The 69,004-nt window shown below is 61.8% G+C and overlaps 1 protein-coding gene across 3 annotated transcripts; it reads left to right on the top strand.

Annotated features, from left to right (window-relative positions):
* The first annotated feature begins 24,569 nt into the window (after nucleotides 1-24,569).
* CA12 (carbonic anhydrase 12) lies at nucleotides 24,570-45,472 on the top strand. Of its 3 annotated transcripts, XM_048481717.1 has the most exons (8): nucleotides 24,570-24,713; nucleotides 28,108-28,203; nucleotides 31,405-31,468; nucleotides 31,850-32,007; nucleotides 32,649-32,775; nucleotides 41,097-41,117; nucleotides 41,747-41,834; nucleotides 44,037-45,472. In XM_048481717.1, the coding sequence occupies exons 1-8, from the start codon at nucleotides 24,576-24,578 to the stop codon at nucleotides 44,113-44,115; spliced, it is 771 nt and encodes a 256-aa protein (XP_048337674.1). In that variant the 5' UTR covers nucleotides 24,570-24,575; the 3' UTR covers nucleotides 44,116-45,472. The 3 variants fall into 3 exon arrangements, with proteins under 3 accessions (XP_048337674.1, XP_048337675.1, XP_048337677.1); XM_048481718.1 differs by lacking the exon at nucleotides 41,097-41,117 and having other exon boundaries at nucleotides 44,034-45,472; XM_048481720.1 differs by lacking the exon at nucleotides 41,097-41,117 and having other exon boundaries at nucleotides 44,037-45,471.
* Nucleotides 45,473-69,004: the final 23,532 nt, after the last annotated feature.

The following is a 69,004-nucleotide window of genomic DNA, read 5'->3' on the forward strand; positions in this document are numbered from 1 at the left end:
CTTTTTTGTGCTTTTTCCCTTTGAGGGTCTAGCCGTGCCCTGCAAGACTCCTACTCTATGGTTGTTAGACTGCAAGGTTTGGGTTATATTTACGTCAATGGGGATTAGTCGGCGCTGCAAGAAACCGAGCACACGCCTCCTCTTCTCAAGGTGGGGTTTCTTCACATTGACTGATTCCCAACAACTCCGGCATTTCTGGGACATGTACAGACACGGCCTCCATTCAGGAGAAATGAATCTGACCCTGATCTTCTCTTAATAGGACATACAACCAGGGGGCATACATACATACTGATCTTCTCTTAATAGGACATACAACCAGGGGGCATCCATTGAAAATGCTGGGGGGAAGAATTAGGACTAATAAAAGGAAACACTTCTTCACGCAACGTGTGATTGGTGTTTGGAAGATGCTGCCACAGGAGGTGGTGATGGCCACTCACCTGGATAGCTTTAAAAGGGGCTTGGACAGATTGATGGAGGAGAAGTCGATCTATGTGGCTACCAATCTTGAGCCTCGTTGATCTGAGGTTGCAAAGGCCTTAGCAGACCAAGTGCTTGGGAGCAGCAGCAGCAGAAGGCCATTGCTTTCACCTCCTGCATGTGAGCTCCCAATGGCACCCGGTGGGCCACTGCGAGTAGCAGAGTGCTGGACGAGATGGACTCTAATCTGATCCAGCTGGCTTGTTCTTATGTTCTTAGGTCTCTGTGACAATAACTAATGGTTATTGGCTCTCCTCCCTGGTTGTGGTGTTGCTGGGTTGTGTGTTCTTATTGCATTATTTTGTCATTCTAATGTTGCTTTTTAGTTGCTCTAGTGTTTTAATACTTGCAACTTTGGAAAGGTGGCATGAAATGGGCAACTGCGAGTAGCAGAGAGATGGACTAGATGGACTCTGGTCTGATCCAGCAGGCTAGTTTGTATGTTCTTAACCAAACCTAAACACCTAACCTATCCCAAGGTGAACCAACAGTGAATGGCAGCTCTTCTTCAGACCGCAGAGATGAGTTTGGCTGCAGAAAAGGGGAACTTTGGGGGAACTGCACCCCATTGAGGTCCCAGAGATGGCAACGCTGGATGTTGTGGAGAAATTCCGGAATTCTTGTGGGATGGATTTGAAGAAACCAAGCAGCGGGCCAGCTCCCCTCCCCTGGCCTTCAGCTGCGAGGGGTGTTGCCGAGGGAGCCGAATTCTCTGTATAACAAAAACAATCTTGCTTTCACAACCAGCCATCTGACTGTCTGGTTCCCCTTTTTTTCCACGGCTCGTGTGCTGGAACTCACAGCTGTCATTTGACATCACATGCCCGGTGCTTGCAGCTGGGCTTAGTATAGAAAGAAAATCATAGGGACGGACCGGTGAAATCACCACATTTGATTTATCTGTGTACACTGGGAAGGCCGCCTCGTCTGGTCAATAAGGGAGCAAGTGAGGTTGAGGTGTGGCCGGAGAGACCCTGCTGAGCAGTTACACTTTGCCCCGTAGCTGCCTTCGGCCACAAATAGCCACTTCCATAATTACTAGGGCCCTTCTCTGGCACGAGCCCTTTCCGTGTTCTCTCCTGGAGGGAGATGCTGTGCCCTGGTACTGCCATAGAAGAGGAAGAAGAAGAGGAAGAAGAAGAGGAGGAGGAGTTTGGATTTATATCCCCCCTTTCTCTCCTGCAGGAGACTCAAAGGGGCTGACCATCTCCTTGCCCTTTCCCCCTCACAACAAACACCCTGTGAGGTAGGTGGGGCTGAGAGAGCTCCAAGAAGCTGTGACTAGCCCAAGGTCACCCAGCTGGCGTGTGTGGGAGCGCCCAGGCTAATCTGAATTCTCCAGATAAGCCTCCACAGCTCAGGCGGCAGAGCGGGGAATCAAACCCGGTTCCTCCAGATTAGATACACAAGCTCTTAACCTCCTACGCCACTGCTGCTCTCAAGAAGAAGAAGAAGAGAAGGAGGAGGAGAAGAGGAGGAAGAAGAGGAGGAGGAGGAGGAAGAAGAGGGAGGAGGAGGAGGAAAAAAGGTGGCTTACAAGCTCCTTTCCCTTCCTCTCCTCGCACCTTGAGAGGTCAGTGGGGCTGAGAGAGTTCAGAGAGAACTGTGACTAGCCCCAGGTCACCCAGCAGGAACGTAGGAGTGCGGAAACACATCTGGTTCACCAGATAAGCCTCCGCCACTCGGGGGGGGTGGGGGGGGGGGGGGGTGGGGGGGGGGGGGGGTGGGGGGGGGTGGGGGTGGGGGGGGGTGGGGGTGGGGGGGGGGGAGGGGGGGGAGGAGTTGGGATTTCTATCCCCCCTTTCTCTCCTGTGGGAGACGCAAAGGGGCTGACCATCTCCTTGGGGGGGGGGGGTGGGGGGGGGGGGGGGTGGGGGGGGGGGGGGGTGGGGGGGGGGGGGGGTGGGGGGGGGGGGGGGTGGGGGGGGGGGGGGGTGGGGGGGGGGGGGGGTGGGGGGGGGGGGGGGTGGGGGGGGGGGGGGGTGGGGGGGGGGGGGGGTGGGGGGGGGGGGGGGTGGGGGGGGGGGGGGGTGGGGGGGGGGGGGGGTGGGGGGGGGGGGGGGTGGGGGGGGGGGGGGGTGGGGGGGGGGGGGGGTGGGGGGGGGGGGGGGTGGGGGGGGGGGGGGGTGGGGGGGGGGGGGGGTGGGGGGGGGGGGGGGTGGGGGGGGGGGGGGGTGGGGGGGGGGGGGGGTGGGGGGGGGGGGGGGTGGGGGGGGGGGGGGGTGGGGGGGGGGGGGGGTGGGGGGGGGGGGGGGTGGGGGGGGGGGGGGGTGGGGGGGGGGGGGGGTGGGGGGGGGGGGGGGTGGGGGGGGGGGGGGGTGGGGGGGGGGGGGGGTGGGGGGGGGGGGGGGTGGGGGGGGGGGGGGGTGGGGGGGGGGGGGGGTGGGGGGGGGGGGGGGTGGGGGGGGGGGGGGGTGGGGGGGGGGGGGGGTGGGGGGGGGGGGGGGTGGGGGGGGGGGGGGGTGGGGGGGGGGGGGGGTGGGGGGGGGGGGGGGTGGGGGGGGGGGGGGGTGGGGGGGGGGGGGGGTGGGGGGGGGGGGGGGTGGGGGGGGGGGGGGGTGGGGGGGGGGGGGGGTGGGGGGGGGGGGGGGTGGGGGGGGGGGGGGGTGGGGGGGGGGGGGGGTGGGGGGGGGGGGGGGTGGGGGGGGGGGGGGGTGGGGGGGGGGGGGGGTGGGGGGGGGGGGGGGTGGGGGGGGGGGGGGGTGGGGGGGGGGGGGGGTGGGGGGGGGGGGGGGTGGGGGGGGGGGGGGGTGGGGGGGGGGGGGGGTGGGGGGGGGGGGGGGTGGGGGGGGGGGGGGGTGGGGGGGGGGGGGGGTGGGGGGGGGGGGGGGTGGGGGGGGGGGGGGGTGGGGGGGGGGGGGGGTGGGGGGGGGGGGGGGTGGGGGGGGGGGGGGGTGGGGGGGGGGGGGGGTGGGGGGGGGGGGGGGTGGGGGGGGGGGGGGGTGGGGGGGGGGGGGGGTGGGGGGGGGGGGGGGTGGGGGGGGGGGGGGGTGGGGGGGGGGGGGGGTGGGGGGGGGGGGGGGTGGGGGGGGGGGGGGGTGGGGGGGGGGGGGGGTGGGGGGGGGGGGGGGTGGGGGGGGGGGGGGGTGGGGGGGGGGGGGGGTGGGGGGGGGGGGGGGTGGGGGGGGGGGGGGGTGGGGGGGGGGGGGGGTGGGGGGGGGGGGGGGTGGGGGGGGGGGGGGGTGGGGGGGGGGGGGGGTGGGGGGGGGGGGGGGTGGGGGGGGGGGGGGGTGGGGGGGGGGGGGGGTGGGGGGGGGGGGGGGTGGGGGGGGGGGGGGGTGGGGGGGGGGGGGGGTGGGGGGGGGGGGGGGTGGGGGGGGGGGGGGGTGGGGGGGGGGGGGGGTGGGGGGGGGGGGGGGTGGGGGGGGGGGGGGGTGGGGGGGGGGGGGGGTGGGGGGGGGGGGGGGTGGGGGGGGGGGGGGGTGGGGGGGGGGGGGGGTGGGGGGGGGGGGGGGTGGGGGGGGGGGGGGGTGGGGGGGGGGGGGGGTGGGGGGGGGGGGGGGTGGGGGGGGGGGGGGGTGGGGGGGGGGGGGGGTGGGGGGGGGGGGGGGTGGGGGGGGGGGGGGGTGGGGGGGGGGGGGGGTGGGGGGGGGGGGGGGTGGGGGGGGGGGGGGGTGGGGGGGGGGGGGGGTGGGGGGGGGGGGGGGTGGGGGGGGGGGGGGGTGGGGGGGGGGGGGGGTGGGGGGGGGGGGGGGTGGGGGGGGGGGGGGGTGGGGGGGGGGGGGGGTGGGGGGGGGGGGGGGTGGGGGGGGGGGGGGGTGGGGGGGGGGGGGGGTGGGGGGGGGGGGGGGTGGGGGGGGGGGGGGGTGGGGGGGGGGGGGGGTGGGGGGGGGGGGGGGTGGGGGGGGGGGGGGGTGGGGGGGGGGGGGGGTGGGGGGGGGGGGGGGTGGGGGGGGGGGGGGGTGGGGGGGGGGGGGGGTGGGGGGGGGGGGGGGTGGGGGGGGGGGGGGGTGGGGGGGGGGGGGGGTGGGGGGGGGGGGGGGTGGGGGGGGGGGGGGGTGGGGGGGGGGGGGGGTGGGGGGGGGGGGGGGTGGGGGGGGGGGGGGGTGGGGGGGGGGGGGGGTGGGGGGGGGGGGGGGTGGGGGGGGGGGGGGGTGGGGGGGGGGGGGGGTGGGGGGGGGGGGGGGTGGGGGGGGGGGGGGGTGGGGGGGGGGGGGGGTGGGGGGGGGGGGGGGTGGGGGGGGGGGGGGGTGGGGGGGGGGGGGGGTGGGGGGGGGGGGGGGTGGGGGGGGGGGGGGGTGGGGGGGGGGGGGGGTGGGGGGGGGGGGGGGTGGGGGGGGGGGGGGGTGGGGGGGGGGGGGGGTGGGGGGGGGGGGGGGTGGGGGGGGGGGGGGGTGGGGGGGGGGGGGGGTGGGGGGGGGGGGGGGTGGGGGGGGGGGGGGGTGGGGGGGGGGGGGGGTGGGGGGGGGGGGGGGTGGGGGGGGGGGGGGGTGGGGGGGGGGGGGGGTGGGGGGGGGGGGGGGTGGGGGGGGGGGGGGGTGGGGGGGGGGGGGGGTGGGGGGGGGGGGGGGTGGGGGGGGGGGGGGGTGGGGGGGGGGGGGGGTGGGGGGGGGGGGGGGTGGGGGGGGGGGGGGGTGGGGGGGGGGGGGGGTGGGGGGGGGGGGGGGTGGGGGGGGGGGGGGGTGGGGGGGGGGGGGGGTGGGGGGGGGGGGGGGTGGGGGGGGGGGGGGGTGGGGGGGGGGGGGGGTGGGGGGGGGGGGGGGTGGGGGGGGGGGGGGGTGGGGGGGGGGGGGGGTGGGGGGGGGGGGGGGTGGGGGGGGGGGGGGGTGGGGGGGGGGGGGGGTGGGGGGGGGGGGGGGTGGGGGGGGGGGGGGGTGGGGGGGGGGGGGGGTGGGGGGGGGGGGGGGTGGGGGGGGGGGGGGGTGGGGGGGGGGGGGGGTGGGGGGGGGGGGGGGTGGGGGGGGGGGGGGGTGGGGGGGGGGGGGGGTGGGGGGGGGGGGGGGTGGGGGGGGGGGGGGGTGGGGGGGGGGGGGGGTGGGGGGGGGGGGGGGTGGGGGGGGGGGGGGGTGGGGGGGGGGGGGGGTGGGGGGGGGGGGGGGTGGGGGGGGGGGGGGGTGGGGGGGGGGGGGGGTGGGGGGGGGGGGGGGTGGGGGGGGGGGGGGGTGGGGGGGGGGGGGGGTGGGGGGGGGGGGGGGTGGGGGGGGGGGGGGGTGGGGGGGGGGGGGGGTGGGGGGGGGGGGGGGTGGGGGGGGGGGGGGGTGGGGGGGGGGGGGGGTGGGGGGGGGGGGGGGTGGGGGGGGGGGGGGGTGGGGGGGGGGGGGGGTGGGGGGGGGGGGGGGTGGGGGGGGGGGGGGGTGGGGGGGGGGGGGGGTGGGGGGGGGGGGGGGTGGGGGGGGGGGGGGGTGGGGGGGGGGGGGGGTGGGGGGGGGGGGGGGTGGGGGGGGGGGGGGGTGGGGGGGGGGGGGGGTGGGGGGGGGGGGGGGTGGGGGGGGGGGGGGGTGGGGGGGGGGGGGGGTGGGGGGGGGGGGGGGTGGGGGGGGGGGGGGGTGGGGGGGGGGGGGGGTGGGGGGGGGGGGGGGTGGGGGGGGGGGGGGGTGGGGGGGGGGGGGGGTGGGGGGGGGGGGGGGTGGGGGGGGGGGGGGGTGGGGGGGGGGGGGGGTGGGGGGGGGGGGGGGTGGGGGGGGGGGGGGGTGGGGGGGGGGGGGGGTGGGGGGGGGGGGGGGTGGGGGGGGGGGGGGGTGGGGGGGGGGGGGGGTGGGGGGGGGGGGGGGTGGGGGGGGGGGGGGGTGGGGGGGGGGGGGGGTGGGGGGGGGGGGGGGTGGGGGGGGGGGGGGGTGGGGGGGGGGGGGGGTGGGGGGGGGGGGGGGTGGGGGGGGGGGGGGGTGGGGGGGGGGGGGGGTGGGGGGGGGGGGGGGTGGGGGGGGGGGGGGGTGGGGGGGGGGGGGGGTGGGGGGGGGGGGGGGTGGGGGGGGGGGGGGGTGGGGGGGGGGGGGGGTGGGGGGGGGGGGGGGTGGGGGGGGGGGGGGGTGGGGGGGGGGGGGGGTGGGGGGGGGGGGGGGTGGGGGGGGGGGGGGGTGGGGGGGGGGGGGGGTGGGGGGGGGGGGGGGTGGGGGGGGGGGGGGGTGGGGGGGGGGGGGGGTGGGGGGGGGGGGGGGTGGGGGGGGGGGGGGGTGGGGGGGGGGGGGGGTGGGGGGGGGGGGGGGTGGGGGGGGGGGGGGGTGGGGGGGGGGGGGGGTGGGGGGGGGGGGGGGTGGGGGGGGGGGGGGGTGGGGGGGGGGGGGGGTGGGGGGGGGGGGGGGTGGGGGGGGGGGGGGGTGGGGGGGGGGGGGGGTGGGGGGGGGGGGGGGTGGGGGGGGGGGGGGGTGGGGGGGGGGGGGGGTGGGGGGGGGGGGGGGTGGGGGGGGGGGGGGGTGGGGGGGGGGGGGGGTGGGGGGGGGGGGGGGTGGGGGGGGGGGGGGGTGGGGGGGGGGGGGGGTGGGGGGGGGGGGGGGTGGGGGGGGGGGGGGGTGGGGGGGGGGGGGGGTGGGGGGGGGGGGGGGTGGGGGGGGGGGGGGGTGGGGGGGGGGGGGGGTGGGGGGGGGGGGGGGTGGGGGGGGGGGGGGGTGGGGGGGGGGGGGGGTGGGGGGGGGGGGGGGTGGGGGGGGGGGGGGGTGGGGGGGGGGGGGGGTGGGGGGGGGGGGGGGTGGGGGGGGGGGGGGGTGGGGGGGGGGGGGGGTGGGGGGGGGGGGGGGTGGGGGGGGGGGGGGGTGGGGGGGGGGGGGGGTGGGGGGGGGGGGGGGTGGGGGGGGGGGGGGGTGGGGGGGGGGGGGGGTGGGGGGGGGGGGGGGTGGGGGGGGGGGGGGGTGGGGGGGGGGGGGGGTGGGGGGGGGGGGGGGTGGGGGGGGGGGGGGGTGGGGGGGGGGGGGGGTGGGGGGGGGGGGGGGTGGGGGGGGGGGGGGGTGGGGGGGGGGGGGGGTGGGGGGGGGGGGGGGTGGGGGGGGGGGGGGGTGGGGGGGGGGGGGGGTGGGGGGGGGGGGGGGTGGGGGGGGGGGGGGGTGGGGGGGGGGGGGGGTGGGGGGGGGGGGGGGTGGGGGGGGGGGGGGGTGGGGGGGGGGGGGGGTGGGGGGGGGGGGGGGTGGGGGGGGGGGGGGGTGGGGGGGGGGGGGGGTGGGGGGGGGGGGGGGTGGGGGGGGGGGGGGGTGGGGGGGGGGGGGGGTGGGGGGGGGGGGGGGTGGGGGGGGGGGGGGGTGGGGGGGGGGGGGGGTGGGGGGGGGGGGGGGTGGGGGGGGGGGGGGGTGGGGGGGGGGGGGGGTGGGGGGGGGGGGGGGTGGGGGGGGGGGGGGGTGGGGGGGGGGGGGGGTGGGGGGGGGGGGGGGTGGGGGGGGGGGGGGGTGGGGGGGGGGGGGGGTGGGGGGGGGGGGGGGTGGGGGGGGGGGGGGGTGGGGGGGGGGGGGGGTGGGGGGGGGGGGGGGTGGGGGGGGGGGGGGGTGGGGGGGGGGGGGGGTGGGGGGGGGGGGGGGTGGGGGGGGGGGGGGGTGGGGGGGGGGGGGGGTGGGGGGGGGGGGGGGTGGGGGGGGGGGGGGGTGGGGGGGGGGGGGGGTGGGGGGGGGGGGGGGTGGGGGGGGGGGGGGGTGGGGGGGGGGGGGGGTGGGGGGGGGGGGGGGTGGGGGGGGGGGGGGGTGGGGGGGGGGGGGGGTGGGGGGGGGGGGGGGTGGGGGGGGGGGGGGGTGGGGGGGGGGGGGGGTGGGGGGGGGGGGGGGTGGGGGGGGGGGGGGGTGGGGGGGGGGGGGGGTGGGGGGGGGGGGGGGTGGGGGGGGGGGGGGGTGGGGGGGGGGGGGGGTGGGGGGGGGGGGGGGTGGGGGGGGGGGGGGGTGGGGGGGGGGGGGGGTGGGGGGGGGGGGGGGTGGGGGGGGGGGGGGGTGGGGGGGGGGGGGGGTGGGGGGGGGGGGGGGTGGGGGGGGGGGGGGGTGGGGGGGGGGGGGGGTGGGGGGGGGGGGGGGTGGGGGGGGGGGGGGGTGGGGGGGGGGGGGGGTGGGGGGGGGGGGGGGTGGGGGGGGGGGGGGGTGGGGGGGGGGGGGGGTGGGGGGGGGGGGGGGTGGGGGGGGGGGGGGGTGGGGGGGGGGGGGGGTGGGGGGGGGGGGGGGTGGGGGGGGGGGGGGGTGGGGGGGGGGGGGGGTGGGGGGGGGGGGGGGTGGGGGGGGGGGGGGGTGGGGGGGGGGGGGGGTGGGGGGGGGGGGGGGTGGGGGGGGGGGGGGGTGGGGGGGGGGGGGGGTGGGGGGGGGGGGGGGTGGGGGGGGGGGGGGGTGGGGGGGGGGGGGGGTGGGGGGGGGGGGGGGTGGGGGGGGGGGGGGGTGGGGGGGGGGGGGGGTGGGGGGGGGGGGGGGTGGGGGGGGGGGGGGGTGGGGGGGGGGGGGGGTGGGGGGGGGGGGGGGTGGGGGGGGGGGGGGGTGGGGGGGGGGGGGGGTGGGGGGGGGGGGGGGTGGGGGGGGGGGGGGGTGGGGGGGGGGGGGGGTGGGGGGGGGGGGGGGTGGGGGGGGGGGGGGGTGGGGGGGGGGGGGGGTGGGGGGGGGGGGGGGTGGGGGGGGGGGGGGGTGGGGGGGGGGGGGGGTGGGGGGGGGGGGGGGTGGGGGGGGGGGGGGGTGGGGGGGGGGGGGGGTGGGGGGGGGGGGGGGTGGGGGGGGGGGGGGGTGGGGGGGGGGGGGGGTGGGGGGGGGGGGGGGTGGGGGGGGGGGGGGGTGGGGGGGGGGGGGGGTGGGGGGGGGGGGGGGTGGGGGGGGGGGGGGGTGGGGGGGGGGGGGGGTGGGGGGGGGGGGGGGTGGGGGGGGGGGGGGGTGGGGGGGGGGGGGGGTGGGGGGGGGGGGGGGTGGGGGGGGGGGGGGGTGGGGGGGGGGGGGGGTGGGGGGGGGGGGGGGTGGGGGGGGGGGGGGGTGGGGGGGGGGGGGGGTGGGGGGGGGGGGGGGTGGGGGGGGGGGGGGGTGGGGGGGGGGGGGGGTGGGGGGGGGGGGGGGTGGGGGGGGGGGGGGGTGGGGGGGGGGGGGGGTGGGGGGGGGGGGGGGTGGGGGGGGGGGGGGGTGGGGGGGGGGGGGGGTGGGGGGGGGGGGGGGTGGGGGGGGGGGGGGGTGGGGGGGGGGGGGGGTGGGGGGGGGGGGGGGTGGGGGGGGGGGGGGGTGGGGGGGGGGGGGGGTGGGGGGGGGGGGGGGTGGGGGGGGGGGGGGGTGGGGGGGGGGGGGGGTGGGGGGGGGGGGGGGTGGGGGGGGGGGGGGGTGGGGGGGGGGGGGGGTGGGGGGGGGGGGGGGTGGGGGGGGGGGGGGGTGGGGGGGGGGGGGGGTGGGGGGGGGGGGGGGTGGGGGGGGGGGGGGGTGGGGGGGGGGGGGGGTGGGGGGGGGGGGGGGTGGGGGGGGGGGGGGGTGGGGGGGGGGGGGGGTGGGGGGGGGGGGGGGTGGGGGGGGGGGGGGGTGGGGGGGGGGGGGGGTGGGGGGGGGGGGGGGTGGGGGGGGGGGGGGGTGGGGGGGGGGGGGGGTGGGGGGGGGGGGGGGTGGGGGGGGGGGGGGGTGGGGGGGGGGGGGGGTGGGGGGGGGGGGGGGTGGGGGGGGGGGGGGGTGGGGGGGGGGGGGGGTGGGGGGGGGGGGGGGTGGGGGGGGGGGGGGGTGGGGGGGGGGGGGGGTGGGGGGGGGGGGGGGTGGGGGGGGGGGGGGGTGGGGGGGGGGGGGGGTGGGGGGGGGGGGGGGTGGGGGGGGGGGGGGGTGGGGGGGGGGGGGGGTGGGGGGGGGGGGGGGTGGGGGGGGGGGGGGGTGGGGGGGGGGGGGGGTGGGGGGGGGGGGGGGTGGGGGGGGGGGGGGGTGGGGGGGGGGGGGGGTGGGGGGGGGGGGGGGTGGGGGGGGGGGGGGGTGGGGGGGGGGGGGGGTGGGGGGGGGGGGGGGTGGGGGGGGGGGGGGGTGGGGGGGGGGGGGGGTGGGGGGGGGGGGGGGTGGGGGGGGGGGGGGGTGGGGGGGGGGGGGGGTGGGGGGGGGGGGGGGTGGGGGGGGGGGGGGGTGGGGGGGGGGGGGGGTGGGGGGGGGGGGGGGTGGGGGGGGGGGGGGGTGGGGGGGGGGGGGGGTGGGGGGGGGGGGGGGTGGGGGGGGGGGGGGGTGGGGGGGGGGGGGGGTGGGGGGGGGGGGGGGTGGGGGGGGGGGGGGGTGGGGGGGGGGGGGGGTGGGGGGGGGGGGGGGTGGGGGGGGGGGGGGGTGGGGGGGGGGGGGGGTGGGGGGGGGGGGGGGTGGGGGGGGGGGGGGGTGGGGGGGGGGGGGGGTGGGGGGGGGGGGGGGTGGGGGGGGGGGGGGGTGGGGGGGGGGGGGGGTGGGGGGGGGGGGGGGTGGGGGGGGGGGGGGGTGGGGGGGGGGGGGGGTGGGGGGGGGGGGGGGTGGGGGGGGGGGGGGGTGGGGGGGGGGGGGGGTGGGGGGGGGGGGGGGTGGGGGGGGGGGGGGGTGGGGGGGGGGGGGGGTGGGGGGGGGGGGGGGTGGGGGGGGGGGGGGGTGGGGGGGGGGGGGGGTGGGGGGGGGGGGGGGTGGGGGGGGGGGGGGGTGGGGGGGGGGGGGGGTGGGGGGGGGGGGGGGTGGGGGGGGGGGGGGGTGGGGGGGGGGGGGGGTGGGGGGGGGGGGGGGTGGGGGGGGGGGGGGGTGGGGGGGGGGGGGGGTGGGGGGGGGGGGGGGTGGGGGGGGGGGGGGGTGGGGGGGGGGGGGGGTGGGGGGGGGGGGGGGTGGGGGGGGGGGGGGGTGGGGGGGGGGGGGGGTGGGGGGGGGGGGGGGTGGGGGGGGGGGGGGGTGGGGGGGGGGGGGGGTGGGGGGGGGGGGGGGTGGGGGGGGGGGGGGGTGGGGGGGGGGGGGGGTGGGGGGGGGGGGGGGTGGGGGGGGGGGGGGGTGGGGGGGGGGGGGGGTGGGGGGGGGGGGGGGTGGGGGGGGGGGGGGGTGGGGGGGGGGGGGGGTGGGGGGGGGGGGGGGTGGGGGGGGGGGGGGGTGGGGGGGGGGGGGGGTGGGGGGGGGGGGGGGTGGGGGGGGGGGGGGGTGGGGGGGGGGGGGGGTGGGGGGGGGGGGGGGTGGGGGGGGGGGGGGGTGGGGGGGGGGGGGGGTGGGGGGGGGGGGGGGTGGGGGGGGGGGGGGGTGGGGGGGGGGGGGGGTGGGGGGGGGGGGGGGTGGGGGGGGGGGGGGGTGGGGGGGGGGGGGGGTGGGGGGGGGGGGGGGTGGGGGGGGGGGGGGGTGGGGGGGGGGGGGGGTGGGGGGGGGGGGGGGTGGGGGGGGGGGGGGGTGGGGGGGGGGGGGGGTGGGGGGGGGGGGGGGTGGGGGGGGGGGGGGGTGGGGGGGGGGGGGGGTGGGGGGGGGGGGGGGTGGGGGGGGGGGGGGGTGGGGGGGGGGGGGGGTGGGGGGGGGGGGGGGTGGGGGGGGGGGGGGGTGGGGGGGGGGGGGGGTGGGGGGGGGGGGGGGTGGGGGGGGGGGGGGGTGGGGGGGGGGGGGGGTGGGGGGGGGGGGGGGTGGGGGGGGGGGGGGGTGGGGGGGGGGGGGGGTGGGGGGGGGGGGGGGTGGGGGGGGGGGGGGGTGGGGGGGGGGGGGGGTGGGGGGGGGGGGGGGTGGGGGGGGGGGGGGGTGGGGGGGGGGGGGGGTGGGGGGGGGGGGGGGTGGGGGGGGGGGGGGGTGGGGGGGGGGGGGGGTGGGGGGGGGGGGGGGTGGGGGGGGGGGGGGGTGGGGGGGGGGGGGGGTGGGGGGGGGGGGGGGTGGGGGGGGGGGGGGGTGGGGGGGGGGGGGGGTGGGGGGGGGGGGGGGTGGGGGGGGGGGGGGGTGGGGGGGGGGGGGGGTGGGGGGGGGGGGGGGTGGGGGGGGGGGGGGGTGGGGGGGGGGGGGGGTGGGGGGGGGGGGGGGTGGGGGGGGGGGGGGGTGGGGGGGGGGGGGGGTGGGGGGGGGGGGGGGTGGGGGGGGGGGGGGGTGGGGGGGGGGGGGGGTGGGGGGGGGGGGGGGTGGGGGGGGGGGGGGGTGGGGGGGGGGGGGGGTGGGGGGGGGGGGGGGTGGGGGGGGGGGGGGGTGGGGGGGGGGGGGGGTGGGGGGGGGGGGGGGTGGGGGGGGGGGGGGGTGGGGGGGGGGGGGGGTGGGGGGGGGGGGGGGTGGGGGGGGGGGGGGGTGGGGGGGGGGGGGGGTGGGGGGGGGGGGGGGTGGGGGGGGGGGGGGGTGGGGGGGGGGGGGGGTGGGGGGGGGGGGGGGTGGGGGGGGGGGGGGGTGGGGGGGGGGGGGGGTGGGGGGGGGGGGGGGTGGGGGGGGGGGGGGGTGGGGGGGGGGGGGGGTGGGGGGGGGGGGGGGTGGGGGGGGGGGGGGGTGGGGGGGGGGGGGGGTGGGGGGGGGGGGGGGTGGGGGGGGGGGGGGGTGGGGGGGGGGGGGGGTGGGGGGGGGGGGGGGTGGGGGGGGGGGGGGGTGGGGGGGGGGGGGGGTGGGGGGGGGGGGGGGTGGGGGGGGGGGGGGGTGGGGGGGGGGGGGGGTGGGGGGGGGGGGGGGTGGGGGGGGGGGGGGGTGGGGGGGGGGGGGGGTGGGGGGGGGGGGGGGTGGGGGGGGGGGGGGGTGGGGGGGGGGGGGGGTGGGGGGGGGGGGGGGTGGGGGGGGGGGGGGGTGGGGGGGGGGGGGGGTGGGGGGGGGGGGGGGTGGGGGGGGGGGGGGGTGGGGGGGGGGGGGGGTGGGGGGGGGGGGGGGTGGGGGGGGGGGGGGGTGGGGGGGGGGGGGGGTGGGGGGGGGGGGGGGTGGGGGGGGGGGGGGGTGGGGGGGGGGGGGGGTGGGGGGGGGGGGGGGTGGGGGGGGGGGGGGGTGGGGGGGGGGGGGGGTGGGGGGGGGGGGGGGTGGGGGGGGGGGGGGGTGGGGGGGGGGGGGGGTGGGGGGGGGGGGGGGTGGGGGGGGGGGGGGGTGGGGGGGGGGGGGGGTGGGGGGGGGGGGGGGTGGGGGGGGGGGGGGGTGGGGGGGGGGGGGGGTGGGGGGGGGGGGGGGTGGGGGGGGGGGGGGGTGGGGGGGGGGGGGGGTGGGGGGGGGGGGGGGTGGGGGGGGGGGGGGGTGGGGGGGGGGGGGGGTGGGGGGGGGGGGGGGTGGGGGGGGGGGGGGGTGGGGGGGGGGGGGGGTGGGGGGGGGGGGGGGTGGGGGGGGGGGGGGGTGGGGGGGGGGGGGGGTGGGGGGGGGGGGGGGTGGGGGGGGGGGGGGGTGGGGGGGGGGGGGGGTGGGGGGGGGGGGGGGTGGGGGGGGGGGGGGGTGGGGGGGGGGGGGGGTGGGGGGGGGGGGGGGTGGGGGGGGGGGGGGGTGGGGGGGGGGGGGGGTGGGGGGGGGGGGGGGTGGGGGGGGGGGGGGGTGGGGGGGGGGGGGGGTGGGGGGGGGGGGGGGTGGGGGGGGGGGGGGGTGGGGGGGGGGGGGGGTGGGGGGGGGGGGGGGTGGGGGGGGGGGGGGGTGGGGGGGGGGGGGGGTGGGGGGGGGGGGGGGTGGGGGGGGGGGGGGGTGGGGGGGGGGGGGGGTGGGGGGGGGGGGGGGTGGGGGGGGGGGGGGGTGGGGGGGGGGGGGGGTGGGGGGGGGGGGGGGTGGGGGGGGGGGGGGGTGGGGGGGGGGGGGGGTGGGGGGGGGGGGGGGTGGGGGGGGGGGGGGGTGGGGGGGGGGGGGGGTGGGGGGGGGGGGGGGTGGGGGGGGGGGGGGGTGGGGGGGGGGGGGGGTGGGGGGGGGGGGGGGTGGGGGGGGGGGGGGGTGGGGGGGGGGGGGGGTGGGGGGGGGGGGGGGTGGGGGGGGGGGGGGGTGGGGGGGGGGGGGGGTGGGGGGGGGGGGGGGTGGGGGGGGGGGGGGGTGGGGGGGGGGGGGGGTGGGGGGGGGGGGGGGTGGGGGGGGGGGGGGGTGGGGGGGGGGGGGGGTGGGGGGGGGGGGGGGTGGGGGGGGGGGGGGGTGGGGGGGGGGGGGGGTGGGGGGGGGGGGGGGTGGGGGGGGGGGGGGGTGGGGGGGGGGGGGGGTGGGGGGGGGGGGGGGTGGGGGGGGGGGGGGGTGGGGGGGGGGGGGGGTGGGGGGGGGGGGGGGTGGGGGGGGGGGGGGGTGGGGGGGGGGGGGGGTGGGGGGGGGGGGGGGTGGGGGGGGGGGGGGGTGGGGGGGGGGGGGGGTGGGGGGGGGGGGGGGTGGGGGGGGGGGGGGGTGGGGGGGGGGGGGGGTGGGGGGGGGGGGGGGTGGGGGGGGGGGGGGGTGGGGGGGGGGGGGGGTGGGGGGGGGGGGGGGTGGGGGGGGGGGGGGGTGGGGGGGGGGGGGGGTGGGGGGGGGGGGGGGTGGGGGGGGGGGGGGGTGGGGGGGGGGGGGGGTGGGGGGGGGGGGGGGTGGGGGGGGGGGGGGGTGGGGGGGGGGGGGGGTGGGGGGGGGGGGGGGTGGGGGGGGGGGGGGGTGGGGGGGGGGGGGGGTGGGGGGGGGGGGGGGTGGGGGGGGGGGGGGGTGGGGGGGGGGGGGGGTGGGGGGGGGGGGGGGTGGGGGGGGGGGGGGGTGGGGGGGGGGGGGGGTGGGGGGGGGGGGGGGTGGGGGGGGGGGGGGGTGGGGGGGGGGGGGGGTGGGGGGGGGGGGGGGTGGGGGGGGGGGGGGGTGGGGGGGGGGGGGGGTGGGGGGGGGGGGGGGTGGGGGGGGGGGGGGGTGGGGGGGGGGGGGGGTGGGGGGGGGGGGGGGTGGGGGGGGGGGGGGGTGGGGGGGGGGGGGGGTGGGGGGGGGGGGGGGTGGGGGGGGGGGGGGGTGGGGGGGGGGGGGGGTGGGGGGGGGGGGGGGTGGGGGGGGGGGGGGGTGGGGGGGGGGGGGGGTGGGGGGGGGGGGGGGTGGGGGGGGGGGGGGGTGGGGGGGGGGGGGGGTGGGGGGGGGGGGGGGTGGGGGGGGGGGGGGGTGGGGGGGGGGGGGGGTGGGGGGGGGGGGGGGTGGGGGGGGGGGGGGGTGGGGGGGGGGGGGGGTGGGGGGGGGGGGGGGTGGGGGGGGGGGGGGGTGGGGGGGGGGGGGGGTGGGGGGGGGGGGGGGTGGGGGGGGGGGGGGGTGGGGGGGGGGGGGGGTGGGGGGGGGGGGGGGTGGGGGGGGGGGGGGGTGGGGGGGGGGGGGGGTGGGGGGGGGGGGGGGTGGGGGGGGGGGGGGGTGGGGGGGGGGGGGGGTGGGGGGGGGGGGGGGTGGGGGGGGGGGGGGGTGGGGGGGGGGGGGGGTGGGGGGGGGGGGGGGTGGGGGGGGGGGGGGGTGGGGGGGGGGGGGGGTGGGGGGGGGGGGGGGTGGGGGGGGGGGGGGGTGGGGGGGGGGGGGGGTGGGGGGGGGGGGGGGTGGGGGGGGGGGGGGGTGGGGGGGGGGGGGGGTGGGGGGGGGGGGGGGTGGGGGGGGGGGGGGGTGGGGGGGGGGGGGGGTGGGGGGGGGGGGGGGTGGGGGGGGGGGGGGGTGGGGGGGGGGGGGGGTGGGGGGGGGGGGGGGTGGGGGGGGGGGGGGGTGGGGGGGGGGGGGGGTGGGGGGGGGGGGGGGTGGGGGGGGGGGGGGGTGGGGGGGGGGGGGGGTGGGGGGGGGGGGGGGTGGGGGGGGGGGGGGGTGGGGGGGGGGGGGGGTGGGGGGGGGGGGGGGTGGGGGGGGGGGGGGGTGGGGGGGGGGGGGGGTGGGGGGGGGGGGGGGTGGGGGGGGGGGGGGGTGGGGGGGGGGGGGGGTGGGGGGGGGGGGGGGTGGGGGGGGGGGGGGGTGGGGGGGGGGGGGGGTGGGGGGGGGGGGGGGTGGGGGGGGGGGGGGGTGGGGGGGGGGGGGGGTGGGGGGGGGGGGGGGTGGGGGGGGGGGGGGGTGGGGGGGGGGGGGGGTGGGGGGGGGGGGGGGTGGGGGGGGGGGGGGGTGGGGGGGGGGGGGGGTGGGGGGGGGGGGGGGTGGGGGGGGGGGGGGGTGGGGGGGGGGGGGGGTGGGGGGGGGGGGGGGTGGGGGGGGGGGGGGGTGGGGGGGGGGGGGGGTGGGGGGGGGGGGGGGTGGGGGGGGGGGGGGGTGGGGGGGGGGGGGGGTGGGGGGGGGGGGGGGTGGGGGGGGGGGGGGGTGGGGGGGGGGGGGGGTGGGGGGGGGGGGGGGTGGGGGGGGGGGGGGGTGGGGGGGGGGGGGGGTGGGGGGGGGGGGGGGTGGGGGGGGGGGGGGGTGGGGGGGGGGGGGGGTGGGGGGGGGGGGGGGTGGGGGGGGGGGGGGGTGGGGGGGGGGGGGGGTGGGGGGGGGGGGGGGTGGGGGGGGGGGGGGGTGGGGGGGGGGGGGGGTGGGGGGGGGGGGGGGTGGGGGGGGGGGGGGGTGGGGGGGGGGGGGGGTGGGGGGGGGGGGGGGTGGGGGGGGGGGGGGGTGGGGGGGGGGGGGGGTGGGGGGGGGGGGGGGTGGGGGGGGGGGGGGGTGGGGGGGGGGGGGGGTGGGGGGGGGGGGGGGTGGGGGGGGGGGGGGGTGGGGGGGGGGGGGGGTGGGGGGGGGGGGGGGTGGGGGGGGGGGGGGGTGGGGGGGGGGGGGGGTGGGGGGGGGGGGGGGTGGGGGGGGGGGGGGGTGGGGGGGGGGGGGGGTGGGGGGGGGGGGGGGTGGGGGGGGGGGGGGGTGGGGGGGGGGGGGGGTGGGGGGGGGGGGGGGTGGGGGGGGGGGGGGGTGGGGGGGGGGGGGGGTGGGGGGGGGGGGGGGTGGGGGGGGGGGGGGGTGGGGGGGGGGGGGGGTGGGGGGGGGGGGGGGTGGGGGGGGGGGGGGGTGGGGGGGGGGGGGGGTGGGGGGGGGGGGGGGTGGGGGGGGGGGGGGGTGGGGGGGGGGGGGGGTGGGGGGGGGGGGGGGTGGGGGGGGGGGGGGGTGGGGGGGGGGGGGGGTGGGGGGGGGGGGGGGTGGGGGGGGGGGGGGGTGGGGGGGGGGGGGGGTGGGGGGGGGGGGGGGTGGGGGGGGGGGGGGGTGGGGGGGGGGGGGGGTGGGGGGGGGGGGGGGTGGGGGGGGGGGGGGGTGGGGGGGGGGGGGGGTGGGGGGGGGGGGGGGTGGGGGGGGGGGGGGGTGGGGGGGGGGGGGGGTGGGGGGGGGGGGGGGTGGGGGGGGGGGGGGGTGGGGGGGGGGGGGGGTGGGGGGGGGGGGGGGTGGGGGGGGGGGGGGGTGGGGGGGGGGGGGGGTGGGGGGGGGGGGGGGTGGGGGGGGGGGGGGGTGGGGGGGGGGGGGGGTGGGGGGGGGGGGGGGTGGGGGGGGGGGGGGGTGGGGGGGGGGGGGGGTGGGGGGGGGGGGGGGTGGGGGGGGGGGGGGGTGGGGGGGGGGGGGGGTGGGGGGGGGGGGGGGTGGGGGGGGGGGGGGGTGGGGGGGGGGGGGGGTGGGGGGGGGGGGGGGTGGGGGGGGGGGGGGGTGGGGGGGGGGGGGGGTGGGGGGGGGGGGGGGTGGGGGGGGGGGGGGGTGGGGGGGGGGGGGGGTGGGGGGGGGGGGGGGTGGGGGGGGGGGGGGGTGGGGGGGGGGGGGGGTGGGGGGGGGGGGGGGTGGGGGGGGGGGGGGGTGGGGGGGGGGGGGGGTGGGGGGGGGGGGGGGTGGGGGGGGGGGGGGGTGGGGGGGGGGGGGGGTGGGGGGGGGGGGGGGTGGGGGGGGGGGGGGGTGGGGGGGGGGGGGGGTGGGGGGGGGGGGGGGTGGGGGGGGGGGGGGGTGGGGGGGGGGGGGGGTGGGGGGGGGGGGGGGTGGGGGGGGGGGGGGGTGGGGGGGGGGGGGGGTGGGGGGGGGGGGGGGTGGGGGGGGGGGGGGGTGGGGGGGGGGGGGGGTGGGGGGGGGGGGGGGTGGGGGGGGGGGGGGGTGGGGGGGGGGGGGGGTGGGGGGGGGGGGGGGTGGGGGGGGGGGGGGGTGGGGGGGGGGGGGGGTGGGGGGGGGGGGGGGTGGGGGGGGGGGGGGGTGGGGGGGGGGGGGGGTGGGGGGGGGGGGGGGTGGGGGGGGGGGGGGGTGGGGGGGGGGGGGGGTGGGGGGGGGGGGGGGTGGGGGGGGGGGGGGGTGGGGGGGGGGGGGGGTGGGGGGGGGGGGGGGTGGGGGGGGGGGGGGGTGGGGGGGGGGGGGGGTGGGGGGGGGGGGGGGTGGGGGGGGGGGGGGGTGGGGGGGGGGGGGGGTGGGGGGGGGGGGGGGTGGGGGGGGGGGGGGGTGGGGGGGGGGGGGGGTGGGGGGGGGGGGGGGTGGGGGGGGGGGGGGGTGGGGGGGGGGGGGGGTGGGGGGGGGGGGGGGTGGGGGGGGGGGGGGGTGGGGGGGGGGGGGGGTGGGGGGGGGGGGGGGTGGGGGGGGGGGGGGGTGGGGGGGGGGGGGGGTGGGGGGGGGGGGGGGTGGGGGGGGGGGGGGGTGGGGGGGGGGGGGGGTGGGGGGGGGGGGGGGTGGGGGGGGGGGGGGGTGGGGGGGGGGGGGGGTGGGGGGGGGGGGGGGTGGGGGGGGGGGGGGGTGGGGGGGGGGGGGGGTGGGGGGGGGGGGGGGTGGGGGGGGGGGGGGGTGGGGGGGGGGGGGGGTGGGGGGGGGGGGGGGTGGGGGGGGGGGGGGGTGGGGGGGGGGGGGGGTGGGGGGGGGGGGGGGTGGGGGGGGGGGGGGGTGGGGGGGGGGGGGGGTGGGGGGGGGGGGGGGTGGGGGGGGGGGGGGGTGGGGGGGGGGGGGGGTGGGGGGGGGGGGGGGTGGGGGGGGGGGGGGGTGGGGGGGGGGGGGGGTGGGGGGGGGGGGGGGTGGGGGGGGGGGGGGGTGGGGGGGGGGGGGGGTGGGGGGGGGGGGGGGTGGGGGGGGGGGGGGGTGGGGGGGGGGGGGGGTGGGGGGGGGGGGGGGTGGGGGGGGGGGGGGGTGGGGGGGGGGGGGGGTGGGGGGGGGGGGGGGTGGGGGGGGGGGGGGGTGGGGGGGGGGGGGGGTGGGGGGGGGGGGGGGTGGGGGGGGGGGGGGGTGGGGGGGGGGGGGGGTGGGGGGGGGGGGGGGTGGGGGGGGGGGGGGGTGGGGGGGGGGGGGGGTGGGGGGGGGGGGGGGTGGGGGGGGGGGGGGGTGGGGGGGGGGGGGGGTGGGGGGGGGGGGGGGTGGGGGGGGGGGGGGGTGGGGGGGGGGGGGGGTGGGGGGGGGGGGGGGTGGGGGGGGGGGGGGGTGGGGGGGGGGGGGGGTGGGGGGGGGGGGGGGTGGGGGGGGGGGGGGGTGGGGGGGGGGGGGGGTGGGGGGGGGGGGGGGTGGGGGGGGGGGGGGGTGGGGGGGGGGGGGGGTGGGGGGGGGGGGGGGTGGGGGGGGGGGGGGGTGGGGGGGGGGGGGGGTGGGGGGGGGGGGGGGTGGGGGGGGGGGGGGGTGGGGGGGGGGGGGGGTGGGGGGGGGGGGGGGTGGGGGGGGGGGGGGGTGGGGGGGGGGGGGGGTGGGGGGGGGGGGGGGTGGGGGGGGGGGGGGGTGGGGGGGGGGGGGGGTGGGGGGGGGGGGGGGTGGGGGGGGGGGGGGGTGGGGGGGGGGGGGGGTGGGGGGGGGGGGGGGTGGGGGGGGGGGGGGGTGGGGGGGGGGGGGGGTGGGGGGGGGGGGGGGTGGGGGGGGGGGGGGGTGGGGGGGGGGGGGGGTGGGGGGGGGGGGGGGTGGGGGGGGGGGGGGGTGGGGGGGGGGGGGGGTGGGGGGGGGGGGGGGTGGGGGGGGGGGGGGGTGGGGGGGGGGGGGGGTGGGGGGGGGGGGGGGTGGGGGGGGGGGGGGGTGGGGGGGGGGGGGGGTGGGGGGGGGGGGGGGTGGGGGGGGGGGGGGGTGGGGGGGGGGGGGGGTGGGGGGGGGGGGGGGTGGGGGGGGGGGGGGGTGGGGGGGGGGGGGGGTGGGGGGGGGGGGGGGTGGGGGGGGGGGGGGGTGGGGGGGGGGGGGGGTGGGGGGGGGGGGGGGTGGGGGGGGGGGGGGGTGGGGGGGGGGGGGGGTGGGGGGGGGGGGGGGTGGGGGGGGGGGGGGGTGGGGGGGGGGGGGGGTGGGGGGGGGGGGGGGTGGGGGGGGGGGGGGGTGGGGGGGGGGGGGGGTGGGGGGGGGGGGGGGTGGGGGGGGGGGGGGGTGGGGGGGGGGGGGGGTGGGGGGGGGGGGGGGTGGGGGGGGGGGGGGGTGGGGGGGGGGGGGGGTGGGGGGGGGGGGGGGTGGGGGGGGGGGGGGGTGGGGGGGGGGGGGGGTGGGGGGGGGGGGGGGTGGGGGGGGGGGGGGGTGGGGGGGGGGGGGGGTGGGGGGGGGGGGGGGTGGGGGGGGGGGGGGGTGGGGGGGGGGGGGGGTGGGGGGGGGGGGGGGTGGGGGGGGGGGGGGGTGGGGGGGGGGGGGGGTGGGGGGGGGGGGGGGTGGGGGGGGGGGGGGGTGGGGGGGGGGGGGGGTGGGGGGGGGGGGGGGTGGGGGGGGGGGGGGGTGGGGGGGGGGGGGGGTGGGGGGGGGGGGGGGTGGGGGGGGGGGGGGGTGGGGGGGGGGGGGGGTGGGGGGGGGGGGGGGTGGGGGGGGGGGGGGGTGGGGGGGGGGGGGGGTGGGGGGGGGGGGGGGTGGGGGGGGGGGGGGGTGGGGGGGGGGGGGGGTGGGGGGGGGGGGGGGTGGGGGGGGGGGGGGGTGGGGGGGGGGGGGGGTGGGGGGGGGGGGGGGTGGGGGGGGGGGGGGGTGGGGGGGGGGGGGGGTGGGGGGGGGGGGGGGTGGGGGGGGGGGGGGGTGGGGGGGGGGGGGGGTGGGGGGGGGGGGGGGTGGGGGGGGGGGGGGGTGGGGGGGGGGGGGGGTGGGGGGGGGGGGGGGTGGGGGGGGGGGGGGGTGGGGGGGGGGGGGGGTGGGGGGGGGGGGGGGTGGGGGGGGGGGGGGGTGGGGGGGGGGGGGGGTGGGGGGGGGGGGGGGTGGGGGGGGGGGGGGGTGGGGGGGGGGGGGGGTGGGGGGGGGGGGGGGTGGGGGGGGGGGGGGGTGGGGGGGGGGGGGGGTGGGGGGGGGGGGGGGTGGGGGGGGGGGGGGGTGGGGGGGGGGGGGGGTGGGGGGGGGGGGGGGTGGGGGGGGGGGGGGGTGGGGGGGGGGGGGGGTGGGGGGGGGGGGGGGTGGGGGGGGGGGGGGGTGGGGGGGGGGGGGGGTGGGGGGGGGGGGGGGTGGGGGGGGGGGGGGGTGGGGGGGGGGGGGGGTGGGGGGGGGGGGGGGTGGGGGGGGGGGGGGGTGGGGGGGGGGGGGGGTGGGGGGGGGGGGGGGTGGGGGGGGGGGGGGGTGGGGGGGGGGGGGGGTGGGGGGGGGGGGGGGTGGGGGGGGGGGGGGGTGGGGGGGGGGGGGGGTGGGGGGGGGGGGGGGTGGGGGGGGGGGGGGGTGGGGGGGGGGGGGGGTGGGGGGGGGGGGGGGTGGGGGGGGGGGGGGGTGGGGGGGGGGGGGGGTGGGGGGGGGGGGGGGTGGGGGGGGGGGGGGGTGGGGGGGGGGGGGGGTGGGGGGGGGGGGGGGTGGGGGGGGGGGGGGGTGGGGGGGGGGGGGGGTGGGGGGGGGGGGGGGTGGGGGGGGGGGGGGGTGGGGGGGGGGGGGGGTGGGGGGGGGGGGGGGTGGGGGGGGGGGGGGGTGGGGGGGGGGGGGGGTGGGGGGGGGGGGGGGTGGGGGGGGGGGGGGGTGGGGGGGGGGGGGGGTGGGGGGGGGGGGGGGTGGGGGGGGGGGGGGGTGGGGGGGGGGGGGGGTGGGGGGGGGGGGGGGTGGGGGGGGGGGGGGGTGGGGGGGGGGGGGGGTGGGGGGGGGGGGGGGTGGGGGGGGGGGGGGGTGGGGGGGGGGGGGGGTGGGGGGGGGGGGGGGTGGGGGGGGGGGGGGGTGGGGGGGGGGGGGGGTGGGGGGGGGGGGGGGTGGGGGGGGGGGGGGGTGGGGGGGGGGGGGGGTGGGGGGGGGGGGGGGTGGGGGGGGGGGGGGGTGGGGGGGGGGGGGGGTGGGGGGGGGGGGGGGTGGGGGGGGGGGGGGGGGGGGGGGGGGGGGGGTGGGGGGGGGGGGGGGTGGGGGGGGGGGGGGGGGGGGGGGGGGGGGGGTGGGGGGGGGGGGGGGTGAGTGGCAGGCTGCCAGTCCAGTGCCGGCTTCTATCGGAGGCTGGGGGGCAGGTCTTCGGCGGGCTTCCAGCAGGCTGCTGGTCCAGTGCTGGCTTCTAGTGGCAGTGGGTGGGGGGGGGGGGGGGTGGGGGGGGGGGGGGGTGGGGGGGGGGGGGGGTGGGGGGGGGGGGGAGTGGGGGGGGGGGGGGGTGGGGGGGGGGGGGAGGCGGGCTTCCAGCAGGCTGCTGGTCCAGTGCTGGCTTCTAGTGGCAGGCTGCCAGTCCAGTGCCGGCTTCTATCGGAGGCTGGGGGGCAGGTCTTCGGTGGGCTTCCAGCAGGCTGCTGGTCCAGTGCCGGCTTCTATCGGAGGCTGGGGGGCAGGTCTTCGGCGGGCTTCCAGCAGGCTGCTGGTCCAGTGCTGGCTTCTAGTGGCAGGCTGCCAGTCCAGTGCCGGCTTCTATCGGAGGCTGGGGGGCAGGTCTTCGGCGGCCGCCGAGCAGCAGGCTGCTGGTCCAGTGCCAGCTTCTAGTGGCAGGCTGCCGGTCCAGTGCCGGCTTCTATCGGAGGCTGGGGGGCAGGTCTTCGGCGGCCTTCCAGCAGGCTGCTGGTCCAGTGCCGGCTTCTAGTGGCAGGCTGCCGGTCCAGTGCCTGCTTCTATCGGAGGCTGGGGGGCAGGTCTTCGGTGGGCTTCCAGCAGGCTGCTGGTCCAGTGCTGGCTTCTGTCGGCCTCCGATAGAGGTGGGGTCGGGGGCCACAGCCTGTTTCAGGCCCGCCAGGTATACCTCGAGTCGAGGGGCTCTTTGGGGGGCTCGCAGCAGGCTGATAGAGGAGGGTAGCAGCCAGCCACAAGGGGGGGCGCCCCCATGCTCTGGGCGTCCCGCAAAGGGGGGACGCATTTGGGGGGGCACCTGGAGCACCTTTTGTCCCCGGGGGCCATTTACCCCCGATATGCCTCTGCCATCTCCAGTGACCTCTAGTTAATTTATATCCATCCCTCCATCCTTGTGAATCCATCCCTCCCAATTTTATCCTATGGAAAAAATACATTCAAAAAAATTTCCCCCCTCTCCTGGATTAAGGACTTTCAGTGTCATGAAAGCTACCCCAAAAGAAGCTGCTTCAATCATTTCAATTGCGTTCTCTTCTGGATCATTTACCTGGAACGTGGAAGGATTACAGCAGAAGGTCTCAGCCGCTCAATAGCGAAGAGATTTGGGCTGTCCTTATTTCAAATTCTGCCTTGCCAAGTGCCTTAGGAAAGCCCCCCCGCCCATCTTTAGGTGTGTCTCCCCACCCCCCGCCGTCGCCCCGATCTGCAAAATGAATGGTGATAATACAGTGGAACCTCGGTTTTCATTGATAATCCGTCCGAAAAGAATCGACGAAAACCGAAATCAACGAAAACCGAGGCAAACTTTTCCATAGGAATCAATGAAAATCCAATTAATCCGTTCTAGGCACTCCAAAAACATATCAAAAACACATTTTGGGTGAATAAACCTAGTGTTTAATGCTGAAAACAGTAACAAACAATAACACTAGGACCAGCTTCAGAGCCAGTGGACCAATGTCGCACCAGAAAGCTGTCCAAAGAGGTCTGTTTCTGATGCCTCTTCAAGATTTGTCTGAAATGCAGCAAGACACTGTCATTAAACAAGTTGCAGACACGGCCGGCAACAGCTTTGTCCGGGTGATTTTTCTCCACAAAGCCCTGAAAATAGACGAAACCGAGATAAATTTTTCACTAAAAAAAATCAACGAAAACCGAAACCGACGAAAACCAAAGTCAACGAGAACCGAGGTTCCATTGTACTTGGCCTACCTTAGAAGAGAAGAAGAAGAGTTTGGATTTATATCCCCCCTTTCTCTCCTGCAGGAGACTCAAAGGGGCTGACAATCTCCTTGCCCTTCCCCCCTCACAACAAACACCCTGTGAGGTGGGTGGGGCTGAGAGAGCTCCGAGAAGCTGTGACTAGCCCAAGGTCACCCAGCTGGCATGTGTGGGAGTGAACAGGCTAATCTGAATTCCCCAGATCAGCCTCCACAGCTCAGGCGGCAGAGCTGGGAATCAAACCCGGTTCCTCCAGATTAGATACACGAGCTCTTAACCTCCTACGCCACTGCTGCTCCTTACAGGCTATTTGTAAAGAACGTAACAAACTCATGTGTAGGAAGACATCTGAACACTGCAAGCACAACAGAAACTCTGAGAATTATGCTTAAGAGGGTCACCCTTAACTCCACCTCTCTTCCGTCTTCTCTTGCAGTCAAAATGACCCTTTCTCCCACGATGCGTATCAGAAACCTCCCCAACAGGTACTGCGCCGCTCAGCTCCACTTACACTGGGGAAGCCAGAGGAAGGATGAAGGATCAGAACACACAGTCGGCGGGAAACGTTTTGCTGCCGAAGTAAGAGGAATGCGGATTGGTTTCTTGCTTGGCTTTATCTATCTATCTATCTATCTATCTATCTATCTATCTATCTATCTATCTATCTATCTGTCTGTCTGTCTGTCTGTCTGTCTGTCTGTCTGTCTGTCTGTCTGTCTATCTATCTGTCTATCTGTCTATCTGTCTATCTGTCTATCTGTCTATCTATCTATCTATCATCTATCTATCTATCTATCTATCTATCTATCTATCTATCTATCTATCTATCTATCTATCTATCTATCTATCTATCTATCTATCTATCTATCTATCTATCTATCTATCTATCTATCTATCTATCTATTTATTTATTTATTTATTTAGCACATATAAAAACAATAAATATCAAAATTAGTTAATAATAATCATAGCTCTATATTCATTAAAACCAACCCCATTAAAATGCAGCTTCTAAATACCAAGTGCTTCTAAATACCAACTTTAATTATGCAGTGAACATGATAGGTCACAGGGGTGGCTAACCTATGGCGCTCCAGATGTTAATGGAATACAATTCCTATCAGCCCCTGCCAGCATGGCCAATGGGCTGGTGGGAATTGCAGTCCATGAACATCTGGAGCGCCATAGGTTGGCCACCACTGTGAGCAGGCTGCAATATCTTAACACTTCGATTCGTATGAGTCTTTCACATCTGCAGCGGAGGATCTTGCGTTCTGCATTTTGGTCCTCGTCTGATAATTTTGCGAGAGGACGGGCCGTCGCTTCAAAAGGAACGAAGCGTGGCGGTCGTTTCTACTGCGGCATCGTTCAAGTTCAGATGTTTCCTCTACAGCAGTGGCGTAGGAGGTTAAGAGCTCGTGTATCTAATCTGGAGGAACCGGGTTCGATTCCCAGCTCTGCCACCTGAGCTGTGGAGGCTTATCTGGGGAATTCAGATTAGCCTGTGCACTCCCACACACGCACACGCCAAGCTGGGTGACCTTTGGGCCAGGTCACAGCTTTGAGATCCTTCTCAGCCCCACCCACCTTCACGGGTGTTTGTTGTGAGGAAGGGCAAGGAGATTGTCAGCCCCTTTTGAGTCTCCCCTGTGGTGAGAGAGAAAGGGGGGGATATAAATCCAAACCTCTCCTCCTCCCTTTCCTTTCTTTTCTTTTCTCTTCTTCTCTTCTCTTCTTCTTCTCTCTTCCTTCTTCTCTTCTTTCTCTGTCTTCTTCTTTCCTATTTCCTTTCTTCTTCTCTTCTTCTTCTTCTTCTCTTCTTCTTCTTCTTCTTCTTTCTCTCTTCCTCTCTTCTTCTCTCTTTCTTCTTTCTTCCTTCCTTCTTCCTTGCTTCTTTCTCTTTCTTCTTCTTCTCTTCTCTTCTTCTTCTTCTTCTTCTTCTTCTTCTTCTTCTTCTTCTTCTTCTTCTTCTTCTTCTTCTTCCTTCCTCCTCCTCTCTCCTCCATTCCTCCTTTCCTCTTCTGTCTTTCCTTTCTTCTTCTTCTTCTTCTTCTTCAGAACGGCCCGGGAGGGGACCTTTCCAAACACAGCACAGTCCAATCAGTGGATTCAGCCCTGAATTGTTATTATTCCCCGTTCCTTCGGTTCATAACCACTAATCTGGTTTATGTCTTAGCCTAATTATGTCTAGACTCCAGAAGGAAGCGGGGAAGCAGCGAAGTGTAATTCCAGGTCAACAACAAAAGGACTTTTGAGTGCAGGGCCGGCCCAAGATGTCCTGGTGCCTGGCAGGAAATCCATGGGGCACAACAACCCTTCTTAGTTCTTAACGTGGACACAATCCCCAAAGAAGTATTTTGCTGGCGTACAAAATTTGGATGGGGCTGGTGTCGGACGGCTTCCTGAGAGGCTGCCCCCAGGGGCCAGATCTCCCGGTACCCGACTTCACTGTATTTAAATCTAGAAAGTCTAGATTATTTGATCTAGAGCGAGGTGTAACTCTTTTCTGGGCTGGGCAAGCTTGACATGCCTCTCAAGGTCAGCTTCTCTAATATCCCACAAAATGAGCGTCAGCTAATGATCAAGGTCTCCTGGGATCCGGGATCCACTTGGCTATCTAGCCTAGCTATTTAACCTGGAACATGGGCTTGTGAGGAACATGCATAGATCGCCTGGGATTTGCAGGAATGGGCTACAACATGCTCCCTCAACTAGAGCATGTCCTGGATTAGGCCAGTGTAGGAGGCAGCCCTTTGGCACTCCAGATATTCAGGTTAAAATTCCCATCAGCCCCTGCCAGCATGGCCAATTGGCAGGGGCTGATGGGAATTGTAGTCCATAACATCTGGAGTGCCAAAGGTTCGCCACCACGGGACTAGAGCATGTCCGACGGACTGGAGCATGTCCGACGGATGGCCATCACATATGAACACACATGAAGTTTCTTACACGGAATCTGATCATTGGTCCATGAAAGTAAGTCTTGTCTGCTCAGACTGGTAGAACCTGAGCGTCAGGGTTGTTGGATGGTGGAACTCACTGCCTCAGAGAGTGGTGGAGTCTCCTTCTTTGGAGGTTTTTAAACAGACCCTGGATGAACATATGTCAGGAGTGCTTCAGTTGTGTGTTCCTGCATGGCAGGGGGTTGGACTTGATGGCCCCTGGGGGTCTCTTCCAACTGTATGATTCTATGATTATAACCTCTCCAGGGTCTCAGGCTTTCACAATACCTGTTGCCCAACCCTCCTTTTAACTGGAAATGCCTGGGATTGAACCGGGGAACTTCTGGGTTTAGTCCAACATTTGTTTGAAAAGAAGAAGAAGAGTTTGGATTTATACCCCTCCCCTTTCCCTCCTGTAGGAGACTCAAAGGGGCTGACAATCTCCTTGCCCTTCCCCCCTCACAACAAACACCCTGTGAGGTGGGTGGGGCTGAGAGAGCTCCGAGAAGCTGCGACTAGCCCAAGGTCACCCAGCTGGCGTGTGTGTGGGTGCACAGGCTAATCTGAATTCCCCAGATAAGCCTCCACAGCTCAGGCGGCAGAGCTGGGAATCAAACCCGGTTCCTCCAGATTAGAATGCACCTGCTCTTAACCACTACACCACTGCTGCTCCCCACAGGTAACTGGTTCCATTGTTGAAACACCCTGACCCGATGGGGCATTTCTCAAACCGCTGTGCCGAAATCTACCCTCCTGTAACTTAAGCCTATTGGATCTAGCCTTCCCTGAATTGAGGTCTGGCAGCCAAAATTCCTGGATTGAAATTGACACCGAAAGCCGCCTCTCAGCCGTCACTGTGGCCTATTCATCGGTTCCGTTTTTCAGAATGGATGCAGAACTCGAAACTTCTCAGATAAACCCCTGAGTGTGTTTTTCTAAGGAAACGTTTCCACTGGCTCTCGCGTTGTAAGTTTTGCAAGCTTCTTGTGCATGCCGTTGATCCTGTTTGTCATTTCAATGCTTCTCTGCAGCTCCACATCGTACATTATAACGCCGACCAATATCGAGACATGAATTCGGCTGCAGACAAGTCAAACGGACTGGCGGTTCTGGGAATCCTGATACAGGTAAGAAGAGGTTCTCTTTTTTTTTGCATGACCTCACAATAACCCCAGAACACGCTTCCCACAAGGCAGGCCTCATTGGGGATGTTCAAGACAGCAGCATTTTCATACTCTCAGAAACACCAGCTGATGTTCTCCACTAAAGGACCTTAAAAGGACCTTATTTGCTTTAGCAAAAACAGCCCTGTTAATGATGGGATGTCTGGCAGGTCATTAGCCTGTAGGGCCACCACAAGTTGGAAACAACTTAATGGCACTTAATGCTCACAAGTAACGCTCTCAGAAATCAGACACCAGAAAATGTCATTTCATTAAATTAACCTAAGTTAAGGAGCAACAGTGGCGTAGTGGTTAAGAGCAGGTGCATTCTGATCTGGAGGAACCGGGTTTGATTCCCCGCTTTGCCGCCTGAGCTGTGGAGGTTTATCTGGGGAATTCAGATTAGCCTGTACACTCCCACACACGCCAGCTGGGTGACCTTGGGCTAGTCACAGCTTCTTGGAGCTCTCTGGGCCCCACCCACCTCACAGGGTGTTTGTTGTGAGGGGGGAAGGGCAAGGAGATTGTCAACCCCTTTGAGTCTCCTGCAGGAGAGAAAGGGGGGATATAAATCCAAACTCCTTCTCCTCCTCCTCCTCCTCCTCCTCTTCCTCTTCTTCTTCTTCTTCTTCTTCTTCCTCCTCCTCCTCCTCCTCCTCCTCCTCCTCCTCTTCTTCTTCTTCTTCTTCTTCTTCTTCTTCTTCTTCTGTTACCATTTTCTCTTGTGCCGTTAAAGGTTTGCGTACTGTGTGACTACTGTGAAATTAACCTAAGTCACGACGTCACATTGCTGAGAACCAGTTTAAAACCTGCTATGCAGTTCAAAACATTATTTAAAACACTGACCAGCCTGCCTTTCTCCTGACCAAGTCGGGATCTCAGGTGGGCAGCAGTCAGCTACTCTTTGGGATGTGTTCCAGCAGTAGAAGATCAGACTCGGCAAGTTTTGGGGGAGAGGACAGCAATTTCCTGGCCTGGAGAATTCAGCCCAATGTTTTGGTGTTGATTAAGAACAGAGTTGGTACAGAGGGGGAAAGGATGTAAATAGTAAACATGCTAGTTGAGAGCTATGATTCCTACTCGACGGGACCTCATCCAGGTTTATCATTCACCCTGGAGAGCCAATGTGGCTTAACCTGGCCTACTTCACAGGGCTGTTGTGCGGAAATGGAGGCAGGAGAACGACGTTCTGAAAGCCGCTTTTGAGTCTCAACTGGAGAGAAAGGACAAAACACAAACAAATGAGAACACTTCGTTCATGCTGCGTTTATCGAAAACAAAAAAGGGCATTTCTCCCACCGCACCACACGCATTCCAGCCCAGTGTTATTTTGCTAGCCATTGAGCGAACTATAATTATGACTATTAGGTATTTTAGAATGAGGTAAAAGAGACTGCTCAACCACAGGGTATCATTATTCTAACAAGAACAGATCAAGGGGTGACTGGAAAAAAATAAATGGGACCCAATTATGAAGATGTTGGTCCCTGGCCAAGAGAAGAAGAAGAAGAAGAAGAGTTTGGATTTATATCCCCCCCCCTTCTCTCCTGTAGGAGACTCAAAGGGGCTGACAATCTCCTTGCCCTTCCCCCCTCACAACAAACACCCTGTGAGGTGGTAAATTGAGAGCCCTCACAGAAGCTGTGACTTTCAGTCCCAAGGTCACCCAGCTGGCGTGTGTGGGAGTGTACAGGCTAATCTGAATTCCCCAGATAAGCCTCCACAACTCAAGCGGCAGAGCTGGGAATCAAACCTGGTTCCTCCAGAGTGCACCTTCTCTTCACCACTATGCCACTGCTGCTTTGTTTCGCCAACAAATCAGTAACACCAAGCAGAAAGACTGAATCAAGACACCTGATACCTAAGGCAGAAATCGAACATGAAAGGCAGTGTGCTGCAACAGTTAAGAAGAGTTTGGATTTATATCCCCCCCCCCCCGTTTCTCTCCTGTCAGGAGACTCAAAGGGGCTTGCAATCTCCTTTCCCTTCCCCCCTCCCCGACAACAAAGTTCTGTGAGAAAGTTCTGCGAGAACTGTGACCAGCCCAGGATCACCCGGCAGGAGTTTCTTATGTTAAGACAGCAGATAACAACATAAGAACATAAGTACAAGCCTGCTGGATCGGACCAGAGTCCATCTAGTCCAGCACTCTGCTACTCGCAGTGGCCCACCAGGTGCCTTTGGGAGCTCACCTGCAGGAGGTGAAAGCAAGGGCCTTCTGCTGCTGCTGCTGCTGCTCCTGAGCACCTGGTCTGCTAAGGCATTTAAGAACATAAGAACAAGCCTGCTGGATCGGACCAGAGTCCATCTAGTCCAGCACTCTGCTACTCGCAGTGGCCCACCAGGTGCCTTTGGGAGCTCACCTGCAGGAGGTGAAAGCAAGGGCCTTCTGCTGCTGCTGCTGCTGCTCCTGAGTAACTAGACTACTAAAGAATTTAAGAACATAAGAACAAGCCTGCTGGATCGGACCAGAGTCCATCTAGTCCAGCACTCTGCTACTCGCAGTGGCCCACCAGGTGCCTTTGGGAGCTAACCTGCAGGAGGTGAAAGCAAGGGCCTTCTGCTGCTTCTGCTGCTGCTCCTGAGCACCTGGTCTGCTAAGGCATTTAAGAACATAAGAACAAGCCTGCTGGATCAGACCAGAGTCCATCTTAGTCCAGCTCTCTGCTGCTACTCGCAGTGGGCTCACCAGGGTGCCTTTGGGAGTCAACAACACCTGCAGGAGGTGGAAAGCAAGGGCCTCTGGTTGCTGCTGCTGCTGCTCCTGGAGCACCTGGTCTGCTAAGGCATTTAAGGTCTATAAGAACAAGCCTGCTGGATCGGACCAGAGTCCATCTAGTCCAGCACTCTGCTACTCGCAGTGGCCCACCAGGTGCCTTTGGGAGCTAACCTGCAGGAGGTGAAAGCAAGGGCCTTCTGCTGCTTCTGCTGCTGCTCCTGAGCACCTGGTCTGCTAAGGCATTTAAGAACATAAGAACAAGCCTGCTGGATTGGACCAGAGTCCATCTAGTCCAGCACTCTGCTACTCGCAGTGGCCCACCAGGTACCTTTGGGAGCTCACCTGCAGGAGGTGAAAGCAATGGCCTTCTGCTGCTGCTGCTGCTGCTGCTCCCGAGCACCTGGTCTGCTAAGGCAAGATAACTTTTTCTTCTTCATCCGTTACAGGTAGGCAAGTTCAACCCTTCCTATGAGAAGATCTTCAATCATTTCCGGAATGTGAAATACAAAGGTAAGACAACCAGGAACACCACAGTTCCTCAAGCCAGAAGACTTCGGTTTAGCCCATTTAGGATCAGCCTGTAGAGCGGACTCGGTCCTAAACGGCGTGGGGTTGGGTTAATTTTAAATTGGGTTTAAAAAGGCTAGAACAAGACCAGGCAGGAGTGACCCCCGATAGTTTATAAACAATTTGTACCCTGATCTGGACAGTCCAGCGGGTCTGCAACCTGCGGTGCTCCAGATGTTCATGGACTACAATTCCCATCATCCCCTGCCACCATGGAAAAGAAATCAAAGGAAAGTTTTGGAATATTCTACCCAAAAGGAAGCAGCAGAGAAACAGGGAGGACTGGAAGGATGCTGTCAGTCAAACACAGGCTGTCTTTTCCAGGTCAGAACACGCCCCTCTCCGGCTTCAACATCCGAAAATTGCTTCCAGACAGACTGGACGAGTATTACCGCTATGAAGGATCCCTGACCACGCCTCCTTGCTACCCAAGCGTGGTTTGGACGGTTTTCCGTGACCCCGTAGAAATTTCACAGAAGCAGGCAAGTAGCTATGAACAACGGGAGGTGAAAGCTCATGGCGTTGCCTGCCAGCGCACATAAACAATGTCCATGCTCTTCCCAATGTCCTACCTATGCAGAACCACTGTATGATTAAACTAGTTTGTTGGATCATCTCTGCCCAGGTCACTTTCCTGGCGATGGTTAGGATTTGAAACCACAGTTTGAAGTTGGTTTATTAATGTATTGTCGAAGGCTCTCACGGCCGAACTCAACTGGTTGTAGTGGGCTTTCCGGGCTGCGTGGCTGTGGTCTGGTAGATCTTGTTCCTAACATTTCACCTGCATCTGTGGCTGGCATCTTCAGAGGTGTCTCACAGGGAGAAGTGTGTTACACAGTAACACACACTGGGCACCAGCATGTTCAGCATACTCCGGAGGTCAAGGAACACAGCAAGGGTCACAATAATTACACAAGGGAACAAAACTGCCTCCAAGGCAAACACAAAGCCATTGCTTTCACATCCTGCATGTGAGCTCCCAAAGGCACCTGGTGGGCCACTGCGAGTAGCAGAGAGCTGGACTAGATGGACTCTGGTCTGATCCAGCTGGCTAGTTCTTATGTTCTTCTTATGTTCTTAACTTCCCTTGAAATTGTCATGTGTTTGAATGTCCCGCTCACAGCTGCAGGCCCTTCAGACGGCGCTATACTGCACACAGTCGGACGACCCCGATCCCATAGAAATGGTGGACAACTTCCGAAGAGTGCAGGAATTCGAAAGGATGGTTTCCATCTCCTTCCGACAACGAGGTAAAGAACAAGAGAAACCCTTCTGTAAATTATTATTTCAACTGAGCATTCCAGTTTTGCCGATAACAATCTTGTCTAGCAGAAAACTCGAGGAACAGTGTCTTAATTTCTGCCTCTCGCCCATTTTAATCAGCTAAAAGGGCTGGTTTAGCAAACAGAAAGCCCTCGGTGGAATTCTCTTAACGAGGGTTAATTCCCAGAAGTGGTTTGTCACAATGATTTGTCGCGATTGCATCAAGGTGACCCAGGTGGAATGTTGCCTGGTGAGAGGATACAAGAGAATTGTATTCGGAGAATCTGCTAGAGTGGACACTGACAGTCCCAATTTCATAAGTAGCTGCTCAGAATGGGGTTCCCAGCTGGTCTGGTAGCACAATATCCCAAGATGCTTTCTGACAACGACAGAGGAGGGCTTTCTGCATATTGTGCAGCAAGGGAACTAATTTCAGGCTGAGCTAAGCATGGATATTCAACGGGACAAAAGTCCTGACAACCGAATCCTTTGCCTCAGAAAATTAAACCCCAAAAGGAATTTACTCCACCCAACCATGGCTGTCACCTGTATTGAACTGAACAGCCTCGCCCATCGGAGGGACAATTTCCCTTCTGGACTCTGGAGATGTAAAAGCTCTCAAAATCAAATTAGGGAAACGGAGCCCACCAAAGGTCGCTTGTTTGATCAGAAAGCGGGCCGGACATCAGAGCTCTGACCAAAGCCTAAATAAAGCTGGGATTAATTTGAGCAAAATAAATAAATAAATTCCTAAATTCTCCTCTCTCAAATATATTTGGGGAAAAAAATATTCATTGTCATATGATGTTTTTTGATTAAAAAAAAAGCATAAAACCACAATGATGGATGCTGGTGTGTTCAAGCCATTTGTTTGCAAAGAGTGTATTAAGTACTGCATTTTCTAGAGCAAAAGTTTATTAAGACTTCAAATTTGCCCTAATAGAAAGTTTGGGATTTCGCAAATTGTGTCTGGGTCGGGGATGCCCAAGGGTAGCTCAACTGGGGGGCAACGGTTTCCCTCCCCCGTACAAGAGGAAAATGTTTCCTTGAAGCATTATTCCTTATACTTGCTTGCGTTTATACTGTTTAGATTTTATGCTGGTCATTGACTGTGATAACAAATACTGCTGCTGTTCAGAGTGACCTTGATCTGGACGGGCCAGGCTCGGCCAGTGTCATCAGGTCTTGAAAGTTAAGCAAGATTGCCCCTAGTTCAGGGGTCTGCAACCTGCGGCTCTCCAGATGTTCATGGACTACAATTGACAAGACGAAGGGGTGCAGCAGTAAATATTGGTAAATAAACTACGACAGCCGTTGCACTCTGGCTATAGAAATCTAGGTAAATAATTTCTGTAGCCAGAGTGCAACAGCTGTCGTAGTTTATTTACCATGGACTACAATTCCCATCAGCCCCTGCCACCATGGCCAATTGGACATGAACATCTGGAGAGCCGCAGGTTGCAGACCCCTGCCCTAGTTGGTACTTGGATGGGAGAGTTTGTCTGCTAAACCACTAACGTTGCCGCGAGCGCCATCCAGGTGTCTTTGTGATCACAGCAGTGCAGTTAACCAGGCAACTGTAAACCTAAACAGAATCACAACTTTGCATTGCAGGGAAAATCTTTCTGGGGATACACACAGGATCCGAGGAAGCCCATGAGGAGACTGACACGTAAAAAAACCCCCAGAAAATACTCATAATGCTGGATTGCTAAAAATCCACTGTCATGGGTGCAAAAATTAGCCATCTGAATCATGGGTAATACAAACCCACAGGGGACTTCTGATGTGGATCTGAATGCTGGACAGATCAGCTCAAAAGGCAAAGCTTGTCTGACAAACAAAACATATACAGAGGGGCTGTGCAATTGGGAAGGAACCCGGCTCGGATTCACGAGAGTCGGACGTTTTTGCTGTATTTGGCTGTTTCTGTGAAAATTGAACTGCAGTCTTATGGCGTGGCATTTTGCAATGAAGAAAACAACGCTTGCTAGGGGAGGCAGCACCGTCACTAGATTGCGAGGGCACCTGCAATTATTGCAAAACAACCAGTATTTATTCGTTTGGTTGATAGAGATGGGGAAGCTAGTCTACAAACAGCACAGAGAACTTGAGTGCTGTGTGGTTTCCGGGCTGTCTGGCCGTGTTCTAGCAGCATTCTCTCCTGACGTTTCGCCTGCATCTGTGGCTGGCATCTTCAGAGGAACTGATGTTGGGAAAGCAAGTGGAGTATATATATATCTGTTGGAGTGTCCAGGGTGGGTGAAGAAACAATGTCTGTGAGTAACACCCACCCTGGACACTCCAACAGATATCTATACTCCACTTGCTTTCCCAACATCAGATCCTCTGAAGATGCCAGCCACAGATGCAGGCGAAACGTCAGGAGAGAATGCTGCTAGAACACGGCCAGACAGCCCGGAAACCACACAGCACCCAAGTGATTCCGGCCGTGAAAGCCTTCGACAATACAGCACAGAGAACGTTGCTACTTGTCCCTTTCCCCCTTCTTCATGGCAAATCACTTTGCTATTAAAAATGCCCCATGTGATAAGCCTGGCTCTTGAGTAAATCTGTTATGAAACCCACCTCACAGGGTGTTTGTTGTGAGGGGGGAAGGGCAAGGAGATTGTCAGCCCCTTTGAGTCTCCTAAAGGAGAGAAAGGGGGGATATGAATCCAAACTCTTCTTCTATGCCACATTTTTACATCGTATACATAATAGGTTCCAAGTGCAGAATTTGGCACCTGTGGTGGTGTACGTATAGGTAACCACCAAGATAACAATCCTGTAATGAGACTCTAAGGATGCCAGCAACGCCTGTTCCTAAATTTAAAAGAAAAAAGCCTCGATCCAGCTCACTTAACTTCTGTTGTAAATATTAACAACTGCTTGTTCTGGATGAGGACAGACCCCCGTAAGTTTGCATCAATATGTGCTGTACCAAAGAAGTCTGGTATACCTGGATTTTTGGCTATCCAGAAGTCCCATTCAGCCACATGCAGGCACACTCCGAAACATGCACAAAGTAGTCAAGCGTACGCTCAAACTGCAAACCCAAATTTGATGCTAAGTAGCGCCCAGGAATGTCGGTATTTTCCGCCTCTCTCTGTGTTAAGCCTCAAAAAGGAAACAGACAGCTGAACTTACTTGAAAAAAATGATTGAAGATGGCAAATTTTTTTTTATCTTAAAAGGATTCTTTATTCACTCATTAAATGAATCTGGTGTTGGAAATAATGATTGCAGGGGGCGGGGTGGTACCAAAGATGTTGTCTTTCTAATTTTATTCCACTTTGTATTTTTGCACTGATGTATAATAAAGCAAGATCTTAACTCTTAAAGAATACTTAATTCAAAGCAAAAAGAAAAAAGCAAACAGTTAGATGCCGAATATGTAAATGTTAGCATCCTTGTTATGTAATTCACTTATATCCTGCCTTTCACTCCAATGGGGACCCAAGTAGCTTACATTATTCTGTCCTCCTCCAATTTATCTTCACAACAGTCCTGCCAGATAGGTCAGGCTGAGGAGGTGACTGACTGTGAGATTTCATGGCACGATTCGAATTTGGGTCTTCTAGAGACCAGCCTCAGCTCTTAACCGCTACACCCTGCTGGCTACGCCAGCTCCCACTGGCAAAGAAAGCCGGCAAAGGCCCACTGTTGAGAACACACGCGCAGCAAACATCAGAGAACAGAGCAGGGGAAAGGCTGCTTTGCCTTTTAACAACAGAGGCACGCTCAAATATTCTCTGCTTCCTTCGCACAGTTGGTCACACTTACTACACTCTGTGAGCCTGTAGTGAACTTATGTGATTAATTTTTGCTCTGCTCACAAACGGGAGAACCTGCGCAACCTTCACTGAGGCCAAACTCGGTCCGAAGACGGCAGGTGGCTCCAAAGCTTCCGGACCGCGTTCTGCTCCTACTGGATTTCTATTTATTTATTTTTTTGCGTTTAACTTCTGGGGGATGTCGAAGATGCCAACGGCAACTAACGTCCAGCAGACGGAAGAGAACGGAAAGGCTGCGTCTGCAGATCCAGGCTCCTTTACCTGGTCAGGTAGAAATGCAAGCCAGGTGAACAGTCATGTCCAAATCTACCACCCAAAAGCAACACACACACACACACGAAGGCAAACCAGGAAGACGTTTGCAGCTCTTTGGGCGGGCAGAATTTGGACATACTGCGCAGGCTTCCATTTCTCTAGCGCCGACGGTTGCGGCATGAGCGCCGACGGTTGCGGCACGTGTCAGCGCAGCCTTGTTCGTGCCTGGCCTTTGCATGCGGCAGAATACACTCCTTTCTCCTTACAATGGGGGAAAAGCATTTACCTGACACATTTACCTTTTCTAGCACTTGGATCTAAAGCAGTCAGTCGCCCTTGGCGCTTTAACTAACGTTTATAACAGAGAGATCAGACTCATTTATTATGAAGGCCACATATGACAAACGTGACTCGGCTGGGCTGGGGTTCGGGGTAAGGGTTACCTTGGCTGGTTCCAGAAGGGTATGGGTTGGGGGGGGGTGCCTGGACTGGTGAACCCACAGTGGGGTTGGGGTGGCTGCCTTGAGAGGGCTGGGACTTCCAGGCCAGATCAGGAGTGGGGGGGGGGGGTTGAGGGTCTGATAAGCCCCCTCAAGGGGCCTAATCTGGCCCCCGAGCTACATGTTTGACACCCCTGGTTTATAATGTTTTGCTGGTGTGAAAAAGAGATTATTTGATCTCTTCCCTCCCATCCCTTCTGTTTCTTGGCTAGTTGTTGGCGGTAGCGAAAGAGGTCAGGAAAGGACACGTACACACTCACCCCCGGAACAGAGTTCCAGAGAATGCACAGTCCCAAGAATTAAAGCCACACTTAATTTTGAAAGGATGAATAATGCCGGCAGTTCCCAATATCCCTGTGCACAGCTGTGCATGCACAACGTTGTATAACTTGTACTGATGCAACACTTGCACAGGCTTGCTAGGAAGTTTCACATATCTCATGTTTGCATAGGAATATTCTGCTAGGCCAGCGGTGGCGAACCTGTGGCACGGGTGCCAGAGGTGGCACGCGTGCACAGAGTCCGACATGTGGAGGGGCGGAAAATCACCCCCCCCACACACACACACCTAGGCTGGTCTGGGCGTGATCGTTTACCTGGGAGTAAGTTCGGTTGCTGGCTATGGGGCTTGCTTCTGAGTAAACCCTCCTAAGGTTGTGATTCACCCATTCGAAGCATTGCATGGTTGCTTCACCAAGCTTACTCCCGAGTAATGCGCTTCTAAACTAAAACGTCAGTATTCAGGTTAATTTGCCATGTTGGCACTTTGAGATAAATGAGTGGGTTTTGGGTTGCAATTTGGGCTGCACTCGGTCTCGAAAAGGTTCGCCGTCACTGTGCTAGGCCAGTCCTGTGTTTGGCCAGTGTCTCATACAAGCTGGGCTTCAGTGACAAGGCACTGGACATCTGGAGCGCTGGCGTCCCCACCAGTGGCCAGCCAGCCAATCTTGCTGACAGCCAGCTGTGCAGAGTTGGAACGTGCCAAAGAAAGTGCTGTAGATATTAAGCAGTCCTGCTGGATCAGGCCGAGGGGTTCACGTAGTCCAAAACCTTGTCACCGTATGCAGGAAGTATCTTAGTAGGTTTTCTGCTGACACGTAAGGAGGGGCCGTCTCACCCAATTTGCCTTCTCACTGCAGCCCCTCCTAGAACCAGGGGGCATCCATTGAAAATGCTGGGGGGAAGAATTAGGACTAATAAGAGGAAACACTTCTTCACGCAACGTGGGATTGGTGTTTGGGAGATGCTGCCACAGGAGGTGGTGATGGCCACTAACCTGGATAGCTTTAAAAAGGGGCTTGGACAGATTTATGGAGGAGAAGTCGATCTCTGGCTCCCAATCTTGATCCTCTTTGATCTGAGATTGCAAATGCCGTAACAGTCCAGGTGCTTGGGAGCAACAGCCGCAGAAGGCCATTGCTTTCACCTCCTGCATGTGAGCTCCCAAAGGCACCTGGTGGGCCACTGCGAGTAGCAGAGTGCTGGACTAGATGGACTCTGGTCTGATCCAGCTGGCTTGTTCTTATGTTCTTATGTTCTTATGTTCTTATGTACATAGACCTGTGATCCCCCAACATTGCGACCTTTTCATGGGTCAAAAGGAGCCTCTCTTCCCTCTTGCATCCGTTGGAATGCGGGACGGATCCAACCCAATGGCCTGGCAGATACCCCAAGGAAGCCCCCAATCAGACCATAAAGGACACCCCCAGTCACGTCCATTTACACAGTCTGTCCCCCAACACACAGCATTTAGAGCAGGGGTAGGGAACCTGCGGCTCTCCAGATGTTCAGGAACTACAATTCCCATCAGCCCCTACCAGCATGGCCAATTGGCCATGCTGACAGAGGCTGATGGGAATTGTAGTTCCTGAACATCTGGAGAGCCGCAGGTTCCCTACCCCTGATTTAGAGGGAGACCGGAGGTGTGGTGTGATAGACTTGTGGATTCGTGATAACTATTTTCCCACAATTACCGTCACTAAATGGTTGGGCTGCCTCTGACCGCTGTAATCAGTGGTCTAATTATGCAAAAAAAATGTTTTGCATGATCTTGAATCACCCTTAAGCCCAAACAGCTAATGTCTCTGGGAAGACGTTCACACACGTGTGTCCCTTTGAGCATAACACAACCGCTCCCTCACAGCCTCCCTTTGTCCAAGCACAGAAGTAAGATGGCAACTGCAACTCGAGCACCATTTCTGCTGCATTGACTGCGCCCAGGCTGTCCGGAACCAATTGCCAAACTGGGCAATACAGCTTTCAATTAGCAAAAAGCGAGGCAGTGGCGTAGGAGGTTAAGAGCTCGTGTGTCTAATCTGGAGGAACCGGGTTTGATTCCCAGCTCTGCCTCCTGAGCTGTGGAGGCTTATCCGGGGAATTCAGATTAGCCTGTGCACTCCCACACACGCCAGCTGGGTGACCTTGGGCTAGTCACAGCTTCTCGGAGCTCTCTCAGCCCCACCCACCTCACAGGGTGTTTGTTGTGAGGGGGGAAGGGCAAGGAGATTGTCAGCCCCTTTGAGTCTCCTGCAGGAGAGAAAGGGGGGATATAAATCCCAACTCTTCTTCTTCTTACTTGGTGTGGGAACCACCGTCATCTTTGGTGGTCCCCCACAAATAGCTAGCGGCCATTTCACAAACGATGAACCCGGATGAGAGAGAGGGGACTCACGTCACCCACATCCATTATTACCAGTCGTGAAAGAAGCCACAGAGAGGAGCATGGGAATGAGATTTAAAACACCACTGAGCTGGGGCTGGGGCAGACCGGCCACGACAGTTGCTGGGAGTGTCCCGGTGGGCCAGTGGTCTTTTCCCCCACCCAGGTCCGATTAGAGCCCAGTGGTAAGAAGGGTGGCATGGGAAAAGTGGCAGTGGCACCCAGCCAAGTCATGGTGGCAAGGAGGAACTTCTTCCCTCCTTCGGGCTGCCAACGTCCAGGCCGGCTCCGGAGATCGGCCAGAATAACAACTGTTGTCTAAATCACAGAGATGCATTCCCATGGAGGAAATTCCTGCTTCACAGGGTGAGCTCCGTGGGATTATTATACTCTGTTGAGGTCCCTTCCTCCCCTAGACTTCTCCACGTATTTCCAGGATAGTTCCCCGCCGCCCCGCCCTGCCCCGCTTCAAAACCCACTCCTGGCTGTGGCACAATATTTCGCCCACATTCAGGACTGGGGGGATCATCCCTCAAATGATGGAGAGTTCCCGGCATCTGGCGTTGGGAGGTTGACCGCTCCTCAGCACGGAAGTATCCTCTTAGGTGGCCAAATGTCTTGAACCAGACCTGGGTGTGAAGTAGCTGGGACCGGGTGAGATCTGTAGCCGACAGACCAAAGAAACCCAGACTAACAGCAGAGAGAGATGAAAGTTATCCTTTCCCACATCTGCCAGCCACAGGAGGCCCGTGGCTAATCTTCCTTTCACAAGTAGCTATTTACTCCGAATCGAGGGGCTGTGGTTCAGTTGGGAGAGCCCCTCCTTGGCGTGCAGAAGCATCTCCAGTTAAAGGACCAGGCAGGAAGGGATGGGAAAGACCTCGGAGAACGGCCGCCAGCCAGAGTAGACAATATTGACCTCAATGGGCCAAGGAGTTGCTTCAGTTATCAGGCAGCTTCAGCGGTTCCTCCTGAGATGCTAAGATTGAAGCCGTCCCAAAGAGAAAGGTGATTCTTGTGTTCCCAACAGTGATGTCACTGGAATCATAGTGATTTTACATTTTCCATCTTCCTTCCCCTGCTTCTGTGACGTTCCAGAACCCAACGGACCGAGCCTAGGTAGGTTTCCCTCCAAATCTAATTGCTCCGCAGCCAAAATCCTTTGAGAGATTCACTGATTCTCTTTGATTGACCTTTCTCCTTCTCCGTCCACCTCTCAGCCTGCCTTCCTGCATGCCCGATTCTCTGCATGTTACTTGAATGAAGGGAACCAATTTCAAACCAATCAATCGATCAAAATGCTCAATGGGTCTGTTGTTGGCCGCGGACCTTCAAAGCAATGCACAAAACTCAAAAGGTTTTTCTGGAAGAAAGAAAAGGATACCGACGGATTGATCTAAAAGGCAACAGAGAGTCAACTAGGGTTGGCACAAGATGATGTAAACAAAAAAGTCCAAGTCACAATAATACAATGCCGAACCATAAGGGAACCGTATGAAAAACAGTAAAGGTGGAATAAAATAATAATAGTATTTAGCATTGGATTCACTTGCTTTCCCTCCAAAACTGTCCACCGACAGGGCCGATTAATTGAAACCTAATTAGTAAAACGCTCAAATCTTTCTTCAGAAAGTCCTACCGTGATCCTCCTTCCGAGGAGCAGCTGAGCATGTCAACAGGGCGGGGATGGGCACTCTGACGACCCCAACTAATGGCAGCTTTGCTTTTCTCTCCCCGCCCTCTTGTAGGTTTTGTCCTGCCTATTGTTGCAGCCAGTAGCCTCGTTGCGATTGCGGTTCTGGCCCTGGCGCTCTGGCTGATTCGAAGAACAAAGAGGTAAGAGACTCTGCTGTTAATTCAAGGGTTATTGGCTTAGTTCCTCCATGCCTGGTTATAATTTCTGGTCCGAGTATCACGCGACACCCATTTCATTGGTCTAGTAATTGTTCCGGTGCTCTTCAAATGGCATTTCTAGAATTCCTCCTCCAACCCTGGGGGAGCAAACTGGAGTTACACTCATTTGTTTTGACCAGAGAGCCAGTGTGGCATAGTGGTTAAGAGCAGGTGCACTCCAATCTGGAGAACTGGGTTTGATTCCCCCGCTTTGCCACTTGAGCTGTGGAGGCTTATCTGGTGAACCAGATTCGCAGTTGCAATCACAATCACAATCACCTTTATTGGCATTAGGTATTAGACAGTGGTTATACACTATTATTAAACTGTTAAATTTAAAATCATATATTACATCTATGGATTTTGCTTTCCAACTTGACAGTTCATTTATAAAGATATAAAATGGATTAAAAGGGTTTGGCCATTCAATTCTAAGACAAATTTGTAAAACAGATACCATATGACTATATTTAAGATCCAATGCCAGGAAATATCTGGCACTTCCCGATTTAGGGCTATTTGCTAAAAGGATAATTCGCGGTTGCACTCCAATACATGCCAGCTGGATGACCCTGGGCTAGTCACAGTTCTTTGGAGCTCTCTCAGCCCCACCCACCTCACAGGGTGTTTGTTGTGGGGCGGGGGGAAGGGAAAGGAGATTGTAAGCCCCTGCTAGTCTTCTTGCAGGAAAGAAAGGGGGGATATAAATCCAAACTCTTCCTCTTCGTCAGGACCCGTCAGCCATGGGCCTGTCATGCGGTAATACAAAACAAAACTTCTTCGTATGGCAAAATAAATACAGATCCACCACAGAAGGAGTGGAGTAGCTCAGACTAGCCTGATCTTGTCAGAGCTCGGAAGCTAAGCTGGTGCTGGTTGGTCCTTGGGTGGGAGACCCCCAAGGAAGCCCAGGGTCCCTAAACAGAGGCAGCCAATGGCAAATCACCCCTGAAAGTCTGTTGCCTTGGAAACCGGAAGGGATTTCCATCATTCAGGTGTCCTTTGACAGGAAAAAAAGATGAACGCCAAAGGGGGAAACTCTGTAGGGTGCCCCACACGTCTGCCAGAAGGGGCTGCGGCTCAGAGGTTGACATGCAGAAGGCCGTAGGTTCAATCCCCAGGGAGTCGGTGGTTTGAAGACATCTCTTGCCAGGAACCCTGGAGAGTCGCTGCCTGTCCGAGAAGAGAGTTCCGACTTTGGCAGACCAGTGGTTTGATTCATTATCAAGACAGCTTCGTATATAACGAGCTGGCTTACCATGGCTCATTCCGCACATGCAGAATAATGCACTTTCAAACAGCTTTCAGTGCTCTTTGAGGCTGTGCGGAATGGCAAAATCCACTAGCAAACAGTTGTGAAAGTGGTTTGAAAATTGATTGTTAACATCAATTAAGGCCCGCTGTTCTCCTCTTAGAGGGGTTTAGCAGTCGGACGCCATCTGTGTTTAAATTGGTTGTGATAATTTGAGCGCTGCTTTTTAACTTTTTAACTTTTTACTTATATGATTTTATTTGTCCACTTGTTTGTTGTTAATGCTGTGAACCGCCCTGAGCCCTCCGGGGGAGGGCGGTATATAAGTGGAACAATCCATCCATCCATCCATCCATCCATCCATCCATCCATCCATCCATCCATCCATCCATCCATCCATCCATCCATCCATCCATCCATCCATCCATCCATCCATCCATCCATCCATCCATCCATCCATCCATCCATCCATCCATCCATCCATCCATCCATCCATCCATACATACATACATACATACATACATACATACATACATACATACATACATAAATGCATTTTTTTGCATGTGCGGAAGGGGCCCATGAGTCAGGAAAGCCCAATACTAGCTGCTCCAACTGGCCCTGGAGAGCCAGCCATGCAACAGAGACATACCGGGGGGTGGGTGGTGGGTGGGTGTGTTCTGGGTCAAACGTGGGACCTTTCCAATGGGAAGCACATGAGCTCAACCCCCAAGTTCTGGTCAAGAAAATGTTCTTCTTTGCGGACTCATATATTGACTACAGGGGGACAATCCACAGATTTGGTACACCTGTTTTAAAAATGATAAAAAAAAAAACCTTTCCAAACTTTGCAGTTCCTGGCCTTTGATAACCCAGCTGTTCTGTTCCAGCAGCAAACGGCCCAAGGAGGACCAAGGGGTCATCTACAAACCGGCCATCAGCAAAGAGGAGGAAAATGTCTCTACGGCATAAACACCTGCTTGGCTATCGAAGCAGCCCCTCCGTTCAAGGTGCTGTCAAACGTTTGTGTGTCTGTAACAGCTCAACGCCCCCCCAAAACCCCTGTCTATCTTGCCTTTTTCTATCAATCCAACTTGGGCTTTTGTTTATCCTGAGCACAAGAACGGGCAGAGCTCTTTGCCCTTGTGCCAATGAACGGGCAGAGCTATTTGCCCTCGTGACGTGAAAGGACACGCCGTTTGCTCTCAGACAGATGGAACCGGTACACATCCCAAACATGCGGCGACGTACGTACAGAACGGCCTATCGGCAGCCGGGGGGGGGGAGCTCTGTTTATGCTACAGTTCCGAATGTGAGATTTACAAGCCAGACCTCTTGCGCGCTGGCAAAATTGGAAGAAAGCCATTCACCCCCATCTGCTGTGTAGGTGGAAGTCCCGCCAGCTAAAGGCAACGCTAACAGTCAGCCTGAATGATCGTGGTTAAAGATGGGACTGAAAGATTGGGGGAGGGAAAAGAGCACGCGGATATGAAGCCTGCTTGCGTTAAAAATGGAAGGACAGCGAAGGACAGTGGGCCACCTCTCTGAAACAGCCACTGGTCTTGTTTGGTCATCTTGACTATTGGGGAAGGGAGCTAGGCATAGCTGCTCTGAATGTTCCTCTTTACGAAAAACCTCCCAGAATTGTAAAGGCTGGCAGGCCAAGAAGGTCAGGCTATTTATTATTTTGTTTTATCACACTTTCATCCCGCCCTATCCCAAAGGACTCAGGGCGGGTGACAGCAATTAAAGCAGCTAACGTCCCTCATTCAGAGAAGCCAATTTGTCCCATGCTCTTTACCCAGGACATCGCTCAGCTGGGAGAGCCCCCACCCATCCTTAGTCGAAAGCAGAACAGACCAGGAGAAGCACACACTTCGAACGCCCACTCTGCCATGGAGGCTTTCTGGGGGACCTCCGGCTGGGCACACCCTCTCAACCTAACCTACCTCACTGGGTTGCTGTGAGCACAAATTGCAGGCGAGCAGCACAATGTTAGCCACCTGGCAAGAGAGGTGGCCTAGAAATGAAATTAATTAATATTCCCCGTATGTTTTCGTCAGCCCTGGAGAACGTAACGGCTTGATGCCTCCCCCATTACAGTTAATTTACTGTGCAGGTGGTAGCCACAGGGGCACCGAGGGAAGGGGACATGCATTTCCCTGCATTTTGATGCTTCAGAACCAAACCGATTCTCCCAGGACCGTTGTCACCAAAGTGAATTTCAAAAAAAGCAAAACTAACCCCGTTGGAGTGTTGTGGGGCTTCCGGGCTGTATGGCCGTGTTCCGGTAGCATTTTCTCCTGACGTTTCGCCTGCATCTGTGGCTGGCATCTTCAGAGGAACTGATGGTAGATGCCAGCCACAGATGCAGGAGAAACGTCAGGAGAAAATGCTACCGGAACACGGCCATACAGCCCGGAAGCCCCACAACACTCCAGTGAAAACCTTAGATAATAACCTCATTTTCAACAACTTGGCCAAGACCTGCCCGGTGCAGCAGCTAGACAAAAAAACAGCATTCGGTTGTTTTGACTGTCCCAGCCTGGTGGATTAGACCTGGCTCTTCAGGTACAAGATAAGTAATACCTGAAGTCGCAAGCTTCAGGAATCTAACACAAAGCCAGCTAAATTTTTATTCAGCAGTTTTCGGAACACGAGATCCGATGAGTTGCCAGAAGACTGCTGAGTACAAACCTACCAGCATCTCCTAGATCCCCGGGAATTACAACAATGTGCCTACGTTGGGGTTTTTCAGGATGTGTTTGCTAATGTGGTCTATAAAGCACCGAGGATTCTTCCACATAATCTCACACATTTAAGCAGACTTAGGTCGCGTGGGGGGTTAGACCGCAAGCACGTCTCCAGCGAGACGGGTCAAATGCAAGACTTACCTGCGCGTAGCCAGCAGCCAACTGGGCGGAACAAAAATCACGTTTCCGCCGGCAGGTTGTTGCTCATAACGATCGGCAGAGAGGTTGCGCTTTTGTACCAAAGGTTCTGTTTTGTGACAACAAGGATCTTGTATGAAACAAAATCGGTCATTGTATCTTTGTGCAGCAGCAGATAATAAATATATTTATCTAGTTTTTTTTTTTTGTGGCGGCTTCCTTTCTTCCGATGCTTACCGCTGCAACTCTCCCACACGTAAAACTCTCTTCCTGAGGTGGCACAGTCCCTTCTAGAAAACACGAGCTTCCATCAGGCGGTCTACGAAATCCAAATAAACAGTAAAAGAATAACTATCTACTATGTTCACACAGTAACTTGGATGGAAAGAATTGTCTCCTGGGAAATGAATGTTCCCCACCCACCCACGCACACACACACGATGGAGAGCTCTAAAGGCACAAACGAGGGGTTTTCAAATTGTGACCCAGGCAAGCTTGGGGGGTCCTGGGAAGACCCTCACGGATTCTTCATGGGGAGGGTCAACACTGGCTAGCTTGTACCGCTTAAAATTTTTCACCTGTCTTTACCAAATTTCCTCTGCCAGGTCGCCTGAAACGTGTGACATTTGCTTGGGCGGTCATGTATGAATCTATCCATCTATCCATCTATCTATCCATCTATCCATCCATCTATCCATCTATCCATCTATCCATCTATCTATCCATCTATCTATCCATCTATCTATCCATCTATCTATCCATCTATCTATCCATCTATCCATCTATCCATCTATCTATCCATCTATCCATCTATCCATCTATCCATCTATCCATCTATCCATCTATCCATCCATCCACCTACCCACCCATCTATCTATCTATCTATCTATCTATCTATCTATCTATCTATCTATCTATCTATCTATCTATCTATCTATCTATCTATCTATCTATCTATCTATCTATCATCTGGATAGATTGATTTCCTAAACCCACCTCTTCCCAGTCGAAATTTCTTTCACAACATGGCTATTGTCAACAGCAACTCCAGTATAACATAACTTAAACATATTAAAACTCCAGCAGTTACATACAATTTAAACAATTCAAAGGCTAAAAAGCAAGGAAAAAAAAGGTAAGAGGAAGAAAGGGAGGGAACAGGCGGGCCCAGATGGAATCACAGCAGGCCCAACCAAGATGACAAAGGATGGAAATTGGCAGAATTTCAGAATTCATTCACCCTTTATCCTGTGCCTTTCCCCACGGCTCAAGGCAACATATCATAACAGTTAGAAGGCAAAACAAATCTTTCCTAGGTGAACTGTGTGAGGGCAATACCAGGGTCGAAATATTTGCTGACAGCAGTACCTAGGAAACAGCGGCGTGGTCAGAGCCTGTCCTGAACTAATGCTGACATCCAGTCCAGACTGCTTGCAGAGTAATTCCCATAAAGGAACTCTGCATAAGTGTGAGAAAAAGCTGACGCAGGAAGTGACTACGGCCGGGGATTTTCCTAGCATGATCCTTAGTGATGAGCTGGCGGAAATATCAATCTCAGATGACCAGCACTTGGCTGATTTGTTTTTCTCGCGGCTGCAGGGATAATTGCAAACACACCTTCGCACAAATGTTGCTCACGGGCTGGACCGCAACCAAACGAGAGTCAGAGCAGCTCCGGTCAGGGCCAGACCACAAAATGTGCTCAGTCATAGAAAACAAGGGATCCTCGGCAAGCCCTCCTGCCACAACTGCCCCCCCCTCCCCCCTGGGCTATTTCCTCCCTACTGGCTTGGGTTAGGCGAGGATCCCAGATTAGCACTTTGGGGGGGATTTGAAAATGTCTGTCACAATTCAGTTAGGGGTTAACTATGTGCATGCTAATTAGTTACGGAGGTCAGAGTTTTATGGCCAGTTTGTTGATTAAGCTATTGGTCAGCTAACCCCGGCATTGCTTGTGTGAGACTAGGTAGGTAGAAGTTATAAAGTTATGTGTGTTCCTTTGTCTCTCTCTCTCTCTCTCTCTCACACACACACACACACACACTCACACACTCAGAGGCATATCTTCTTTGTTGAGATTTACCAGGAGAGGTGAATCTCTGCCTTGCTAGGCAGGTACCATGGGGAGGTCACCTGGTGCTGAGCAATGTAACTATGTGAGGGTTAGAGCAGACAGGCATTCTTTATTTTCTTCCATGTAAAAACTCATTCATATAAAAAAAACAGCAACTGTCTGGTGGTCTCTTGTTCTGTGACTCCAGGGGACCGTGGCTGCGTGTTAAAGGCCATTGCTGTTATAACGAACGCCACCTATCTTATTGTAACTTATTATATTTATTAGAAATGTTTTTATGTTTTCGCTGCTTTTAAATGTTTTAACTGCTTACATTGTTGCCTTCTATGCTGTGCACCGCCCAGAGCCCTTCGGGGATGGGGCGGTATAAAAGCTCAATAAATAATAATAATAATAATAATAATAATAATAATAATAATAATAATAATAATAATAATAATAATAATAATAATAATAATAATAATAATAAAGGCCATTGCCGGCCATTGCTATTATAACCATCGCTATAACGATCGTGCTAAAGGCCATTGCTGTTATAACGATAGCTATAACGATCGTGTTAAGGGCCATTGCCGGCCATTGTTGTTATTACGATCGCTATAACGATCGTGTTAAGGGCCATTGCTGTTATAACGATCGTGTTACGTGCCATTGCCGGCCACTGCCATTATAACAATCGTGGTAAGGGCCATTGCTGCTATAGCGATCGCTATAACGATCGTGCTAAAGACCATTGTTGTTATTACGATCGCTATAACGATCGTGTTAAGGGCCGTTGCCGGCAATAGACGTTCCAACGAGGGCGGGCTCAGGGGGGCGTGGTCCTGGAGGGTGGCGGGTGAGAAAGGGGGCCTTTGTGGGGGCTCCTTTGGTGCCGCAGGATCTCCTGCCATGCCCCCGGGGGTGCTTTGCTGTGTCTTCTTCAGAGCTGGCCCGTCTTCCTTCCCTGCGGGGGGGGGTTGTGGGGGTCGGGAGGGGATCGTGTCGAACCACGTGTAATTAACCCAAAATGCCATTTTAATTGCACGTTTTTTATCATTTTAGCGGGATGTTTGGACTGTTATGTTATTGATGTTACATTTAGGATGGAACTGCAGAACGGGGGCGGGGGGGGGCGGGAGGGGACGATTCTGTGTCGCGCTTCCGGTCTTCGGCTGGGGCAGTTCGCAGCACGGAGCGGTGTGTGTGGGGGGGAAAGACTACAGAACTGGGGGGCGATGATTCTGTGAAACACTTCCGGTCTGTGTGGCACAGGGGACCATATTAGGCGTTGCATTTCTGGGGTTCCGTGTGGTGGACTACAGAACGGGGGGGGGTGATTCTGGGTGCGCTTCCGGTATCGGAGGCATGGGGGACCCCATTAGCGGTAACACTTTCAAGTACCATGTGGTGAAGGGAAGACTACAAAACGGGGGCGGTGATTCAGGGGGACACTTCCGGCTCATACAATCTGGGGACCTGATTCGCTGTGACGCTCCCAAGCAGGGCGAGGCAATGCTGCCACCTAGCGGCCAAATCGATGACGTTCCATTGAGGGGAGCCCGAGGGCGGAAGCGCAGCCGGCTATAGAGATTTGTACTGCCTACACGTGCTGAGAAGCACACACGTGTGAGGTTACAGAGCTACCTGACTCTTTGTTGCGGGTTTTTACGGGCTGTGAAGACCCACAACACCCAGTTGAATCCGGCCATGAAAGCCTTTGACAATACCTTACCTGACTTTCTTTGTGACAGGTCAGAACAGGAGATGATGCCCTCCTGGTCTTTATGCCTATTAAAGGTTAATAAAGATAAAGATGCCCTCCTGGTCAGATAGAATTAGGCAAGGTGTAGCATCAACTGTGCATTTGCTAGTCCGGCATTTCTTGGTTTCCCCCCCACGTAACCCTTCCCACCTTTTAGCTAAACAAAGTACATCTGAAACGAAAGCAACTCAGCATCCCTGCGTGCTGTTTTTTACTCCACTACTTAAGAATCTCTTTGAATATCCAGGAGAAACTGACAAGGCAGGGTATGGACGTAGCAAAAGATCGCTCTTGCACAAAGAAGAGACTTCCTGAGCTCCAGATCAATTTCTCTCAAAGTAAACAATTCCACTTTATTTGTACTTTTGACAGGTACGTTAATACACAGAAGCAGATTGTTTCACAGCACAGGTTCGCTGCTCTCTCTCTGGAATGTTAACTTCTCCAGCCTCCTTACTGCTGCTTAGGTTAGCTACTTGAGTTAAAAGCCGCACGGAGCCGAGTTAGGGGACTACACAAAATGAGAGAGAAAAGCCCTCAGAGGGAAGTGGTAAATAGAAAGACATCTGGAAGAAAAGGAAGATGGACAGACTGACTGCATCAGGTCCGTGTGCAGCAGCCGGGCTCCGGTGGGCAGGCCGGCGGGCCAAGGTGCTCTGGAGTTCCGTGAACCTGAGTGACGTCTGCAGTGCTGTGGTGTGGAGTTTCCTTCCTCTTGGGTGCTGTGTGGTTTCCGGGCTGTATGGCCGTGTTCTCTCAATGCTGCTAGAACACGGCCATACAGCCCGGAAACCACACAGCACCCCAGTGATTCCGGCCGTGAAAGCCTTCGACAATACATTGAACTTTCCTTCCTCTGCTTGCTGTTGCGTGGGGGCCCCCTTACCCCGCCCCCCCACCCCGCTTCACTTCAGTATGAGGGTCCCCCGCTAGTGCTGTTTTTATTATAATTATGGAAATGATTACAATGATTTTATTATTATTATTATTTTTTTTTATTAGATTTTCATACCGCCCTATCCCCGAGGGGATGGTTTTATGTGGTTGTATGTTGTACACCGCCCAGAGCCCTTCGGGGATGGGGCGGTATACCAAATTAAATAAACAAATAGATAGTGTGGAGAAGAGGGGGCCAAGGAGCTGACCAAGGCGGGTCCTTCTGGTCAGGCATCCTGTTTTCCCAGTGACCAGATGCCCCCGCCAGGACGGGTTCGAAGCCTCGGCCCCAGCATCGGCCTTCCGGCAGCCACTACCCAGAAGGCAGGGAGTGAGGGCTCATCTGGTCTCCATCCCAGAATAGTTCCGAAGGTCTGTTGTGGGGGCTGCAGACGGGGCCCGCGAACCAAACCCAATTCTCCAGATTAGAGCGGGCCACTTTTAATCACTGCACCGCGCCTGTGAGGAGTGTGATGGGCCGAATGTCTCCTAACACACAGACCATCCTTCCCAAACTGAGTTTTGGAGGCTGCTCTCCCCTCGTAGCCCAATTCCACCTGAACATCTTAGCTACCCTGTGCTGAGTGAACTGCAGACACGCAGCCCCTAACAGTCCTTGTAGGGCAAGAGCAAAGTTTTTAAGCAGAAGCAGCAGCAGCAGCAACCTCTAGTCTTCCGAGACTCTGCCGTCCATCTCGAAGGAGATACTCTGGTACAGGATTACAGGAGGAAATTGAACACGAAGAGATGAAGTAATAAAGACCAGCAAGTTTCCTGTTACAAGAAGTCAGGGAAACCCTGCAAGTCACCCCGAGGAAGTGACACGGCTGATCCGATCCTGTGCTTGGTTTGCAAAGATCCACCAACCCATTCCGATGTTTTCTGCAAAAAGACCAGATGCAAAAGGGACGAACAGTTTTGACAGAGCTGTTTCCTTTGCTTATCAGTTATTGCTAAGCTGTGCTACCCACGGAGGCCTTTTCAGCACACCCCAATTATTGCGGCAGGGGGCTAGACAAGGTCATCAGCCCAGCAGGAAAGACCGGTCTCTTGCAACAGCTGCCGCTGCAGCAACATTTCTCAGTGGAAGATTTCTGGGCCACGCTTTGGGCCGGAGTCATCAGGAGGCATCCGAAGGTGACTGAGCTCAACCTTGGGTTATGAACAGTGGCTTCAGAATGCACAGACCACCTTTGCCTGGCCCACAAATAGCCCACCCTGGCGGGGAGGGAAAGCTCAGTGCCCCTGGTTTACAAGCTAGGCCTGCTGGAATCACTTTCCCACCCACAACTGGAGCAGGACAATTTGTTTCCGACGAAAGCAGGATTTCAGAACCGTGCTAAGCGTCATTGGTTTCGCTGCAGACTCCCGTTTTTACCACATCGGTTCGCACAACTAGCAGCAATGTGCTTCTTGGCAACCGTTACCCCCCCTCCCCGGGGCCCTGTGAAGAAGAAGAAGAGGAAGAGGAGGAGGAGGAGTTTGGATTTATATCCTCCCTTTCTCTCCTGCAGGAGACTCAAGGGGGCTTACAATCTCCTTGCCCTTCCCCCCTCACAACAAACACCCTGTGAGGTGGGTGGGGCTGAGAGAGCTCCGAGCTGTGGCCCCAGCCCAAGGTCACCCAGCGGCATGTGTGGGAGTGCACAGGCTATCTAGATCCCAGATAAGCCTCCCACTTAGCTCAGAGGCGGCAGAGCTGGGAATCAAACCCGGTTCCTCCAGATTAGATACACGAGCTCTTAACTTCCTACGCCACTGCTGCTCCTGTGAGGCACAGGTGTCAAACTTGCGGCCCTCCAGATGTTATGGACTACAGTTCCCATCATCCCCTGCCAGCATCATGCTGGCAGGGGATGATGGGAACTGTAGTCCATAAGATCTGGAGGGGTGCGAGTTGGACACCTATGACTGGGGCATCTCACAGCACAGGTGTCTGCCGATCTAAGGAGCACATCGGACGCCCAGAGCTAATGACTCTGAATCGTGATCCTCGTCCTTTCAACAAGCAGCACCAGCTCACGAGGAAGATTCTGGTCTACCATGACTGCCTCGGACAGATTCTTGCAGTGCAAGTTAGCCTCAAGAGCCGCATCTGTGCCCTCGTGAAGACCACAGAAAAGGGGGCACAGATGCTTTGAATGCAGCAAGAAACCAGCAGGTCTGTGTAATTTTTGTTATACACCACAGAAAAGGGCTTGACAGATCTCCTGAAGGGCGCGCTGGACCACATCCTAGCAACCTAGAAGAGAAGAAGAAGAGTTTGGATTTATATCCCCCCTTTCTCTCCTGCAGGAGACTCAAGGGGGCTGACAATCTCCTTGCCCTTCCCCCCTCACAACAAACACCCTGTGAGGTGGGTGGGGCTGAGAGAGCTCCGAGAAGCGGTGACTACCCCAAGGTCACCCAGCTGGCGTGTGTGGGAGTGCCCAGGCTAATCTGAATTCCCCAGAGAAGCCTCCACAGCTCGGGCGGCAGAGCTGGGAATCAAACCCGGTTCCTCCAGATTAGATACGTGAGCTCTTAACCTACCCCAGGCAGTTACAATTTTCCCCGCTAGAGCTGGTGTCGTCGATCTACGTCACACAAAGACTGAACACTTAATTATGTAATTTTATTTGAGACGCACATAGTTATAAAAGAGTTCACTTGAAATAACGCCCCCTCCCTCCCCCCCAACCCTTTTCGTTTTTTACACAGGATCAGTACAGAGTTATTGGTTAGGTTCACACGTTAGCCAGATGACCAGTCCATATTTATTTGCAGGAGCCTTTCTACCTGATGCCTCTGGAAGAGTGAAAAACGTGCTCCACCTTGGGGTAGAACAATTGCGTGTCACAAAACCCCAAACCCGGGTCGTTTCGAGGGCACGTTGGGTCCCTCAGAATTTAGGATACTGCATTAAGGTGAGCCAAGGAAGTATTACTTGAACAGGAAAAAAAAATTACTCGTAAGGCCATAGGAACGCACTAACAATTCCTTAGAACCCGGAGGGAAAAAAAAGGTTATACATATGAAGTTGCGTTCAAATGGGAGCAAAGTAAAAACTGAGACATCTGTGGATCTTCAACCCTCACCAACATGTGACTCGTTCTAATCAAGCCATTCCTATCATCCTCGAAACTTTTGCAGGTGTTCTCTTCAAGCTGTTCACCACCAGAGCACTGATAGAGCTAAACGTTTACTTGTGCATCCGTTTTGGCTCACAGAACTAATGGACTCCCTTCATGTAAACTAGAAACGAGAAGTGGAGAAAATGCGCTTTGGGACAGGTTTAAATACCCCGTTCGTAAAAAACTACACTTCTTCGAAAAAAAGCGGACGAGTATTTTACAAATACTGTACAGGAAGAGCGCTCGGTCCAAGGAAGATTCGCCTTTCGTGTGTGTGTGTGTGTGGAAGAGATCCAAATTTGTAACTAGGTATGCAAACGTCAAAAAACACCAACTGAATGAAACGAGGCTTCGCCAGGGTGAAAGGGTTCGCTATATTGCCTGTTTCCGGCGGGCATCTTCTCGTTTATTATGCCCACAGAAACTCTGGGAAGCAAAGGAAGCCGAGAACGGGGCCTCTCTTCCTTAAAAAAAAACAACAGAACGAAAGCTTGCCCTTTTTGAAGTGAACAAAGTCTTTGAGATCGAGGCCAAAACATATCCCATAATGAACGCAGAGAAAAGTCAGGCGAACCAATCCATTTCAGCCTCTCGATTGATGCTGTCGGCCTACTTATTAAAAGCCTGTAACTCTCTTTCACAGAGGCAAGAACAGCCTGAGTCAAACACCGGTTGCAAAGACAGGCTATATACCATGTCCGTACACTTAAAGTACTCTAGAGAAGCATCCGTACAATCAGCCGGTTTACACAGGAAGATAAAGCACGTGGCTCCTTCACAGGAAAAAAAGGTGTCCAAATCAGTCATGAAAACAGCAGCCACTGGTGCTTAACACTACTGAGCAGAAGGGCTGTATTTTGGGGGTTTCCCCCCCCTTAAGACTACAGTTGTTTTCACATGGAACAAAATATTTCAGAACTTCAGCAGGGAACAGACAATTCCATCACTAACCCCTTCACAGGAAAAAAAAACCCCCAACATTAAGAAGCAAAGTTAACTCTGTGGCATCAATATACCAAGCATTAAGTGAATTTCCTATGGCCTTACTCAAATTATGTACATTTTAACACAGCTAGAAGTAAGAAAATAGCAAGATTTTTTTTTTTAATAAAACAGAGCAGGTGCCCCCGCTGGCTGCCGCTTCAAGAAGCCCTCGACATCAATTCAACTAGCCACAGACTCTCTCAGAGACGACATTTGTACGCAGAACCAAGATGTGAAAAAATGTCAGCAAAGAGCAGGAACGAGCAAAGAAAAGCCGCAGAAAGTAGCCGCAGGAGCCTGCCGGATTTGACAGCCCGCGGAGATACAAACTGAAGAACACCCTCAAGTAAGAGGGGACAAAGTGACAGGACGTTCACCTCTGGTATAATCACACTTGCTGCGAAGAAAGCACTTCTGCCGAAGGAAGAGGGGAGAGGGAATTCATCCTTTAACCTTTCCCAGTGGAAGGACAGACGGCTGCCAGGCATCCTTTTGTTCTTCCGTTCAATATTCCAGCCAAATCAAAACACGCCTCCCTCCTACCTAGCAATCTAGCTGGGTGCCCCCCAAGATGTATTTGAGGGAACACACAAGGAAGGGACTGATGAAGGTTTCAGTTTCAAATTTCACAACTCTGCTACAAGATGCTTCTTCTAACCTGAACAGGATGGGAGAGACATTTTGGACTCTCTACGGATGGCCAGCGCCACTCGTTTGCAAACACGCAAGATACGCCTGATGCACAATGTGGGCCTACTTGGCTAGCCTGCAAGTCCATAACTGTTACTAGAGGAGCTGCTACCAAAAGAGAAAAGGGCAACGTCGCCTGGAGTTAGGAGTTGCAACTTGTACAGTGTCAAGGTTTGGCACGTCAATCAAAACGGGAGCAGAATTTTATCAGCGATACAATGAGCTACAGAAATGGGAGCCTCTCCGTTGAGTGACAAGGGCAACCATGCTTCCGTCTGCTCTAGGAGTCGCCTTGGAGAACAGGCGGCACCAGGAATGCTTGTTATCGGCTGCTGATCAGCAACTATGTTTTCCACCCCCCAACCACATTTCTTACGGAAAAACTACAGAAGTTGATAACAAGTCCTGGGGAGGCCTTTTCTTCTATCGACATTTCACAGGTTTAAACCAAGAACAGAAAGATTTAGACTTCAAAGGATGCTGCACTTGACACAGCAGAGAACCTGGGTGTCTACGAGACACACAAGTGACGTCAAGGTGAGTTGCTTCACCGCCCAAAGTGGGTGCTGTAAGAAATCAAACGATGCTTCCTGTATTTTGAACATGGCTCAGGAAAAAAAAAAGGGGGGGGTTAATTTAGACAATTAGTGACTAACAGAAATAGGACAATGCGTTCCTTGAACACTTTACAAGTTTGGCCGAAGAGAAAGAAAACCAGCATCCTGCATTCTGGAAAAAGTCATTTCCATACCGAGAGGCTGGTGCGTTTATTAAACACAAACAGATAACCCAAATGGGAACTTTTAAGTGCCTTAGGTGTTCAAAAACAACAACCCCCCTTTCAACCAGTGGATTAGGCAGCAACATTTGTTTCGCAGATATTTGCGTGTCTAATACAAAGCAAAGTCCTGTCAACCCTAAGCTGTGCACTAAGGACTCTCGCTGGCGTGATCCAGTTTTCCCTCTCCCAGACAATCGTGGGAACCTTTAGAGCAAATTTTGAAGTTCCTACCCACCTTCTCAAGAAGACTTTCCTCCCTCTCACCTTGACAGCAACCATTTGCCCCCTGAAGCACAAGTGCCACAAAGGAAGACTGGCAGGGAGGGGGCAGAGACATTCCACTCAGCCCGATGACTCCTCACAGCACCTACTGATAATAGAAACACAGGCAGGGAGGGGAAAGAGAAATGGGGCTCTACCCAGCTTGGGGGAATCTTCTGCGCCCCCAGTGCAACTTATGGCAGCCTGAACAAGGTCCTACATTAGATGGGATTCGGCCTGTCCCTTTGACATCCAACCCAAGAGAAAGAAAAACGTGCATTTGTTAAGGATCTCCTGCCAGACTTAAAGCTGCGCGAACACGAGTGTGAGACGGTGCAGACACAGGCAACGGAAGGCCAAACAGATGTGCAAAAGTTATTTTTTTTTTTAAAAAGGAAAAGGAAACATAGCAGCTTCTGAAGCAGACAGTGAAACAAAGAGATGAAGGGAACGCAGAGGTGGCTCCTGCACAGGTGTGTCTCTCTCTCTCAACCTCCCGGCCTCGACCTTTGAGAAGAGGGAGCCCCGCGCGTGGATACAAGCAGGGGGAGCCGGAGTCTCCTCCCGCGGCTCAGCACACTCATTGGTCGGAGCTCTCAGCAGCAGCCTGGTGGTCACATCTCTCGAGGCGAGGCGAGCCATGTGTGCTTTCAGAGAAGCAGAAAAGGGTTTGTTTGTTTGTTTTCTCTAGGTAAGCTGCAGTCTTATTATTCGGAGTTCATCAAAGCAGCGCGCATCGGAAGAAGCTGCTCTTCTTCGATCTGTTTTCTGTGATTTTCACTGGCCCGCCTGCGCTTGCCGAACTGCCGTCGTTCTGCAAAGAGAGGCGAGGAAGAGGTCAGGGAGTGGGGCTTTTCGACGGCCGCCCCCCCACCCCCCCAAATACGAAAATCAAACTGAAGGCCTGCAAAACGACGCGAATGACCTCCACCCTGAATAGCAGGAAATTTCCAGACTGCGTGTCCGGGCGCAGGCGGGGTGTTGCAGGAAACAATTGCAGGCTCTTAGGAGCCTACAGTGACTGCCCAGACGCAGGGGTCTACAACCTGCGGCTCTCCAGATGTTCACGGACTACAATTCCCATCAGCCCCTGCCAGCATGGCCTGACAGGAATTGTAGTCCATGAACATCTGGAGGGCTGCAGGCCCAGAGGATCCAGCCAGGAGTCACGGCCAGAACAGCAGAGCGACAACACTTGCCTGAAATGTGAGGTTTATTTCTCATGAGCAACAGAGGCAAACCTCCCCCCGCCCACTGAGGGGAAAGTGACCGAGTCCGTCACAAGCACCAGATCTGGCTGAAGCTTGCACAAGACAAAACGCAAGGAACCCACCATCTTTCTGTTGAGCTTTGTCATAATATCCCGTGCCAGAGTGAAGAAAGCCTGGAATCAACAGGAAGGGAAAAGAGATTTAGCACACGTGACAGGACGGAGGGAGGTCACTTCAGGTCAACGACATTTCAGCCATTTGGGGTGCAAAAAAAAATGGCTTCGGGGAGTATGACAGTAAATGCTTTTTGGACAACTTTTGGCTTTAGGAGAAGTGGCTCCAAAAAAATGCCCACGTTTAGCAGATAAACTTTCACGGCTTGAAGTAACTCCACTATGTACTTCTCGCTGAGTACTTCGATCCACCCCTCTGGTACGGCAAAAGCAAGTTCCACTGCACATGGGACGGGAACAGCCCTAAGACTCTGTCTGGAATACAGCAGACAGGAAGAAGCAGGGGTGGGTAGACCAGAAAGCATTTAAAAGCTCTGGCGTAAGTCAGTACATCGTCTGTGCAAAGGTTACACTATGATACAGCTTAAAAAATATTATTATTATTTTATTGATACAAAAACAGTTATGCACAGCAAACAAGATCAATATGCTGGATTTTGTATTACATTACATTACATTACATTACTACTACTACTACTACTACTACTACTACTACTACTACTACTACTACTACTACTACTACTACTACTACTACTACTACTACCGGGCACCTGTGTATATGTGTTACACAATCTTGCTGTTTTAATTATTTATTATTAATTGCTGCTGAGTTTTAATGGGTTATTTTTATGTTGTATTAATTTGCTGTTGAAACAGCCATGTTGTGAGCCGCCTCGAGCCCTTTGGGGATGAGGCGGCCTGTGCATTTAATAAATAAATAAATAAATAAATAAAATACTACGACGACGACGACGTCTTTAATGTGGTACCCCTGAAGGGCTCAGGGAACAAACTCATGCATTTTAACCACCACCAGCGGCCAGGAAAGTTGTCGGCCACTCAAACCCCTCTCACCTCTTCCACATTGATGCTCGATTTCGCGCTTGTCTCCAGAAACTTGATGCCGTAATCAATTGCTAGCTGGAAGAGAGAGTTAGAACCCCGTCAGCACTTGGAAGAGTCAGTTTTCAGTGAAGCAGTCATAAGAACATAAGAACAAGCCAGCTGGATCAGACCAAAGTCCATCTAGTCCAGCTCTCTGCTACTCGCAGTGGCCCACCAGGTGCCTTTGGGAGCTCACATGTAGGATGTGAACGCAATGGCCTTCTGCGGCTGTTGCTCCTGATCACCTGGTCTGTTAAGGCATTTGCAATCTCAGATCAAGGAGGATCAAGATTGGGAGCCATAAATCGACTTCTCCTCCATAAATCTGTCCAAGCCCCTTTGAAAGCTATCCAGGTTAGTGGCCATCACCACCTCCTGTGGCAGCATATTCCAAACACCCATCACACGTTGCGTGAAGTCAGTGATACTATAGCAAATCTAAAGCTGCAGTTTGGGTTGAGGATCTTGTCCCACTAGCACAGTGGTGGCGAACCTTTGGCACTCCAGATGTTATGGACTACAATTTCCATCAGCCCCTGCAAGTATAGCCAATTGGCCCTGCTGGCAGGGGCTGATGGGAATTGTAGTCCATAACATCTGGAGTGCCAAAGGTTCGCCACCACTGCACTACCAGATCAACGCTTGAAACCCCATTCGGTCCTCAAAATGAATTGCAAGCATCAAAGCCACACCGCTGCCGGCCTCAAGGGGGAGAACGCAGGGCACCGGAAACCCGAGACCCTGGCCCAGCAGCTTCCAAGCGGGCGAGACTCACCTTCTCTCCTTTTTCTTTTGAAACTTGTCTTTTTTCGTTCATATCGCACTTGTTGCCCAAGATCATTCTTTCTACGTCTGAGGAAGCGTGCTGCACAGGAAACGCAAAGCACAAGCAAGTCACAAACAGCGTGTGCCAAATGCTGCCTGAGCCAACCCCATTTGGAACACAGCAAGGGGAGGGATCGGGATTTACCTGCTTCCCCCACTTTTAAGTTAGATCAGGGCTGGCAGCCTTGGCAAGCAAAGGACCAGCTGATGAGCTGATTCCTGAGGAAAGCCTAACAGAGTGGAACCTGAAGCGCCAGGAAAGACACACCTGGGCAGGGAGCCACAGGTACACGGTTCAGGCCTGGTCTAGACAAACAGGTTATCCCATGGCAAGTCTGCTTTTATGATGGCTTAAAATGAAAGGCCCAGTCCCTTCTTGCAGGGGGGTTTCCTCTAATAAAAAAAGAAATTTGCCTTTCAAATGTGACTGGGTAATTGTAGAGTGCCACAACTCAAAGATTTTTTTAAAATCATAATTGTCTCTTAAAGTTTAATTATAGGCAGTTCTTGTTTTGTCTTCATTCCGTCAGGCAAACGGACAGGGAGAAAAGCGTTCTTTTCACTAAACCTTTCCCCGAGGAAAGCGGTTCCTAGAATGAATCCTGTATCCCACATTTACTAGCTTCAGACCTGCAATCCTACCAATGGAATCGCAAACACTTTTTGTTCCATGACCCTCTGACATGTAACAAAAACATAGTAAGTTCGCAACGTTAAGAACTGCCAGCAAAGAAATGCGGAGCACACGGGCGTTGGCTAAAATTAATATCTAACCAATATCTCTCCATATTATATTATTTCATATAGATTTTTTTAAAATCATAATTGTCTCTTAAAGTTTAATTATAGGCAGTTCTTGTTTTGTCTTCATTCCGTCAGGCAAACGGACAGGGAGAAAAGCGTTCTTTTCACTAAACCTTTCCCCGAGGAAAGCGGTTCCTAGAATGAATCCTGTATCCCACATTTACTAGCTTCAGACCTGCAATCCTACCAATGGAATCGCAAACACTTTTTGTTCCATGACCCTCTGACATGTAACAAAAACATAGTAAGTTCGCAACGTTAAGAACTGCCAGCAAAGAAATGCGGAGCACACGGGCGTTGGCTAAAATTAATATCTAACCAATATCTCTCCATATTATATTATTTCATATAGATGCTCATTAAAAATGATTCATTTCCCATCAAATCAGTTTCATGTCAATTTCAATACACAAATTCATTAATGTTCAACATAATAATTATTAATAACTAAGAAAAAAGGGATTCATATTCCATCAATTAAGTGAATTTCAGTACACAAATACAAAATGTCTCTTCTTCTCACTTCACAGTATTTCAAACAGTTCAACTTTCCACCTATTTTATATATCACGTGGAAAGTGGAACTGTTTGAAATACCGTGAAGTGAGAAGAAGAGACATGCTTTCAATTTATGCTGCACATTTTTGTATTTGTGTGCTGAAATTCACCAAACTGATAGCCTCTGACATGTAAGCCACATACCATATCAGTGGCTCAATTATTTTCCCATCTTTCTGGTCTGGACTGCCAACCAACTCAGCCAGCACATTCTGAAATATACACATACCTCTTCTATGTTCCTTATCCAGTTTTTAATGTTGTCAAAAGACTTCTCGTTTGTGATATCATAGACCAACATAATTCCCTAAGGAAAGCAGAGTCACACGTTAGCAATGAGGCACGCTCGCTTTATTCCACTCACACTGGGCCTCTAGGAACCACTCCTCAAATTCAACAGAAGAAGAGGAGTTTGGATTTACATCCCCTCTTTCTCTCCTGTAGAAGAAGAAGAAGAGTTTGGATTTACATCCCCTCTTTCTCTCCTCTCAAAGGGGCTTACAATCTCCTTTCTCTTCCACCACCACCCCCACAACAAACACCCTGTGAGGTGGGTGGGGCTGAGGGAGCTCCGAAGAGCTGTGACTAACCCAAGATCACCCAGCTGGTGTGTGTTGGAGTGCACCAGCTAATCTGGTTCCCCAGATAAGCCTCCACAACTCAAGTGGCAGAGCGTGGAATCAAACCCGGTTCTCCAGATTAGAGTGCACCTGCTCTTAACCACTACACCACGATACAAGGATCTTTACTGTGGGGCTGGAGAGAAGCTGGGAAACATTTTGCAGCTAGCTCCCCCACCCCCAGCAGCCATTTTATGGCCACCGTCTTGCGGCGCACCCACCACGCCCTTTCAGAATTCCAAAGATGCCTGCAGGCCCAAGAGGTTGGGGACCCAAGGCTTGGACTCTCAGTGGCTGAGCCCAACGTGGAAATGGGCACTTACCATAGCTCCTCTGTAATATGCAGTTGTGATCGTGCGAAATCTTTCCTGACCTGCAGTGTCCCTGCGAGGAAACCAAAGCGTGACAATTAAAGGCAGCAGAAGGAGGGGACAGTGCAAAGGTGTTACACTTGGTCATTAGAAGAAGAAGAAGAAGAAGAAGAAGAAGAAGAAGAAGAAGAAGAAGAGGAGGAGGAGGAGGAGGAGGAGGAGGAGGAGGAGGAGTTTGGCTTTATATCCCCCCTTTCTCTCCTGCAGGAGACTCAAAGGGGCTGACAATCTCCTTGCCCTTCCCCCCTCACAACAAACACCCTGCGAGGTGGGTGGGGCTGAGAGAGCTCCGAAGAACTGTGACTAGCCCAAGGTCACCCAGCTGGCGTGTGTGGGAGTGCACAGGCTAATCTGAATTCCCCAGATAAACCTCCACAGCTCAAGCGGCAGAGCGGGGAATCAAACCCGGTTCCTCCAGATTAGATACACGAGCTCTGAACCTCCTACACCACTGCTGCTCCGTTAAGGAGAGAAGAGTCGAGTTTTGGATTTATATCCCCCCTTTCTCTCCAGTAGGAGACTCAAAGGGGCTTACAATCTCCCTGCCCTTCCCCCCCTTTCCCTCACCCCCCAAACTGACTTTCACCAACAGAGGCATACGGGGAGGGGGGGGGAATGGTGTCTGGGGCAACAACTGCTCTGCCGGCTGAAGGAGCAATCTGGCCAGGCCGAGCCGGGTCGAGGGAAGGGGTGTGTGTGTGTGTGGGGGGGCGATTCTCCCCTCCCCACGTGGCCAGCTGGCATGCGCCCGGGGATGAGTGACCCCACATGTCCCCGTGAGCGCTCCGCCTCTGCTCACCAAGCAACACTTACTTTTCCAGTAACCAGCAATATGCAGAGACACCATGTTGTTACGTTCCACATTAGGCAAGATCCAGCAAGCAAATGCTACGCATTCACACTCAAAGTACCAATTTCCTCTGAGCGGTTCATGAGCAAGAAAGTTCTAGACTGCAGCCTTGCAGCTCAACACTGACACATTTATCTGGAAGCCTCGGGCTTGCCTAAGAAGACCACGGCCCATTGGGGGAGGCTCTCTAGGCTTCTGAAGCCACGGTGACTGAAGCCACGGAGGAAAAGCGTGTGCAAACGCTCCTCTTTGTGCTGCATAAGGTCTACAGTTGATAGAGAAGGTGCACTTCATGAATATCACAGGACGTCGGTATTTCCAAGATTAATTTATAAAGCAGGCCGCATATCACACACTGCTAGATGAACACAAGAGTATTCAAGCCTCGCTACTGCCGTTTAACATAAAGCTATTTTGCCACAGATACTGAACCAGTGAAAAGCACGTAAAATAGAAGAAGAGAAGAGTTTTGGATTTATATTCCCCCTTTCTCTCCTGCAGGAGACTCAAAGGGGCTTACAATCTCCTTGCCCTTCCCCACTCACAACAAACACCCTGTGAGGTAGGTGGGGCTGAGGGAGCTCCAAGAAGCTGTGACTAGCCCAAGGTCACCCAGCTGGTGTGTGTGGGAATGCACAGGCTAATCTGAATTCCCCAGATAAGCCTCCACAGCTCAAGCGGCAGAGCAGGGAATCAAACCCGGTTCCTCCAGATTAGATACACGAGCTCTTAACCTCCTACGCCACTGAGTTTTAGCAGACTCTCACTTATTCAAGCTAAACGGCAAGAACTGAGCTAACCACATAACGTTACGCCGCTCAGTCTTTAATACGTTGTGCAGAGCAGTCTAATTTGGGCTGCCACAGTTTTTCTACTGCCAGTTTTCACAAGTCGACTTGAGAAGTGAGTAATTATGCCCACAATTATTTTGAATTTGCCAAGCAAGAGTTTTGCAGGCAGACGGTTCATCCTGCAGTTACTCCGCCAGAGAACACCAAAGCTCGCCAAATCAGATCACGTGGCGCTCTTACAAACTTACCATATCTGTAGTTTGATTTTCTTCCCGTCTAGTTCTATTGTTCTGATTTTAAAATCAATTCCTAGGGGGAGAAAAGGACTGCTTTAATCAGGATTCTGCAGTGTTCCACTTATTTTCTCTCACATTATATACTAAGCCATAAAGACATGCAGAAATTTAGTATTTTCCAACACACTGAAGTAGATAACCTTTGAGAACAGCGGCCTGCATCTGGAGAAGAGCTGAGAAAGTTCTGTCGTTAACATGGGGGACGTGATGGCAGGCAAAACGACCACGCTGTTCTTCCAGAGGAATGTCCCACTCATGCTAAGGGCTCTCTAGATCTTACCACTGTTCCTCACTACTAACAAATAGCTTAACGGCTAAAGAGCAATAAAAATAGTCCGGGGGGGGAGAAGAGTGAAGGAAGAAGACCCAGCAAACAGTGTCATGCTGATAAAGATGGTCTTTAGGAGCTTCTACCTCCACGTTCTAAGATTTCAAGGAGTGAAATCTAGGTTTCCAAGCCTGTTTTGAAATGGGGAGGGGGGGTAGAGAAATGGGGAGGGGGGTAGAGATGTGAAGGACCAGGGAGGTGGCGGGGGGGGGGGGGGAATGAAGCAAAGTCTAACCCACAAAAGGTTATGTTGAAATAAAATGTAGTCAGCCTTGAAGCAATTGCCATAAGACACTCTTCTTATTCTATTGCAACAGAATAATACAGCTTCCCCTTTGGGGTGTAGCCCAAGAAGTTCACCTGGCCCAAACTGAAAGGTACGCCCAATAAGGCCACGAAAACCACTGGCTGATTTCCAGTTCAAACCTGAGAAACAACCAAGAGCAATGGAAAGTCTGACAGGGGCCTGCTGCTCTTCATGAACGAGGGAGAGAGCGGCTAGGATGAGGCATCCTCTGACATTTCCTTTGTTTCCTCACTTCAGAAACAGGAAGTGGCAGGCTGCACCCCCCTCGGCAGTGCGGGTCTGGTGACGCGCGGCCGTTTCCTGATCGGCACGTTACATGGAACCAGAAAGAACACTCTTGAAAAACTCAGTCAGGAAGCAGGACAGCTCAGACTTCAGCTAGGCCAGCTGCAAGAGTGACTTTCTGTTCTTCAGAAGGGCTAAGCTGAGAAGCATCCTCCCCCCACCCCCTTAGGTGCCAAACCGCAGAAGGCTCAGCCATTGCTCGGCACACAAAAGGCTTGGGCCAGTGAGTGACTTATCTCACAGGGTTGCTGGATGTGGGTGCAAAGGCAGGTTTTCACCTGCGGCTCTCCAGATACCTCCGTGGACTGGCTAGTCATCAGTCCCCCTGCCAGCATGGCCAATTGGCCATGGCGGCAGGGACTGGTGGGAATTGTAGTCCATGAACGTCTGGAGAGCCGCAGGTGGCAGACCCCTGCTTCTGCAGCTTTAACCCAATCTAAAATGTCCCATGGGGCTGATGGGATTTGTAGTCCACGAACATCTGGAGAGCTGCAGGTGGCAGACCCCTGGGCAAAGGGGAGGACAGGAAAACGACATCTGTTCCCCCAGTCCTTGGAGGAAGGGTGGGATAAGAATATGACAGAAGTCCCTCTGGCATTCCTTCCAACCTTGAGGTGATCAGAGAAGGCCTTCTCAAGCAGCAGATCTGAAGGAGGAGGAGTATGGATTTATATCCCCCCTTTCTCCCTTGTAAGGAGACTCAAAGGGGCTTACGATCTCCTTTCCCTTCCCCCCACACAACAAACACCCTGCGAGGTGGGTGGGGCTGAGAGAGCTCAGAAGAACCATGACTCGCCCAAGGTTACCCAGCTGGAGTGCACAAGCTAATCTGGTTCACCAGATAAGCCTTCACAGCTCAAGCGGCAGAGCGGGGAATCAAACCCGGTTCTCCAAATTAGAGTGCACCTGCTCTTAACCACTACGCCACGCTGGCTCCCGATCTGGGGCATCATAGAGTGGAGAACACAACCCGCTGGAAGGTTTGTGGCTGGGCTGCTTGTTTAAGAGCACAAGGGATGCCTTTCAACCTCTCTGCCAGGCTTTCAGGTTACTTATTCCACTTTCTGACTCAGGCACCTGGTCCTCAATCCTTTTACGACATCGTGGGATTTTACGATGCTTGGAACGCAACTTGTGATGTTCTCGGTTTGCAGATGAAGCAACTGAGGTCAAGATAAATTTATCTTTAGGCTCCAAATTAGCATAGCAAGGAAAAGCGGGGCTATCACCACCGACGGCTGTCGTGAACAGAACAGAGTGCTTTATCTTGGACAACTCGGCTCTGCAAAGGAGTGCAACCATCCCACTGTTGTCCCTTGGACACCACGGCCCCGCATTTCCCCCTACGCTTACGTGAGTCTAAGACAGCCTTGTGCATATTTCTCCCTGCCAAAAGATAGCACTTTCCCCATCTGACAAAGTAACTTCTAGTTGCAGAAGATCATGCCACAATAAGATTGCTTGCCTTTTTTGTGGTGGGTGGGGGAGCCCATATTTGGGGCCTCAATTCTCACTGGAGGTCCTTTTTTCAGCCTTTGTCATATGTATCAGAACTTGGCGGGGGGGGGGGGGGGGGGGGGGCCCCCCAAGGCTAAGAAACAAAAGTAACCCGCTAGGATGCAACATTTGCTTAAACAAACAGATGTAAACACAGCAGATTTTGCAACACAAACAAAGGTCTGATTCTGCAGGAGAGATAAGCCGCACAGCCCTGGCCCTAGTTTCTCACAGCCGTCGAGTCTCTGCATTCTTCCACAGGGGTCTCATTCAGTCTGGCCGCCCGCAAGGATGCTTCGTGAGCAGGTCTTTCAAAACCCCAAATTAAAAGCACAGCCATTCATCTTGTCAGACCGTAAGGGCCGGAAAAAAAATCAGCATCTTTTACAGCCTTTCCAAATCACACCATGCATTATGAACGTTAAATAAACACCAAGGCAGTGGTGGCGAACCTATGGCACGGGTGCCAGAGGTGGCACTCAGAGCCCTTTCTGTGGGCACGCGCACAAAGAGTTCATAATGTGGGAGTGGGGTGGAAAATCACCCCCCCCCACACACACACACATATATCTAGGCTGGCCTGGGCATGATCCTTTACCTGGGAGTAAGTTTGGTTGCTGGCAATGGGACTTGCTTCTGAGGAAACCCTCCTAGGGTCGTGATTCACCCATTAGAAGCATTGCACTGTTGCTTCACCAAGCTTACTCCCGAGCAACATGCACCTCGGAGACAACCATTTTTTCTGAACTAAAACCTCAGTATTCAGGTTAAATTGCCGGGTTGGCACTTTGAGATAAATAAGTGGATTTTGGGTTGCAATTTGGGCTGCACTCGGTCTCGAAAAGGTTCACCATCACTGCATTACGGCCTTCTCCCCAGCATAAGCCACGACCATCTCTTTGTGCGCCGACCACGGGTCCTCACACGTGGTCAGAGACAGTGCAACTCACAACATATCATGTGACCGCCGTGGCTATGCACACATCTCCCATTCACTTATGTGCCGGTTCGACAACTTGTGACGGTTGTTATGGTTCGACAACTTGGGATGGCTGATAATTCAGGTTTCACACAAATTGACTGGGGCTTTGACAAGGTCTCTCCCTCCCTACACGGACTGCTGGGTTCACATTTCTGCTAACTTTGAAGTAAGGCGGCCCAACTTTGTATTATGCAGATCATCTGCAAGAAATTCTAGCGACAGATAAGCAGGCAAGATAACCGTTCTCGAAGGAAATGGTGGAATAACCACAACCTTTAGCTTGAAGTGCACGTCTTTTACACATGACAGCTCACATTTTCACTTTCCCATCAAAAATTAGCTCCTTTTCCTGTTGAGAAACAGGATACTTCCACAGAACACACAGTCTAGGGCAGGGGTCTGCAACCTGCGGCTCTCCAGATGTTCATGGACTACAATTCCCATGGCCAATTGGCCATGCTGGCAGGGGCTGATGGGAATTGCAGTCCATGAACATCTGGAGAGCCGCAGGTTGCCGACCACTGGTCTGCGGACTTATATCACTTGTAACCTAATTAAGATATGCAAACTACAGTCCCTGGGGGATGTGACTACTTCTTTGCCAATACACATCATGCTCTTAACAGAAAACACGTCTCCACAAACTACTTCGGCTTTTGTGAAGTATCAGACCCTTCCCCCAGCAAATTCAGATTCCCAGGAAGTCTGTCGGTCAGGTATTTTCCACACACCGGGAGCTGCGTTTGCTCAAACTGTTCCACCCACTGGCCTGAAATGCACCCACCCAACAGGAAGCAACACTCCACTGTACAATTGAGACACACATGTTTGTTATCCTCCAGTTCCTTAGCTGCGCAGTCAGTACACATCAGTGCCTGCCTTCTAAAAAAAGTTGTGTGTCAGGTCTTTGGTTTGTCAACATTTCAATTAAAGTAAAAAATTAGACGCAAATCTTGTTACGGAGGCCACTTTACGAGCACTTGGAAGTCAAACAGAGGACACACTCACTGTTTACTAAAGGAAATTAAATAGTCCATTACTGCCTTAAGGATTAACACAATTTAGTCTGTGGAGGTGTCACCAGACTCCTGTTTAATTCTGCTCTGACAGACAAAGATGGCTTCTTCTTTGCAGTTGATAAGGGAAACTCTTTACTCCAAGCGCACGGGGGTATCACCTCTTGCCCTCACAATCCTGCAAGCGCTGGCTCTTGTGTTCCTCCCATTATTGCAAGTAAACTTGGCTTCCGTTTGCAAGGGGTACGGCTGCAAGCCCCTATTAGCCACTGCTAATACCCGCCACACACAACGGCAGCCTATTTATAAAAGTTTCAAGCACTCAGACAGGATGCAAGCAGCCTCACGAGAAGCCAGTGGAGGTACAAGTGGAAGCTTATGCCTGATGAAGAATGCGAGCAGAGGAGACTTCAGAGAAAACCCTACACAGGCAGGCAAAGATCTGCCAGTTTCCAAAGGAGATCTTAAGCAAGTCTAAACTTCACAGCAAGGTCTCTTAAGCATAAGCATTTTATTGTCATTGTGCAT

Source organism: Sphaerodactylus townsendi, linkage group LG17 (assembly GCF_021028975.2).
Source record: "Sphaerodactylus townsendi isolate TG3544 linkage group LG17, MPM_Stown_v2.3, whole genome shotgun sequence".
In the NCBI taxonomy this organism is placed as follows: domain Eukaryota; kingdom Metazoa; phylum Chordata; class Lepidosauria; order Squamata; family Sphaerodactylidae; genus Sphaerodactylus; species Sphaerodactylus townsendi.

What these genes read in the sequence shown, in the direction of transcription:
- CA12 (XM_048481717.1), top strand. Translation starts at nt 24,576, where the DNA reads ATGACCCTTTCTCCCACGATGCGTATCAGAAACCTCCCCAACAGGTAC. An exon ending in CCGGAATGTGAAATACAAAG is followed by an intron (nt 31,469 to 31,849) that starts GTAAGACAACCA and finishes TGTCTTTTCCAG; the next exon opens with GTCAGAACACGCCCCTCTCC. An exon ending in ACCCAACGGACCGAGCCTAG is followed by an intron (nt 41,118 to 41,746) that starts GTAGGTTTCCCT and finishes GCCCTCTTGTAG; the next exon opens with GTTTTGTCCTGCCTATTGTT.